This window comes from Strongylocentrotus purpuratus, unplaced genomic scaffold, assembly GCF_000002235.5.
Source record: "Strongylocentrotus purpuratus isolate Spur 01 unplaced genomic scaffold, Spur_5.0 spur5_scaffold_6, whole genome shotgun sequence".
NCBI classification, from domain to species: domain Eukaryota; kingdom Metazoa; phylum Echinodermata; class Echinoidea; order Camarodonta; family Strongylocentrotidae; genus Strongylocentrotus; species Strongylocentrotus purpuratus.
The window spans coordinates 22172953-22233900 of NW_022145612.1; the positions used below are offsets into that span (position 1 = coordinate 22172953).

Below are 60948 nucleotides of genomic sequence, written 5' to 3' on the forward strand. Positions count from 1 at the left end.
CTGGCTTGCAGCTATCTACCAGATCAGCTAACAAGATGGCATCTTTGGATCTGGGGAGTCTTCCAGCTGCAACCTTGCCCGGACTCTCCTGGATGGTGATACGCTGGTAGTTCTGGTATAGGGTCTGTACAGGGATAAGCAACAAGGCAGGATATATGATATTAACCTTAAGATGGTTGATGAGCCATTGACAATTAAAACTGAGCAGAAATTGGAAAACATCAAGATGCTGCTTTTTCACTTTATAAATTTTGCAACTAATTATGAATGATATGAACAAGAATGAGATATATTGAGGCAGAGGATATAGTTGTTAACAGGTAGGGAATATAGAAGGGAATTAGGGGGAGAGACAGAGACAGAGACAGAGAGACTGAAGGACAGATATAGAATGAAAGAAAGAGACAAAAATAGTTGATGGAATACAATGGTATTACCTGTTCCATGTTGATTTCAAAAGGTCCTGTTGACTGACACTCTGGACAAGATCCCTGTCGGACCTCCTGGTTCTGGCTCTGGTAGAAAGGTCCAAGAACAAAACCACATTTGGGACAGTCATATTTGATCATACTGAGCTGGGGCATGATGCCTGTTGAGCTCGTCACAACTCCACTCGTTCGGATCAGTTGGTTCAGATGAAGCTGCCTGCAATATGATTGAAACAAAGATAACACATTTAGCAACATACCAGTAAATATCCATCAAACTCATATCAACGTATAGTAATACACACTGTCATATAGTGCAGAGTGAAGTTATACGAGAGACAGGCCTGAGAAGTAAACTACATTCATATCAATATTCATTACATCACATAACAAGAATAGTTTTAGAAGAAACTGTGGATGAATGTTCCAGATGATAAGGTAGGGAGAACAAATGGAAATTTTCATACACAGGAATATCATTTCAAGAAAATATTCCAGGATGCAAACTAACATTGAAACAAAACAAAAACAACAACTAGACAAGAAGTGAAACAAACCTGAGAGATCTGAGCTCTTCAACCAGTGGAAGCTCTGCAATGCGGACATGGATCTCCTTGGCGATTTGCTCGTACTTGGGGAACATGGCCAGGACGACTTCCTTGGCAGCTTCGTCAAAGATCTTGAGCATTTCAGTCGGTGCCTCGGGCAGAAAGTAGGCCAGGACCTGCTCCTGAGAGGCCAGGATGTTGTAATCAACAACCAGACTCTCTTTGTTGCCTAGACAACGCAAGAACACAATAAGGAATTATTTACTTTATTACTTCGGATTCAATCACATTTCTGCAAACCTCTGCACTACACAAAAAACAAGTGGGGTCATTATTTTCACTTGCATGACATTTGAACCTCAGCAAACTTCAGCAATCATTACAATGTGTTTTCTATGAAATACAGACAGATTGTATTCCTAAAATAAGAATTAAATCCAGTACATGGCATACATTGATCTTAATGAATATCATTTCATTGTCTTTTAATAGATTGTTTTCAAAGCAAATGAGACGGTAAAAATATAATTCCTTACATTTTTACTTCTGAACTTCTTACCTTCACACATCTGTCTGATCTTCTCACGGTAGACGTTATGGCCCTTGTCATCAACGAAGGTACAGAGGAAGTTCTTGAAACGATTGTAGATCTCCAGACGAGGAGCAGCCACGACACCCATTCCCTGACGGAGTGACCCTTCATGTCTTCGAGGTTCTCTATGCTCTCAATCATCTGTTTACAAACATCAATGAAGAGTATGTTTAAGAATATTTTTCAGAAACATTGTTTATCAGATTGTTACATAACTGTACTTCTTTTTAATTCTGACATCTAGAAAGTTCGAGAAAATAGCAATGAAATTGTAATCTTGGGAAAACATTCAGACATGACCCAAGAGACTCATCAGAATACAAATTGAATAGTAATATAGAGAGTACTGGTACATATTTATTAAATCATCTATCATTTCTACTATACTTTGAAATTATTTAGAACAGTAAGACAAAAGGCCTCAATCATGTGTAACTCCCAACTTTTTTGTGTTTTCGTGATCTAGCTTAAAATGCCAATGAATGCTCATTATGATATCCTTTATGCACTATTCTATCTTTAAAGCACCCATAAATGTTTCAATCCATGTTTTCATTAAGCAAATCAATTTCCAGACAATTATGCATTTGATATCATACCTCTTCGTCATCCTCAATTCCTTCTGCTGCCCTCTCTGCCATTCTCCTCCTTCTGGTTGGTCTCTCATCTTCTTCATCACTCTCCTCTGGAGAACACAAGATGGGGGAAATATAATCGTTTGTCATGAAATAATTACATTTTCAAGTTTAAGACATGTCTACACTTCTGTATGGCAGCTGAAAGAGCACATTTTCAACATGGATTAAACAAGTCGACTCCAGAAGGTATCAAACTATTTCGATTTCTTCATAAGGGGCATATTGACAACAAAAAACACCAAAAGCAAAAACATACAAACATACAAACAAACCATGGCAAAATCAAACAAAGAAGTTTTCCGATACAATCTAAACCATGAGAAATTATGCTTGCAGTATTAAACAGGAGTTTTACACATTTGACACGTTTTATTCAATTTATTACTTTCTTTATTTCTGTGCACATAAAAATCCCTAACATTTGGAGTATTTCCATAGGCTCCATATTTACCATAGAGGAGGCCAGGCCTCATACGCCCTTGTGCCAGAGCCTCATCACGATCCCTCTTGCGCATGGCTCTCTCTGCCGCAGCCCTCTCATCTGGCGCCATGTTGTCATAGTCTTCTTCATCATGTTGTCTGGGTCAAAGCGATCCAGTTCTGGGATGACACGATAATCTCTGCAAAGAAATAGTGAAGTGGATTATGACATGAATATTTTATTTTGCAACACTCCAATTCATAACAAATCTAACTTTTACTGTCAATGGGCAAGTCATTTAAGTGACTCACGAAAGTGCCATATAAAAATATTTTAATAATTTTTTTCCTAGGTCTAGCCTATAGCAGAAAAATCTGCAATAGGGTCTATAAATTATATAAAGGTCAAACACTATTTCCTTAAAATTGCTGCTTACTACAAAAATATATTTTCAAATGATACCCGTACATTGGGGACATTGCCCTTTCAACAGAAATATTTCAAAGGGAGTTAGATATCTACCTTTCAAAATTATTTCCAAAAAGTTCTTCTCCATCTTCTTCCTCTTCCACATCTGGCACTCCTCCGGGCTGGAGCTCAGACTCGTCTTCAAATGGAGGCAGGTCGCTTCGACCAGGACTAGACGATAACAGGCCAGAGCGGTCTGCAGCAGCTGGACTAGTGGGATCAGAAAAAGGCTCTGATGTTCGATCCTAGATGTGGACATAAATGGTAAGGAGGAAATTTAATTAGAACAATAGTGACATCACTTGCAACACAATTCAGACAGCAACATTAACTCAGTAACACAGTATCAACACAACAGTCTGAACAAAACTTAATTGTACAGTACGAACTGTTATTGTTAACAACATGTTGTTAGATCTTTAGATTCAGAAGTCAAAAGTATTTATCTGGATCTAGAAACTAGTGTGTTAGTCAGTGTTACTGTTAATTTTGACTGAATTTGAAGTCAAAGTAAGACAAGCAACAAAACAGACTCTCACAGTCACAGTCTCAGTCTCACACTCTCATTTTCTAACATCCGACTAAAGTAAATCAAAGCATTCTGAGCCAGAACATTTGACAGTGACATTTTGTGGGGCTCTCAATAATTTGATTCTGCCAATAATATCAATGGACAATGATGAATGACAGCGCCAGGCTTTTTCATTTCCAACTCCAACTTCCAATAATTTATAATCTCAAATCTAGACTAGAGTCTAGTAGACTCTAGACCGAATTTTCCGTCTCTTTCGTTCGTTAGCCTCTTATTGGGGTAGGGTCGGCTCTCTCTTTAGAGACGGAAACCGTCTAGAGTAAAGGAGCCCGTAATCGGCCAGCTCCCGTTTTCGGCCGATTGGTTGGATGCAAGGTAAAATCACTCTAAAATACATCGCATAATAGCATAACACATATCCCACACATACCATACCATGCCAGTGTCACTGAAACCACATTTGCAATGGAAAATATATCCTAAAATATCACATTTTAGCGATGTAATCGCCGGTCCCGCTACCCAAATCTGAAAATCGAGTATCTTACGCGTGTCTGTAAGAAATATGGGTACCATAAAATGAGCTTTATTTCAAGTATTTTTCAGATTTAGAGCCCGATTTTGTGCTAGTCGCAAGCTCAAAAGTATCTCATCGCATGTATTAAATCAATGCAGCCGCACACCGCGACGCACACACGATATCTCTGTCTAATTCAGATTCCAATATCCGATCACCGCTGTGCCTGTCTTCGGCCAGGCGAGCACCAGGGAGCTCCGGCGTGGGATACCTGCTCCGCCCGCTTGTGCTGTACATCAGCGCGGAAACGCACGGCGCGCGCGAGCGCTTCCTATTGACTTTGTACATGCGGCCGTAAACTGAAACGCTCGGCCGATAACGGGCTCCAAAACAGTGAAAATTGAAATGAATATTGTCATGGCAATTCGTGATTTTTTTCTGGGATTCTTTTTTTGTTTAAATAATAATAATATTTGCTTCATGATTAGAACAAGAAATGATAATAAATAGGAAGTAAAGAGTCCTAAAAATAGGATTTTGTCTTAAGTGGCCGAAAACGGGCTCCTTTACTCTATACACATTCCCTTGATCACGCCACGGCCATTTCAGATCGTAGCGTTTTGCCCCCAAAATCCCCCAAAATGTCATTTTACCTCGTGCATTTTATATTGTAAATTAGGCCTAGGCTATAATAAATCAGTTCCACTTACCAACTTGACTGAAATAATCAGTTTAATAGTCCCTTTTTAGGAATTTATGGGTCAAAATCGAAATCCATTTTGAAAATCTTTTTCAACATGGAGGGCAAAACGGGGGCAAAACGCTACGACCTGAAATGGCCGTGGCGTTATCAAGGAATGTGTATAGACGGTTTCCATCTCTAAAGAGAGAGCCGGCCGACCCTACCCCAATAAGAGGCTAACGAACGAAAGAGACGGAAAATTCGGTCTAGGTCTAAGTAGACTCTAGTCTAGCTCAATCAATTTAATAGACCTAGAATCTAGGCCTAATTAGAAATAGAATGTTACTTTTGAGTTTTTGTGGTGTTTTAACAGTTTCAATGGCTTTCAGATAAACAATTCTTCATTATTGCCCCATTCATGATTTGCATCTAAAACAGTCATGTCAGTGGATGCAGTACTTCTTACGACTAGACTCTAGACAAAGAAATGTCCACCATTTTTAAATGCCCAGACCACAACAACATTGAATTTGAAATGAAGTGACCAACAAACACACATGGCATGCCATCACACTCTCAGACACAAGAATTTGATCACACATTTCCTAGGTATAATACTCACAGCCATTTTTGCAGATATCTAAAGTTTCCTTCCACTTAAAAAACGAAACCTGGAGGTAAAAATCACTGGATTGCAGCACGGAACAGTTGTTGTTTTCGTACCTACTCGGCTCGCACGTTGACTCGAGATACGCGATGGCTCAGCTGTTTCCCGCAATAGCACACCCGTGATCGAAAACCCCGCGAAACTGATCAGAATTAGTCTCGACATACAGGCCCAAGAAATGATATTAGTCTGCATAAACAGACTTTGATTGACAGCCTTGGGCAGCTCTGGTGGACCCATAGACAAATTAAATCAGTGTATTTTGTTCGGGGATATAATTTTGTTGAGACTACATCTGGCGTCACCGAATCAAGAAAAAATATGTTGAAATATCTAGCAGGCAGACACATTTTTCTGCATCACTCTCTGATTTTTCCATTTAAACGTCTTTGGATTTTTCACTACTTAAGCCTAAAATAAAAACTTATTGTAGATCTATTGCCCTTTGCGACCGACCCCAAAATCTGAAAATCTACGGTCGGCATTTTTCAATATAATAATAATAATAATTTTCAATAATTTATTGCATTTTATCCCGGTTCCCAACATAAACAAATCTTCTGTGTGCCCATGCCTTGAGCCATATTAATGAATGGCCGTCCAGAGGATTTTTTTTATGTTGGGGACCGGGGTAAAATGCAATAAGTTATTGAAAATTTATTGCATTGTCTGTATTTTTTTTTATTTATGGAAACTGCCCCCTACCCTAGCCCCCGCTGCGTACAGTCATGGTACAGTGACAAAACAATGGCCTCGTAACTGTGAGGCCCCAGGATCGCCGTGCCTATGTGCTAGTGCCCTTTTGTGGGACATTAATCCTCATTACTGTCATTTATGACTTGAGGGCAGGGGCGTACGCAGGGGGGGGGGGGTTGGGGTTCAAACCCCCCCTTTGGTATTTTTATGTGTGTAAACCCCCTAAAACCCCCCCCCCTTCGGATTTTTTTTTTTTTTTTTTCATTATTATTTAGAAGAAAAAAGAAAAAAATATGCCCACGGCTAACCTAAAACAGGTGACCTTACCCCCCTCCCCCAACGAAGAAAAATGTCAATTTTTTAAATTTCGAGACCAAAAAAAAAAAAAAGTGTCCGCTTACCCCCCCCCCCCCCCCCCCCCCCCCCCCCCCCCCCCCCCCACTGAGCGACTTTTCGGCTGGCTGAGTCGTTGCGATTTTTTTTGGACTCAAAAAAAAAAAAAAGTGTCCGCTTACCCCCCCCCCCCCCCCCCCCCCCCCCCCCCCCAACTGAGCGACTTTTCGGCCGGCGCGATTTTAAATTTTTCGGGAGCAACATATTTTGGGCCCGATTTTAAACCCCCCCCCCCCCCCCCCTTGAAAAGATCCTGCGTACGCCCCTGCTTGAGGGCGTAGGTCCCCTAGTTAATAAGCATAGTTTCAAAATCCTACTCGATCAACACAACATTGCAAACCATGGTTTATTATGAGGTGAAAAAGATATGGATGGAATGATGACGCTAAAACACATTGTATTAAAGCATTAAAAACTGAGAAATATCAGCCGAAAGAGGGCGGGAAAAGGAAAAAGAAAATCAAAAACATTCAACAACAAAAAACTTTTCCGACCCGCGCCGGGCGACCGAGTCGGTCGCCGTGGGTAGGAAAAGTTTTTTGTACCTGAGGGGGGGGGAAGGGGGCAGAGTGCCCCCCCCCCCTGACGAGCTCCAGGGGAAAAAAGGAAAAGGGGGGAAGGGGAAAGGGGAAAAAAAGGGGAAAGAGAAAAAAAGGGGAAAGAAAAGAAAAGAAAGGAAAGGAAAGAAAAAGAAAAAATGAAAAGGGAAGAAGAAGAAGAGAAAAGGAAGAAAGAGAGAAAAGAAAAGGAAAGAAAAAAAAATGGGTAAATTATTTTGAAAAAGACCATGGCCGTACGCACCGGGGTGGGGGGGGGGGGAGGCAGTTGACCCCAGATATTTTGAAAACGTACAATTTTTTTCCTGAAAATGTTTAACAAAGCTCACAAGTAGTGAAGGCCTATACCAAATCCTTCAATTCTACTTTTGAAAATGCAAAAGTACCCTCATGACCAGTTTGGTCGCTCGAACTCATTTCACACCTTTTGTTTTTGAGTTTCTTCAAAAACTTTTCATGCATCTTTCCCCCTCCCCCATCAAAAAAAATATTCAGCATACGGCAAAGAAAAAGAGAAATGAAAATAGGAAAATAATTATAAGTGATAATTATAACAAATTCGACACTCTTCGCTGGCGCGAGCTGCCTGCTAGCCTGTTTTGTATTAATTGCTTTCACTTGCTCGTCCCCCTGAAAAAAGAAAAGGATTACATATTATTGTGTCTGCCCCGACTGGCCCCAACCTGCAGCCATGGCAACCATAACACCCAATTTATGTACTAAAAGAGACTAATTCATTTTTTCTCGCTCGCTACGCTCGCTCGCGAATAAATGAAATGGACATTGCTTTGAAAACAATTGTGCCCACCCTTGACCTGCAACAATATCATTAAAATGGAAGTGTTTTTTCGCCCTCTCGCCAAAAAGGAATTGATATCGTGTTAATCGCGATTGCGCCCGTCCCGACCTGCACCAATAAAAACAAGTTTATGTATTAATTTCTATTAAAAGAGAATTGATTTTTTTTTTGCATCGCTATGCTCGCTCATCAAAATGGAATTGACATTTCTAACAAAATAATTATGTGCGCCCCCTTGCCTGCAACGAAAATCCCAGCAAATAAGTACCGAACGCTATTTTGAGAGATATTGTTTCCTCGCTCGCCAGAATTGATGATTGATTGATTTTAGTGATTGATACATGAGTTTATTTGTTTTTTGTTTTTTTTTCCCCTCTCTTGCTACGCTGTCTTTACAATTAACATGCTCACCCCAACCTGTAACAAATTACCAGTTGATAATTATGTACCACTCACTAGCTATACGCTCCCTCGCCAATATGGAATATAAACATCACCTTAAAGGTATTACAAAGTTTGGGAAATTTTGAAAAATGGGTGGATAGTGATTCTTTACAATTTTAATATATTTGGATGCCCCTGTGGGTGTTTTAAAAACACCATAAATTTTAGCCCCTAAAACACTTCTGCTTTCGAGACAAATTGAATATAAAGATTTACCGGTGCTCCCGGTAAATTTTGATGAATTTCAAATAGCTCCTACGGCCGTTCAATGGTAGCTGCGACCATGAAAATCTCAGAGTATGTAGTTGTGGTATATAATTTCCGAACGAGAATAGCTAATCAGTCAATTTTAGTCCATAAACATTGTTTTATAGCTTAACTTATATATTGACCTTGAGAGGGAGCTATTCAACATAAAGTGTTTATTATTTACAATTTCATAACTTTAGAGTCGATTTCGACCGCGACAACGATCCCTGAATATTGTAGGATCGTATATGCTTCCAATATTTTCATTTGAACCAAATTCATGACCCCATACCAAAACTTTGTATTACCTTTAAACATGATTGTGTAAGCCCCGACCTGCAACAAAAAACCTGAAAATTATGCACCAATCATCATTTATTTTGTTTTGCCTGCCCACCAAATTGGGATTGACATTGGCTTAAACACGATTGTACCCTCCCCCGACCTGCAACAACGAATAAAGTTTATGTACCAATTCATTGAGGACAATTGAACCAAGTTTAATTGGTAATTAGTTTTATTTTTAAAAAAATTAAAAAAACGATTTTTTTTTTTTTTTTTTTTTTTTTTTCTTTTTTTTTTTTCTTGCTCGCTACGCTCGCTCGCCAAAATGAAATTAACATCGCCAACGTGGGGGAAACTGAATTCAGACAATGATTAACAACCGAGAACGGTACAACGAATCGTCTTCTTTCTCTAATAATTTAATGAAATGTAAAAGCTTCCGCGCTTCGCGCGGGAGAGGGGGGGGGGAACTCAATTCAGACAAGGATTAAGAGTCGAGAACGGTACTTTTTCTCTAATGATTTAATGAAACGTCAAAGCTTCCGCGCTTCGCGCGGGAGGGGGTATGGAAACCGAATTCAGACAATGATTAAGAATCGAGAACGGTACAACGAATCGTCTTCTTTCTCTAATAATAATTATTTAATGAAGCGTCAAAGCTTCCGCGCTTCGCGCTGGAGAGGGGAGGGGAACTCAATTCAGACAAGGATTAAGAGTCGAGAACGGTACTCTTTCTCTAATGATTTAATGAAACGTCAAAGCTACCGCGCTTCGCGCGGGAGGGGGGAAATGAATTCGAACAAGGATTAAGAATCGAGAATGGGACAACGAATCATCTTCTTTCTCTAATAATTTAATGAAGCGTCAGAAGCTTACGCGCTACGCGCGGGAGGAGGAAAACTGAATTCAGACAAGGATTTAGAGTCGAGAATGGAACAACGAATCATCTTCTTTCTCTAATAATTTCATTAAACTATGAAAGGTCAATGCTTCGCGCGGGAGGGGGAAAACTGAATTCAGACAAGGAATAAGAGTCGAGAATGGTACAACAAATCGTCTTCTTTCTCTAATATCAATTAACGAAAGGGGGGAGGGGAACAGCGAGCTGCCCGAATATGAATTTGTTATATCTTAACTCGTATATTTTGCTAATAAATAACACTTTCACAAAATACTATTATCCTCAAATTTTTGCTCGCTCGCTTCGCTCACTAGCCGTATTGTGAAACCAGAAAATTACTTTTCGGGCGAAAGGCTTCAGCCCCCCCCCCCCCCCCCGATGAAAATGTCCAAAAAAAATACATATGGTGCTTCTAATATGACATTGTCAGTTTTGGTATGTTGAGTTAAAAAAGGTCTGCGCAGTTTTCAAATTTTCGGCCCCCCCCCCCCTATTGGAAAATCCTGGATCCGCGCCTGTAGGGGGGGGGGGGGTTGCCTGCCCGCCAAAATGGGATTGAAATTGCCTTAAACACGATTGTGCCCGCCCCGAATTGCAACAATGAAACAAGTTTGATATACATGTAGCAATTCATTAAGAGAAAAGTGTATTTTCGCTCGCTAGCTAAAATGGGTATAAAATCACCCTAAACACAATATTGTTCCCGCACCCGGCATGGGACAATAAATTATTGGACCAAGTTTAAGTAGCAATTATTAAAAAAAGAAGGGATTTTTTTTTCTTGCTCGCTACGCTCGCTTGCAAAAAATGAAATTAACGTGGCTAACAAATGATGTGCCCCCCCCCCAGACTTGCAACAATACCGGTTTATATACCAAACGTTACTTAAATATATATTTTTTTCCCCCTCGCTCGCCAGAAGTGAAAATTAGCATCGCCTTTTTTGTTTTGTTTCGATCTCTTGCCCCCCCCCCCCCTCCCCCTGACGGTAGGACCGACCCATGTTTTGGCACGCAAAGGGCAATATAGCAAGTTTTTATTTTAGGCCTTATAAAGCCCGCGGGACTGTTCTTTATATAGCCCGCGAGATGCAGCAGAGCCATCTCGATCCCCGATCCCTGGATGCAGGATTCTCTGAGATCCCCAGGTACCCTGTCAAAATAAATAGATAAATAAGGAAATATATAATTGAATGGGGCTCCGATGCCCCCGATGCCCAAGCTTGCGTGACTTTAACCAATATTGATTCTTCTCGGGAATGATGCAGACCGTGCAGTTAGAATCCGGGGTTAGAATGTCTTCTATTTTCTTTGAATACAGTCGGATGCTTAGTCTAGACTTGAATGTGAAAGACCTTTTGTATTCCTTATACAAGTGAATTATAGGACATTTTTTTAAAACTTTCAAATGACAATTCTTGCTGGCGATGTTACATTTCTATACTTATACGTTTGTTGCTTTTATTGCCGCCCTCCGTAGATTCTGAAATAAAGAAAAGTGCACCTCCGGTAAAAAAAAAAAATGCCCCTTCGTATTGTCAAGTAATCCAGACTCCTACCCGGGGGGGGGGGGGGGGGTAGGCCTATACTCAGATTTGGTTGGGGGATGTGGCAGGTGTGCCGCTCAAGCCTCGAAACAGTCATTTTGGGGATTTCGATCACAGCCCATTTTTCACAAATTTTTCAAATTTTGAAGAAACAGACCCATTTTTAATGATACTTTTGTTAAAAATGGGACCCATGTTTAGGGATTACTGAAAAGTGACCCATTTGGAGTGGACTATTAGGCTATTATTATTATTATTATTATTATTTTATTATTATTAAAGCGGTACAACTCGTGGGTTTTAGGCATTTAATTACGGTCAGATGAGCATGTTTTGATACCTCATTTGTGACATTGGCAGGTCACTTATTTTTTCTCTCTCTCTTTCTTTTTTTTTTTTCTGTAACAAGCTATGAGGGGGGCTCGAGCCAACGTGCAGGCCGTTCTGCAGACCCTGACATAAAGGCTTTTAAATAAGCATATTTTTCGCCCGACTATAAATTTGGGAATTTGTAATTTTCCAACAAACGCATAAAAAAGTATGACTTACAAAAAAATTGAGAAAAAAATACCGGAAAATCGTGTCATTTCAGCAACATTTGTAAATCACTGGTATCGAATAAAAAATAACCCACCCCCCCCATCAGTATGCCAGCGTTCAGAGGCTCTTGAGCTTCTCACCCCTATAACAAAAAAACAAACACGCTTTATTGATAAATAATTTAGGTAGCATGCGCAATGTCCTTTTCTTTAAATGAAATTTTAGACGTCATTTTATTCAGGTTTTTATTATTGTTATGTTCTTTTGGGTTAAAAATACAAACCATTTTTACTCCTTTACTGCTTTTTTTTGTTGTTGGTTGGGGGGGGGGGGCAACTGCCCCCTCCCCCCCCCCCCCGCCCCCACTTCCGGCGCCTATGGTAATACTCATAATTCATAGCACTTGCCTAAAGTTCGAAACAGGAGTCTACATTCACACTGTTGTCTGATACTGAGTTATAATCATCACCATCCACAAATGCAAGGTTGAAAATTCCACTCTATGTTATTACCTTGAATTTTTTTAAATTAAATGCTTATCGCGTTTTCCTTCTTAACGTTCTCTTCTGTTGTGTTCCCAATTTTCTATTATAATTTATCTAGATAATTTTCCAACTAAAACATAGCATGTACATATCTGATTTCCGCGCCAAACAGTGTTCTGAAGAAGTAGATTTGATATGTCATATATGATTACTCTTTCCATAATAATTGCCCTAGATTATATTTGTTCAGAAATTGTTTGGCAAATCGTTACATGAATATCTCATCTAGATGTACTTTCCATGCAAATGTGTATATTTTTGTTGAACGATTTATATATAGGCCTAATTTGAGATATTGTGAACCATTTTTATTTTCATATACAGGGATATAATTATTCCAGTGATAGTGCAGCCAAGAGAGGGCGACATACCAGGTAGGTAAGTCGTTTTATCACCATTTCTTTATTTTGATCAGCCGCAGCAATGGGTGCTCAGGCAAAACTAGGCAACTTGTAAGATCTGATATTTCTTTGTCATTGGTTAGGTAAGTTATATTATATCTTCAAGTCTGTGATTAAACATTTCGTGCGTGTATAGTCTTGGGTAGAAAAATAATACTTTGGGAATGTTTGACGACTAACGAAATCTATCTGCGATGTTGATGGTGTGATGTGACTAGTCTAGTGTCGCATGTATGTAGTGAGAGCTCGAGATCGAGAGAGGCGTCACGTCGAAGCAAGACAACGGGTACCGGTAGGCAGTCATAGTCAGGTGCTGGTGCGGTGCGTGATGACCGAGTCTTGTCCAAAACCCGAGTGATTTGTAGCAGACTCGCTCAGCCCAAACAAAATGTCTGGCACTCAGTTATTTGAAGTAGGCATGAGTCTGTAGACTGTAGTTGACAGAAATAACTGTCTTGTTGAAGCATAGGCTGTGTTCAAACACCATTTTGGGGGCCCAGAATCACAGTTTTGAAGCACATTTATTATAAAAAAACATGGTTGCATTTCTGAAAAGGCACAAGTCGACATCAACATCAACAGTAGGCCTAATCAACAGTACGCTATACCGTTACGGAAGAAAAGGTAGTCCTGTCGGTCTTCCGGTCGCTTCCTTTTTATAGATCTGATTAACAGACGAAAACAACAAGCAAGCAAGGTTCAACGTCCAATGTCAATGAGAAAACTAAAGGGGGTTGTTAAGTTAAGAAAAAGAAGAAGACAGAAGGATAATAACAAAGATTATAGCAGTGGAAATAGAGAAGATGATAGAACCAGAAGGATGAAATTAAAGAGCAACATGAGCAAAGATAGGAAGAAGATGAAAGGAGAGAGTGAAACTAAAAGTAAACAGAAAAAAATAATGAAAGATGGAAGGATTATTAAGAATAAAATAGAGAAAGTTATAGGGTCTAGGATGACAGAACTTCAAAAGCAAAAAAATAAAATAGGGAAGGATAGAAAGAAAAGATAAATAACAAAGTTCAAGATATAAGAGGAATGATAGAAGAAGAGATGTGATGTAAGGAGGAAAATAGAGAAAGGAAAAAAGATGGTAGAACTAGTAGAAGTATAAAGCAAAGGATGAAATAAGGAAAGATAGACAAAAGATGACAAATGGAAGAAAGCAAAGAATAACATTACAACGGATAGAAAGAGAAGATAAAAAATGTTTTAAAAAACATACAAAATTATGAAAGGATAATGCATTACAGTTACAGAACATCAGGAAATATATCAGGATAGATGGTCGAAGGATAAAAACAAAGAATACAGGTAGAATTATGAATGATGTAAAATTGAACGAATAGAAGATGAAAGAAGTAAACAGAACTGCAAACAATTTTTCAATTGGCCGTTTTGAATCAGGAATCCCTTTTTGATTTTAACTATAAAAGTGCAAAATTTAGTCCAATCCCCTGGTCAAATTTCTATGGAGTCTTATGTTTTATGTTTAGATGTTTTTATTTTTTCCAGTTTGTTGTCATTATTATTATTATTGTTGTTTTAATTAGCGGCAGTTGCCCACTGATGGTTGGATGATTTTTCACCAGGCAATATTGCTATGGATAATTAAATGATTCATTTTGTCAGTAAATATTATAGGGGAAGTCCACTTCGATATTAATTTGGTTTTAAAGCGTATCTGCCATAATTTACAGGAGGGATTAGACTGCCCTGCAAGGTCACTGGACAGGTTGTTATCTCATCAACTCAGCTCTCAGTTAACATAATAAAAAGAGGATCATGGGGGACCAATGGTCACCAATTAGGCATGGTTTGTTATATAGAGGGCGCAAGTAGCTACAAGTAGTGCAGTGGGCCTTTAATAAAAGCAGTAAAATGAGAGAATCAGGTCAGTGAAAGTTTGAGCAAATACCGATTAAAAATAAGAAAGTTATGAATTTTTGAAGGTGCAATCAATCAAACACAAAGTGGCAACTCTGTCACGTATCTTGCAAGCTCCCTTCCCTTTTTTCCCTGAACTAAAAACAACAACTTAAGGCCATGTAAAATTGATTTCATGTTGATCGTCCCCGCCCGCTTCCTTTTTGGGGGCCGCCTCCTATTTTTTGTTATTTGTTATTTTTTTTATTTATTTTTTTTATTTTTTATTTTTTATTTTTTTTGTAATTTTTTTTTTTTTGAAAGAAAAAAAAAAGAAAAACACTGCTAAAATGGCTCTAATTCTGATTTAAAAAAAAAAAAATTGTCGGCGGCCATCTTGAAAAAAAAATAGCCTCGACTGTCAGGGAAAATGTACCGAGCGGCCATTTTGAGCAGCCATTTTGAAATATCAAATATCAAATAACATGGTACACCCTCCTCCTCTTTTTCAAAAAATCCGGACGATCAACATGTAATCAATTTTACATGGCCTAATCATACATTCACCCTAAATATGTTTTTATACAACCCTTGTATGAAACAAATCTATTTCATCATCAAAAACTAAGAAAATGAAAGTTTATGAAATTTTCTGTACAGGAGAGGAGCTTGCAAGATACGTCACAGTGTTGCCAATTTGTGTTTCACTGATGACAACTTTAAACATTCATAGCTTTCCTGTTTTTAATCGGATATCGATCAAACTTCCACTAATTTATTTCTCTTATTTTTCCGCTTTTATTAAAACCAACTTAATATTAGGTGGACTTCCCCTTTAAAGTAACTTCCATCCTTGTTATTTCTCAAGTCTTTGAGCATGTCGATTCATGAGGGCAATCTATGGCCACTGAAAAATGATAATGCTGTCATGTTTGCTATTTGACTGTATGGAAAAATATATATGAAGTAGGGCCAAGACAAAAATCTATGCCTATAGTCAAGTCGACGCACCCTTTCAAAGATTCATGAAATATACATGAAGCATCCAAACCTGTTCAATTCATCTTTTGTATTATCTGTCAGGACAGTGGGCCATCTAAACACGAAATACGAGGGTAACTGGGTACCGGTATACTTTGTTAGTCTTGTATGTCATCGATTTTGTATGGGATTGTTCATTAGTCTTGGAAATATCCTTTTTTGTATGAGATTTTTCAGAGTGCCATAAACGATGATTTTTCTTTTTCTTCTTTTCTTTAATTGTTTTTAAATATTGTAATGTCACTGCCTTTTGATTTTTTTTCTTCAGATCAGTTCATTTACTAGACTGTCTAGCCACCCCTCCTTGCAATGTCGGTGCATATACTAGTGCCAGATCCTTCTACTTCACACAACTGGACAGATCTATTGAGTAGCACACCATCAGCCAACGATACAACGCCTGCAGTCAACATGTCATCAACCTCGGCTGTTTCACAGACATTTACGGATATTCCTACTCTGGAACCAAACTCAACAGAACCTCTTCCACCATGCCTGTGGATTCTGTATGCAGAAATAGGCAAATCAAAGTAAGCATTGATTAATCGTGATTTGTTTGGTGTAAATATGTACAGTTAAAAATGTGTGTTTGTTGACCTTGCAGACACGATTGAATAGGTATATATATTGGTTTCACTGGATGAAAGATCCCATTTGAGTGATAGTTTCTTAGTAATATTTTTGTAATAATTATGTTATTCAGGAAATTCTCTTAATTTCATAAACATCTGTAATTGACTTTTTAATTATAGACAAATCATAGAAAAAAGCAAATTGTAATAAGTAATAGTCATGAAAATGTTTGTTATGTGTATAATATATATTATGAATAATGTTTAGAATGATACTTGTTGTGCTGCAGTCCCCCAACTGCCCATCAAATCAAGTGGAATAGCAGTCATTATATCTTATTGAGACAATTCAGAATGTTTTCATGAAGACTAAAATTTGTCAATCCTGCTTGGTGTAGCAGATGTTTGATTCTCTTGCTGAGCGAAGGGGTAGAATGGCGACAAGTCTGAAAATACCTGACAGTGGCAACCATTAACAAAATTCAGAAGTGCTATTGATCTCAAAATATTTTTGTTGAAGTTGAATATTAGTTTTTCATTTCCTAAATAGTAGGAAAAAAATCTTAGACATAGTTTGGGGATGCTTCTCCTCATATTGTTAGCCAATGACATGTAGATGTCATAAACAATTTAATTGCATATGTACTTTCATGACTAAGTGGAAAAATATGTTGCTACCGGTATGTAAATTTTGCCTTTTTTGAGAAGTGATGTAAATACTTCCACATAACCATTTATCAGTGTACATTATCACTACTGTTCATTACACAAGCTGTGTAAATAATGTAAACACATGATTGAATATATGTTGACTATATGGTAATGGACTATAAATGTCCTAATGGTAGTGCAAACAAGTTTTATTTGTCCATCTGTTGTTTCTTGCATAGTCAGCTTGTCATGCCTACACTATGCACTTGCTTTAATACAGGTATGATGTAATTCATGATGTCATGGCTATACAGATATTGATCTTTAATTCTTCTAAGGGATCCTCCCTCTAATAATCAAGCTTCTTTTTGTGTATTATTCATCATTCATACAAGAACCCCTATCAAAATGGTGATCTTGATGAATTTTTTCAATGAATTATTCTATGATAAATGGGTTTTTACTGACAAATGGACTTTGGACCCTACAAGTGTACATGTGCGTCATCAGTGGAAAATTTAACTCTGCAACTGCAAGTGTGTAACTAGCCACTGGAATTAACATAAATTACAATGCAAAGTTCAAAGTTCAGAGTGAATTGACCAACGTGTGTGTACCAGGAAGTATACAGGTCTATCTGTAGCCATGGATGTACAGTAGTTGGGGTATTTCTATTTGTTCAGAACCATGAGTAATGAGCCATACATATGTCAGATTTGAACACAAAACATAGATTAACACCTTTCCTTTTTTCTACTTGCCCAAACAAACACAACAAAAAAAATTATATTGTTCTTTGACAATTCAGGAAGTTGGTACTGTTGGCTTGGATTTCATCAGTTACTGATAAAAAAAAACATTTTTATTTGTTGTGGAACTTGGGTCATGTGTCTATGCTAATCCATGTGCCAAAAGCTATACATTATTTGGTTATTGTAAATGTACATGACTTTGCCAGATCAGAGCATGTAGCATTTGTATGCTTGAGTCCAAATCTGAGTGTGAAAAACAATTATTTGCCTTTTCTAGGAAAAGGGTGGGTTTTTCCATCGACTAATAGTACAGTGTAAGTCTTTAAGCACCAGAATATTGCTTTCATCCCCTCAGTTTTGAATAAGGGCCTGAATTTATAAGTATGACTAAATTGGGGAAATTGATACTTTGCCTCATCACAGACTTGTTGACAACAAGCCAAATTATAGTTAGGTTTACAAGTGTACATATTGTGTGTAATAATCTACTTCCCCATCTTTTGTTTTCTCACATTCGTAATTCAGAAAGGATCTTTTCCAGTGGGTAGTGCACCTTACCTGGATTGAGGATTTCAATTAAAAAAACAAAAATTAAAATTGGCAATCCCAAATTAATTAATTTTTTAATGAAATTCAAAATTAAAACACATATTTTTATTACCCAAATTGATGATAAAACAGACCCACACTTTCTTTGTAAAAACATAATAGAAAGGAAATGTTTTGCCTCTTGCTTTCTTGGTATTGAGATGTACACATAAGTAATGTACAGTATGTCACATGTTACGTTGATACAAGTCAATTTCATATTAAATGCAAAGTGCCAAAGTGGTCACTTATTTACCATTATTATAACATAACCCCTGAATTTTAGTTGGTTCTTGTGTTTTCTTTTCCATTAAATACCAGTATGTTGATGATGTTACATGTGTGTACATGTAACACAATGCCATAAATCTCTCTCTCTCTTTTTCTTGCTGTGTACAAGTGGCTGTACTATTTGGTCCTGTGTTTGTAAATTGATTAGAGAAACACAGATGGTATACCATCTTGTTTCCACACTCACTTAGATTACAGCTCTTAAAGGTACTAACGTGTGTCCCATTTGCAACCAACATCAAATTCTGTAGAACTTTGCAGGAATTATGAATATGTCCTATCTGTGAAATTTAAACGTTAGCAGTGAAAATGAAACTGATTGAATCTCTGCGCAGCACAAAACGTACACTCGTTTGGTACAAGTTCAAAATTAGTATTATCTTTCAAATGCCGTTTGAATTTAACCTTATCATTTTTTTGGCCTTCAAATGGGACATACATGTAGTACCTTTAATGGTACTGCTTCAGGTATCAAGAGCCAACAGGGCAGTGCTTGCAAAAATTAGAGAATCTTTTGAAATTCTATCCCTTTTCAACTATAAAAGTAAGTAAGAAGTGTATTTATATGTAATGTTTACGTAAAACTGCTTAACATCTTGTCTGTATATTTTGTCTTTTCTTTTACAGTATCAGAGTGTGGGATGTGATGCTTCTCGTTCCGAATGCCATCTTCCTACTCTTCCTGCTTCTCAGGTCAAAGGTTGCAGTGGCCAAGTTGCGCCAAACCAATAGACCAATTTTTGTCACATTCTACATTATGGTGAGTTTTTTGTATGGTCTCTCTAAACGGCAAGAATTGAAAATAGTCTGACAAATGTGTTAAAGTTGGCATAGTCTGTGTGGCATGTTAACAAATATATATTTATCATTAAATATAAAAATACATTTTCTTCTTTTCTGTAATGATGCTTTTATTTTTTTTTAACCAGAAATGTGTGATAACTGGTTGACTATATTGTCAAATGGCAATGATTATTTGGAAATGAAGTTGATATTTTAGACCAAGAATGAGTTTTTTATGCCTCCGCCACCGAAGGTGGTGCCGGAGGCATCATGTTTTCGGGTTGTCCGTCCGTACGTCCGTACGTCCGTCCGTACGTCCGTCCGTCCGTCCGTACGTCCGTCCGTCCGTCCCGTTTGACCGTTATCACAATATCTCAAGAACCATTTAAGATTTAAACTTAAGACTCGGGAATAGTATTTATCATCATAGGAAGACGATCTGATTAGATTTTGGAGTACGTAGGTCAAAGGTCACAGGTCACAGAGGTCAACTTATGAAATTCCTTGTATTGAGTTTGTTAGCGCGATATCTCAAGAACCATTTGAGATTTAAACTTAAAACTTAAGGATAGTATGTATCACCATAGGAAGACGATCTGATTAGATTTTGGAGCACGTATGTCAAAGGTCAAGGGTCACAGAGGTCAACTTATGAAATTCCATACATTGAGATTGTTATCATGATATCTCAAGAACCACTGGAGATTTAAACTTCAAACTTAGTGATAGTGTGTATCACTATAGGAAAACAATCTGATTATATTTTGGAGCACGTAGGTCAAAGGTCAAAGGTCACAGGGCTCATTATGTATGCAAAAACAGCTTGTGATCGCGTTATCTGAACAACCGATTGATGGATTCCTGCCAAACTTTGGTCATGTATGTATCTTGCAGAGCTGATGAACTGATAAGATTTTGGGGTCACGAGGTCAAAGGTCAAAGGTCACAGGGCTCATTATGTATGCAAAAACAGCTTGTGATCGCGTTATCTGAAGAACCGATTGATGGATTCCTGCCAAACTTTGGTCATGTATGTATCTTGCAAAGCCAATGAACTGATTAGATTTTGGGGTCACGAGGTCAAAGGTCACAGCGCACATTATGTATGCAAAAACAGCTCGTGATCGCGTTATCTGAACAACCGATTGATGGATTCCTGCCAAACTTTGGTCATGTATGTTACTTGCAGAGCTGATGAACTGATTAGATTTTGGGGTCATGAGGTAAAGGTCAAGGTCATGCGGCTCATTATGTATGCAAAAATAGCTTGTGATCGTATTATCATTAGAACAGATTGATGGATTCCTGCCAAACTTAGATCATTTAGGTATCTTGCAGAGCCAATGAATGGTTCATAAGATCAAAGGTCATGGGCTCATTATGTATGCAAAAATAGCTTGTGGACGCATTCTCATTAGAACTGACAGATGGATTACTATTTAAGTCAGGAAATCTTGCAGAGCCAATGAACTGAGTAGATTTTAGGGTCATGAGGTCGAAGATCAAAGGGTCATATATGTTTATGAGAAATTGCTTGTAATCACGATATTCTGAGAACATGTTAATGGATTACAATTGAACTTGAATTTGAAAAATTTCTTCCGTTTCGGTTTGTAAAATTGCTCTATGACGGAGGCATCATTTTCGACTGCGCGCAGTCGAATTCCATCTAGTTTTTATTTCAAATGTACTCATTGTTGTTATTATTGATTTTGCCTCAAATTTGCACAATCCTTGCGAATGTGTCCAGTTTTGTCAGTCTGTCTGCAGTGTGCATTTCCTTTTCTTATTTCAGGCCTTTGTTGCAACTATTGTAAGTGTCATCCGAGCTGCCGTGTCAATGATTGTAGATGCCACAACAGTGACAGGAGATATAACAGACACAGTGAGTTTGTCAGTTTCATTTTGAGATTTTTTCCAGGATTATGCCAACAAAACAATGCATGGGAGCAGTCAGTGATGAAACTCACTGACTTAAGATAAAATTAGATAAAAAGTAAGCTCCGGAAGAAAAAAAAAAGTTTTTAAGGATTACACCGAGCAGATGCTCCACTCTCAACTATTTCCATTGGGGTCCAAATTATAACTTATTGGGTCTAAAAATTTGAAATGATGGGACCCATGAGTTCCTAAGGCCTGTTGAGCCCTATATTCCAAAAGGCACTCCCATGAAAAAATTGTATTTTACTTCACTGGTGTGGGCTGTACACAAAAAAGAGAGAAGCCTGTATGCTTTGCATATGGCTGTTTCAGATATCTTGATTTTTTTTTTATATAGCAGAAGTTAGATTTTGTTTAAGGAGTTTTATCTACGAACTTGCCTATATCAGGTCAAGCACTTTCAGGAAGTGAAACCAGGAAAATAATTTGTATACTATATTTAATTATTTACTTCCTGTAACAATAAGCGCAAACACTGAAAGTAATATCTGCTTAACTTTATGATTACTTGGTTATTGGAGGAAGAGTGAAACAAGACAGAGATGATGACCTTATTCTGATTGTTCTTTAGGTGCATGCTAGTTAGAACAAGTTTAGCAAACAATGTAGCAAAACCATTTTCTGTATGGTAATATCACATCCAGTGCCATTTGAGTCCCAATACCCTCATCCATCTGTGCTAAAAACAGGTATTATTTATTGTGAGGCACATATGCTACAAACAAATTAAAAAGTTTTGTATGAACTTAACGTTTTATTATTACAAGAGCTTCATTTAATCCTAGTATTATCATTGTAAATCCAGAGTCTACAACCAATTTTAGTTCATATCTACTACCTTTTAACTCTCCCATTACTGCAGTCCTTAAATCACAATAATCTCTGCGCGATGGCTCAGTGGTAGAGCAGTGCTCTCATAACTGGGAGGTCCCGGGTTCAAAACCAATTCAATGCGCTTACGTCCTTTGGTAAAGCATTAATCCTCATTACCAAGTCCCTCAGAGAGGACTTAAACCCATCGGTTCCCTGGTTACTTACTTACAAGCATATACATGTTTGTTTTAGCAGTCAGTTCCAACAAACAAAAAGATCTTGAAATGTAGCTCAAGTGAACTTTGTGTGATCATTTATATTCCAATTATATTTCCTTATTGAGTCCATGTTAACCATCTTATGGCACTAACCATCCATGTTTTATTTCTTTGCTTAGATTCTGTGGTTAGCAGTGAGGTTTGCACTCCTCTCCATTGAGCTGTGTGTGGTCATATTTGGAATAGGTTTCAGTCACCTTGATAGTCGGTCGAGCATCACACGCATTCTCCTCATTACATGTGTTATCTCCTTATGCTATTCGGTGGTTCAGGTAAATTAAACTTAGGAGCATGCTGCTATTGTGATGGCCTGTCTTGTATAATCCAAGAGTGCATCCAATAGTCTAGGATAGGCTTTCCAGACAACCACAATGCATCAAATGTCATTACATAGGAGATATTACCAAATTATTTTCTGTGTAATGGCACTTTTTTCTTCTTCTTCTTTTGTTTTTAAGCACAGCCAAATTACCTAACATCAAATCTATCTTGGTTTTAGACCAACCTTATGAGCAGCTAATACATGCAGGTTTATACCAATCTAATCTTACACTAACAACAACAACAGAAACATTACATCATTAAACTCATATTCATTTCTTGTATGGAGTTAGATAACATTTGATAATTAAACTTTCAACATTATTCACTTCTATAATTGACCTTTTGACCTGTGTTCTTCATTTCTTGACAGGGTTGCTTAGAGGTTAAATATCCAGACCACCATTATAAGGCTCCAAATGAACATGATATATTTACTCATGGGGGTATGATCTTCTGGTGTGTAACCTCATCAATATTTTGCCTGGTAAGTATCTTGCAGTTGATGTTTGTTTTTATGCCTCCGCCACCGAAGGTGGTGCCGGAGGCATCATGTTTTCGGGTTGTCCGTCCGTACGTCCGTCCCGTTTGACCGTTATCACAATATCTCAAGAACCATTTAAGATTTAAACTTAAGACTCGGGAATAGTATTTATCACCATAGGAAGACGATCTGATTAGATTTTGGAGTACGTAGGTCAAAGGTCACAGGTCACAGAGGTCAACTTATGATATTCCTTGTATTGAGTTTGTTAGCGCGATATCTCAAGAACCATTTGAGATTTAAACTTCAAACTTAAGGATAGTATGTATCACCATAGGAAGACGATCTGATTAGATTTTGGAGCACGTATGTCAAAGGTCAAGGGTCACAGAGGTCAACTTATGAAATTCCATACATTGAGATTGTTATCATGATATCTCAAGAACCACTGGAGATTTAAACTTCAAACTTAGTGATAGTGTGTATGACTATAGGAAAACAATCTGAGTACATTTTGGAGCACGTAGGTCAAAGGTCAAGGGTCATAGAGGTCACCTTATGAAATTCCATACATTGAGATTGTTATCATGATATCTCAAGAACCACTGGAGATGTATAAACTTCAAACTTAAGGATAGTATGTATCACCATAGGAAGACGATCTGATTAGATTTTGGAGCACGTAGGTCAAAGGTCAAGGGTCACAGAGGTCAACTTATGAAATTCCATACATTGAGATTGTTATCATAATATCTCAAGAACCACTGGAGATTTAAACTTCAAACTTAATGATAGTGTGTATCACCATAGGAAGACAATCTGATTAGATTTTGGAGCACGTAGGTCAAAGGTCAAGGGTCACAGAGGTCAACTTATGAAATTCCATACATTGAGATCATTATCGCGATATCTCAAGAACCACTGGAGAATTTTCACTTCAAACTTAATGATAGTATGTATCACCATATCATAATATCTCAAGAACCACTGGAGATTTAAACTTCAAACTTAATGATAGTGTGTATCACCATAGGAAGACAATCTGATTAGATTTTGGAGCACGTAGGTCACAGGTCAAATGTCACAGAGGTCAACTTATGAAATTCCATACATTGAGATCGTTATCGCGATATCTCAAGAACCACTGGAGAATTTTCACTTCAAACTTAATGATAGTATGTATCACCATAGGAAGACGATCTGTTTAGATTTTGGAGCACGTAGGTCAAGGGTGACAGAGGTCAACTTGTGAAATTCCATGTCTTCAGCTCGTTATCACGATATCTCAAGAACCATTTGAGATTTTAAACTTCAAACTTAAGGATAGTATATATATCACCATAGGAAAACGATCAGATTAGATTTTGGAGTACATGTATGTCAAAGGTCATAGAGGTCAACTTGAAAAATTCAGACTACATGTATAGGACTTGTCATGATATGTCAAGAACCACTTGAAATATGTTCTGTTACTTAACCCGTACTTAACTGGGCTATTTTGAGCACCTCCCTGACTGGGGGGGGGGGGGGGGGAGGGGCCGATTGCCTCGAAATTTGGCACGCGTCTTGAGAAATTGCGCAAAGGAAGAGACCTCACTATTATTTTGCTGAAAATTGCTTATTTTATCAATTATGCTAATTTATGCAATTGCATAAAGGAAGAGACCTCACTATAATTTTGCTGAAAATTACTTATTTTATCAATTATGCTAATTTATGCAAATCAAATTCATGAATAATGATTTTTATTAACAATTACATAAATAAAGCTTTTACAGAGTTGATTTTGTGGCAAAAAGTTTCTAAAAAGCCTATCGGGCATTATCACATAAAAAAATTGTCCATGTCTATTTCAATTCTTATGTATTTCATTGTTTTATGAACTTCTTTTGTATTCTATTGTTATTAATTCTTAATCTTATGTATTGTATTGTTTTAGGACTTCTGATACTTGAGGTTGTTACGTATCAATATTTTGCTTGAATAAATGATAACTAAACTCTAAAGAGTAAAATTATGCTGATTTATAGACCAAACTAGAAACTTCACTTTGCCATTCATTTTGTACACAAAATGACAAATTTCTCAATTTTCGGCTTGACCTTAGGTCACAAAAGGTCAAGTAACTCTCTAGTTTAAATTGCTCTATGGCGGGGGCATCATTTTCGACTGCGCGCAGTCAAAATTCCATCTAGTTTATTCATTGAATCTTACAGATAACTCACTGATTTACTTCTTTTGTTCTTTAACCCCCCGAAAGAGGTTCATTTTATTGAACTTAAACTTAGGGGTAACAAAGCATATGCAGTTTAATAAGAGATCAATTTTTAAAAAATATATTAAAAGAATATATCGACAATATTGCAAACTCATATATTATTATTTTAAAAAAAAACATAACATAGTGTATGATATTAATAATGATAGTAGAGAAGTGTTGCAAAGAACCATTAACCCTGTGATATTTGCCCAACTAAAAGAAAAACTACCAACATCCCAAGCTCAGACCCCAAACACCATTGAATAGAACTCATAGGTGTTCTTGTTTAATAACTTAGTATAGGTTTGCATATATATGTCCCTTTAATTAAAGATTAACCTTTTGCATATTCTATTGTCCAGTACAGCTTTTATGCAATACTTGCAGATTCATCTCTCAATGATATTTCAATAGTAGTCACACATTTTTTACATGTTTTTATGTCATTCTTACAGGCATATATAATTGTCTTCTTACTGCCTTATACGCCAGTGAAAAATAGAATACAACTACCGGGTGAGTTTACACTCAAGTTGCCTTTGATACCTCCAGTAAAGTCTGTGGAATTACCTTTTCATTATACAACAGCTGAAAGAAGCCAGTGATAAGCAAGATTAGATTTTAGTATATTTGAATTTATTCTCATGGAAACTGTTAAAAAAGTATTCATATACTCTTTTACAAAATCAAGTAGTGTATAAAAACATCCATGTGTGTAAAACCATAGATGTTTTTCCATATCTGGTATTCACAACAACGTTGAGAAAGATCAAAAGTAGAAGCATCAACATGCAAAAGAAGCAAGTGCAGCGCAAAATTTTCTTGATATGTAGCCTGTATAAGAAACTCAGCACATGCTTTTGTGAGAGCCCATGCCTTAGAATGACCCTCGAAGGTATGTTTTTATAGCTATTCACTTTTCCACAGTTCTACTCTGAAATATGTTATAAAATGCATAAACTTAATTCATCAAATTGGCCATATACCAAACTCATTACCAAGTATTCAAGTTTCAATTTGTATAGCTGTGCAGTTGGGAATTTTGGCACTTACCCAATTGCATCTCAAACAAGTTAGAATGTTTTAGATTTTTCTCTCAAAATGCATTTTCATTTCCAGAACCCTTTACTACCTCCAGAATTATCAAATTTCGATTAAGAAGGTCAAATTGATACCATAACTGTGTTTATCCATCTTTTTCGTTACAGCAAAGAGATCTTTTTACTGCTACGTAGCATCATTAACATTACTCAACTTTAGTCAGGCCATAGGAAGTGGTCTTGTTTATGGTGATGTCCAGCCAGCAATATGGTAAGCTTTGACAGTAGTCTTGACGACAACAATATCATTTACATTGTCTGTTGCTTCACTCCATGGTTGTCCCACACTGACCTACTGTATCTCTGTAATCCTGGACCAAAAACTATATCTAACTCGTAACTCTAACCCTAGACCTAACATACAGTCCAATTGCCACCGTAAACTAAACCCCAACCCGATATAAAACTATGATGAAATAAAGTTTAGACCGATTGATGCTGGATCACTGTCAACCTGTGTTTGTGGCCACCTCTTTATAAAGGCCGCCTGTCTATGGTGGTCACCATTCTTGTCATACTCTATGAAGGACTATGTGTTGTCGAACCTTTCTAGAAGTGCCATCTGTCTACAGTGACCACTTTTTCTGTCTCCCTTTGGTGGCTTTAATAGACAGGTTTGACTGTATTTAGGGAGGAAGAGTAATTTGAGATTTATTCATAAATCTTTTATTGCATCCATAACATGATTGCTTGAGTATGCATTTAGTGTAGAAATATTGTTAAAATATATATTTGATGATTAGATTTGATGAATTGTAATTTAGCATTCCACAAGACGGCCAAGAGGGCAAAAATATTGTGCTTAATTTGCTCTTGCCTAATTTTTTTCAAATGTAATGAATTTCAAAATGTATAAAACATTCCTTTTTTCTCTCTTTTGTTTTACAGCCTTGTAGACATCACCTCGTTCCTGTACTTTACCTGTTTTGCACCTTTAATTTACATCACATTCCTTCATAATTTTTTTCAGTAAGTATCATTTTTAGGTGATTGTTATAAACATAGAAACTACCGTATATGAATAGATAAATGTAAAAAGAAGTTTGAAATTTTTCAACTTTATTGATTTTGTTATTGAATAATTATTTGTAACAAAACTGATATGGACAAAGAAAGGTTAAATTCAATGTAGTGTAGTCCTACCATTGATTAAATATATTCTTCCACTTTTTATCATTTGATTTTTTTTTTTAATCCCTTACATAGGTTTGCAATATAATAGCTGAAAAGTTATGAAAGAACTGACAAGCTGACAAATTACAATACAACAATAAATGCATTCGTTCATTATTTTTCAGTTATATCCCTTTGTTTAAAGATTTTTTTATGAGACAATGCTTACATAAATTCCTTCAATTTTTTACTTTCAGTTGATACATATAGTCCATTGTACAGAATTTTAAAAAGAATTGAAATAACTGATAATGATACTCCCCCCCCCCCCTCTCTCTCTCTCTCTCTCCCTCCCTCTCTCTCTCTCTCTCTCTCTTTCTCTCTCTCTCTCTCTCTCTCTCTCTATTTCTCTCCTTCCCCCTCCTTCAGAGCATCTAAGCAACTACTCCTGCTTTCATATGCCTCCCAACCCGACGAGAACGATGACGAAACCCACCACTTGCCCTACTCGGTCAGCAGAGACGACACATTGAGCCAGTCTCTCTATGATAGCACCGAGTTCGGCCAGGGCAGTCTTCCCGCTATCTCCGGTCAACTCGCCTTCAACATCAATGCTCAAATTGAACCTTTACCCCATGATCTCGGCGACACAAAGGGATAGTCATGGTCACAGAGATGTAAAGGAACTAAACTAAATCAACTCCATCACCTTATTTGATCAAATCCAGATGTCATATATATATATATATATATATTATGTGTATACCAAGAACTGTGATGGTATCGTACTCATAGATGTTATATTTTACCATTTTTTCAAATTTTCGTGTATATTGTATTTGTTATTCTTATTATTGGTAAGTGTTGTTGTACTTATTATGTTCTTTGTTGTTATCAACTCTGGGATAGAGTAAATTTTTCATCTTTTGTACTTCATCAAAATTTACATCTTGAAATTTATGTTTAAGTTGTAAGTTGAAAGAGTCTGATGTTATTTTTCATTCATACTTTGTAAAAGGTACAATTGTGTAATATATTTGTCATTCATAAATCCTAAGGATGAATTGTTGTTTTACTCAGCTGGAAAATGTAAAAATGGTGACATGATAACCAAAGACTTGAAAGAAATTGACGAATTCCAATTTTGTTTGTGGAATTTTGTTACACATTATATACGGTACATGAATTTTAATCATGAACAAACGGTGCATTAGGAGAGTTTTTATTCCACACAGTATGGAATGCATCCAAAGGTTTTATATAAGCAGAGTGTGCTTTAGACCGCTAGTGAATTTGCAGTTTCTTTCACATCATTATATTACAGTTTAAGATTTTTTATTTCATTTTTTCTTCTTGTCCAGATAATGACAATCCACAAAAAAAAAATTAGAATTATTACATCATAGGATGGCGATATGAATCCTTATCAAATGAAATGATAATCATGTGTAATGCACTTTTTAAAGCGTCAACCATGCAATATTAAGATGTGAGGATGAAGCAACGTATGTGGACATGCTTGTGTTCCTAGTTTCTCTGCCACTTTACTTGAATTTAGGATTCAAATCTACATTTTGAAAATAGTTCTGTAGCACACTTGATGGTTTTTGATGTCTGGGCATGATGAAGCTGATGTTTATTTACAGTTGTCTACTATTTACAGTTGTTTACTTTTTGCCAAGCAAGCACAGACATTTAAAGAGTACCGATTTATTTCAAATTTGTGAAGTACTGAGTACGGTAATATGATTTTGATTATTATGTGTTATGTAAGTGACAGTAGAAAATATTACTGTACAAAGGACAATTCAGAAGAACAATGGCGAAAAATTCCTCCAATGTTTCAAGTTTCTTTTTATTAAATAAGCTATTACTATTAGTCATCACGACCTTGACTTTTTTTTAATCATTACATGGATTGCTTATTTTCTATTAATGTAAAAAAAAGTTGATGCACAGTTATATCTTGGGTACAAACTTGTGTGATTTTTTATTGAGAAATTATGAATTTCCAAACATGCTTTATCATGTGATCTCTCTAGTGTTGCATATTTATTTCAAGAAAATTATTATATCACAGTTTTAGCCGAGCTTCATAGGCTGTTCAGTCCTTGTGCAAAATATGAAGAGGGTGTTTGGTTACCTGATTTAAGAGTAAAATCAAAATACTACCAAAAACAACTAATCTTTAAGAAACATCTGTAAGTGAATTTATGACAAATCCCTAAAAGTTAGACCTCATATCTGCCGATGAAGATGGCTTAGTGGTAGAGCAGTGGTCTTGTAACCGGGAGGACCCGGGTTTGAAGCCAAGTGGATGCTCATGTGCCCTTTGGTAAGGCATTAATCCCCATTACCAAGTCCCACGGAAAGGTCTTAAAGCCATCGTTCTCCTGGCTGCTTACCTACAAGCATACAAATGCTTTCTTAGCAGTGAGGTAAACTATTAATAGAAATCTTCTTGTAATTGTATAGTTTTGACAATTTAAAAGCTACGATCATATTTATCTGATTAAGAGTTATAAATACTTATCATCTGCTGAGAGTCAGGAGGGCAGGTGCAGGAGGGTGTCCACTTAATGTCAAAATAGAAGTTATCGGTGATGGCATGTGGCTCTTTGCAGACGATATATGTTTCTGACTACTGGTATTGCAGGCAGTATCGATGGTGTGATGTACTGTTTTTAATTATGAGCCAATTTATTTCTTTGAACAGTGTATGACTACTAAAACTAACATACCTAATTTTCATTTACATGTATCATCTTTTTCATAAGAGGCTCAGGTTAAGAAGAATTTAAAAAAATGTAGATTAATTAACTGGACATTTCATCACACAGAAAGAAAGATATAGCATTAAAGCACATGTTCATTCATAGTCTTTATATACTGGATATATGTTTTCCTACCTTATATGACTGGGATATATCTTTACCTTCCTAATGAAAGAATAATATGTGTTTTTAATTTGTATGCGCTGTCATACCTCGCATCTTGAAGGAAGTTATGGTTACCATAGTAGACCAAAGGAAAGACAGTTTCTTATTTTATGTTCACTCGATCTTGCCGAGAAATCACATTGATTTGAAGAACTTGTTATGAATCATTACTTTAAGTAATCTAGGTTATAATATGAAAAATGGATACAAATAAAGAGTCATTCTATTGTAACAATGATGCCAATTGTCTTGTCCTTGTTTTTTTGTGTACGAGAGGAATAAAACTAGGAATACACAAGTTATATGCTTTAGATGAAAATGTCTAAGGCATAATTATTGTTAATCTCATGAGAACTCAATTAAGAAATTTGTTATTACAGATGAGCATATACAATTTTTTTATTTTTTTTTATTTAAAGGTAGGAATATGGAAATCAAATTCATTCCATTTTAACTGCTAAACTTATGAATGAATACCGGTACTATTTTGTGTCAGTTATAACAGTCTGTAGAAATACCTAGTAGACTATTAAACTTGATGGTACTACTGGAAGCAATTAGCAGGCCAATTTAATCTGTGTTTATCATTTGTCTGTGAATGATTAACTACGGTGCGATGTCATTTTATGTCGACGACTTCCATAGCTATATATGTTCAGTACACTGGCATTTTATTGGGGTGCCATAAATACCCCTGGTTATCAGAGAGAATTATGAATATTTGTAAACTTTACAAAAATGGATCATATTTATTGTCAATGGATGTTGTTTGCAGTTCTCCTTGTGTATGCACATCTTGGGCAGGCAGATGGTGAGTTTGGGCCTTTAGTTTATTATTACTTATTCACATGATGACAAATAAATACCACATTTAGAATGTGCCTTTGTGCTATAGTGCTCTATTCTGAGGCACGGAGGAATAATGAGAAGAGTCTATTTTTTATATCCTTTTAGAGTTATACTTGTAGCCTGGGTAAATGCATTTTAAAAATCAAGAACCAATTTGGGATAGATGATTGTGAGTGCATGTGTCTTTTGGTTTTGGGAAACTGGTGGCATTTTACGGCCATTTTCACAATGTTATTTCAAAATTTAGAAAAATTTAATTTTTCATGAATTTTACAAATGGCATTAAAAAGTCATAATTTTTTTTGCAAAATTTTATATCATGGGTTGCAAAATTAGTTTTTTTAATTTTGCTACATGTTTGTGAAAAATGGCTGTAAAAAGCCATCATATAAAACTGATCTTAATTTTGAATGTATGATGATCTAAACATTGTATTCATAAGTATTCATAAGTATAAGTGCAATCGGGTAGGCCTATAGGCCTAATAACAAAATGCTTCATATTGAGATAAAAGTTATAGGGTACATACACTGACACTCTTTCTTCCCCCATTTTGTGAGAGAGAGGGAGAGAGTGAATATAGATAATAATAATAATAGAGAGAGAAAATGGATAGGAAAAGAAAAACATGGGGAGTGAGAAATGAGAGAGAGAGAGATATATAAATAATTCAGGGTAATAATATAATTGGCCTACCGGAACGCTAAATTGAACTCTATACCAACAAATTTCGCTACCGGTACACCGACACATAAGGAATTACAATGACAATAGCTGTCTAGCTGAGTCATAATATTGGAAAAGCCAACACTTCTCGCGTCATTTTGTAGAACGAAAACGTCATACAAAATTTCCTCTGAAGTGAGTTATAAACTGTAGATGATGAGGGGCCTACACTTAGCTTTCGTATTGCTATTCACGATCCTTGTGCTATATTCAAAAGGTAAGTAAAACTTAAATATAATGACACAATTTGGGTTACAAGCGCGGTGTTCTAACAATTCGTTTTCGTTACCAAATTTGAGCCTTAGCCCTGCTTGAGAAGAGGTGAGAGTATAATGACAATGAAGTTACCCCGCTCAACAGGTCTGGAATACGCTCTACCCGGTACCGGCCGTATGGGTGTGCGATAGCCATTGGTGGAGGTATTTTTGCAGGGGTATTTCATAAACTTTCATTTCAGGATTGGTTCAGTTTATGAATGAAGTTGCCCCCCTTTTTCTTCTAGACGCATAGGATTACATGTCAACATTTTAATATGATATATTTATTGTGGAAGTGAACAAGGTCTCAAAGAGCATGAAACCTATAGTCTGAGACTAAAGATGGATTGAACATGTTCATGATTTTGAAAAAATCTTGGAGTTAAATACCTTAATTAAAGTACCTTAAAGTATTATTGCAAAGGTCTAAGCTATCAATGCAAACATTGATTTTCATTTAAGAAATGCACTTCAATGAAATGTCAATAACTCGGGCAATAACTACCAGTGTCATTTAATTTAATTAGTATATTATATTAATGCATAATTAAAAGAGAAATACTTTTTTCTGTACATTGAAGGGGTATATCTTTGAAAGGAAAGTGGAATGTCTGTGGTTTTACAAAATTTAGAATGTTGGACTACCGGTACAAGTAAACCTACCGTGCAGTGATGGGAGAACGGGGTTATGAATTCTGGAGTTTGGGAGAGTGTCCATTTCTTTCCCTTCTCGTCTTTCCTTGTCCATTCCTTTTCCTCTCTTTCAATTTTTCTCCTCACCTTTTTTGCCATTCATTTCACCCCTGCCCCTCGATAGCTGTGCCACTGCTGAGAGTGATCCAGACTCCTTCAGAGACCTCTTTATTTTCCTTTTTATAGGTCATTGAAAATTCCAGTGCTAGATGAAGATGATTTGCATTGATTGAAAAAAGAATTCCTTGGAAAACTTTACCAGGGTGTAATTAAACATTGACTTAATATAATTCTAACTTTTTTTCTTTTTTTTTAGTTTTGACTGAATGAGATTGAATTGTATCTTTATTTCTTTACTAAAATATCATATAGGTATCACATCATATATTACAGTATGCAACACTGTAGGCTGTTGTGGCAGAGCAAAATCTTTCAAAATCTTGTCCGGCATGCAATGTTTTCAAAAATTGTACGACTGATTTCTCTTTAGGAATTTCTAAAGTAGTGCTACTGGTTTCCATGAATTTACGAGGGTATAAAAATCCTTTGATAAATGAACTCATTTCCGACAAGGCGACAACTTTATCCAGACTCATTGACCTGAACAAAGCGAACCAGGAAATTGATTTAGACTCGATGAAATTATGGAATACTCTGCACTTTTTGTTGTAAACAACAGTCAATACAAATATTTGTGTATGTGCACTGGCATGAATCACACCTATAATTACAGAGTCACAGCCCAACGAATCATATTTATAGATTTTATACTGTCATCTTTTATATTTATGTACCAATTAAAAGTCACACAATATGCTATTGTGCTTACTTGTTACTCTGTGCCAGAAAGGCTAGTAAATCATATATATTAGTTAAACTTTTTGATGAAAAATTACTGTGATCTATGAAGTGAAAACAACAATTAGTCTCTGAAGAGTAAAAAATATTCAACTTATATTGTGCATTGGAATTAGTATGTACATGTACATGTAGATTCATTCTGACCAAGTATTAAGAAGGCTGCACTGCTTATGATAATGTCAATTTCTTTAATGATTGAAAGTGAATTATGATGGTGTAGTATGTGGTTGTACAACAAAAATATATAAGGTTTGATTTATGCTGTCTATTTAAGATTAAAATCTTTTTAAAAGTAAAACATATATTGAAATTAAAATATCTGATAAGGATTCAAATGTTTGAGAACCATATTTTTAAACTTCTCACATGTTACAAGTAGGGCCTGCAATGTACAAGTGCATTTCCAGAATCTTGTTGAAAATCAACTGATTATGAGCATTGGGTGGTATTCTCATAAGTTAAGCCGGGACTAAGTCCAGACTAAACAAGAATTTTAGTTCACACTTCTATAGAATGCTAGGTTTCATCTTCCTCCTTCAATATTCATGACAAAGATAATCTACCAAAGACTTTTTGGAAATTCAGTTCATACTCATATTATCTTTTTCTTCCCATTTCATTGCAAAATTAATTTTTTGGAGACTTTTCATTGAAGGATTAAAATAATCTGTACAGGATAAATGAGTTGACAACAGGCACTCCATAAAAGTGTGGACTAACTTAGTACGCACTTTGCTACATGTGTATGGTATAATTAGATACTAGTATTTTCTCGTATTTATATGATATTGGATGGCTTTGAGTGTGATACAGAAATATATTACTTGAGCTATGACAATATTGAACGAGTCGGAGACGACTCCAATATTGTGTCAAAGCGAGAGCAATATATTCTTGTATCACACAAAAACAAAGCCATATAATATTGTTATTATTATTTATACTACGTGGAGGATTGTTGGTCACATGATATTCAATAGATTGATGTTTTATTACACGGGCGTGCATTTTTGGTTATATTCGCAGTGCATTTTTGGTTATATTCGCAGTGTATTTTTGGTTATATGCAGACTGTGTACCTGTCTGCCGTTAATGAATGTTTTTCATTCGTTCAATAGTGCAAATATTTTCATTTGTTGAAAGATTAACGTTAATTGCTGACGCCTCGTTGAATAGAATGTTTATCTTTCAACTCATGAAAATATTCACACCATTGAACTCATAACCATTCATTATTTGTACCAGGCTGACTAGCGAAATAACAACATTTGACTTACCTCAGCAAATATGGCTTTTTTTTGTGTGTGATATTGATATCGATATCAATAGTTCCTGGATAACTGAGCAATACGAAAACAATATTGGTCAGTCATCCGGGTACTGCGCTAATGATATTGAATACATGTACACTGATTTATTGTACCACATGGAAGCCTTATATAGAATATAATACTCAATACCGTAACATAATCCCGTTCTGAGAAATCTGCCTTCAAAGAGAAATGTTTCCTCTCTGTTAGATCCTTAAAATCAGCCCATTCCTGATAAAAGCCAGAAAAGCATTAACTCCATGTAAAATAATAATAAGTTATTAAACACCTTTCTTGCTTTCAGCAGACTGTAGGAGACTTGGAGCATTTAATCATAATAATTTCAATCTCTCTCTACTAACTACATTGTAGCTTAGACGGTACTGCTGAGAGCCTGGAACAATTATCAATTTGCAAAACTGTATTGTTCAGTCAATCAGTCATAAACCACACTTACAGTCAACAACTAAATTATTTTTTTAGTGTGTCTTTGGTAACTCGAGAATAAAAGGTGGACTGGTTTAATAATGGTCTTTGTTGAGTACTTTTCGATGGAAGATTTAATGTGTCACATTCTAAAGTTCAAGCATAATTTAGGACTAATCAATTTTTAACAAACTTGTAAAATGACACAACTTGGTAAGGGTATGATTGATAATTCAGTTGTCAACTGTATATGCTACAGGCCTTGTTTTCTTTTATAGTATCGTACATACTATAGACAGACAGGAAGTGGGCTACTGTAGTGTACCTTATCATTGCTCTGACCTGTACGTGTAGGCTACATGTATTACAAAGTTATGAATCGTGTGACAAGGAAAGGAAGAGTTGAACAAGGATCAGGAAATATTCAAGGCTAATCCTCCATTCAGTTCAGTTCAGTTCAGTTTATGATCCAAATTAGGACCCCGAAAAACCAAGCTTGTGAGTGGGGCCCCTGCGCAGGATGGACCTCTCGATTTAGACTGCAATATCATCAGGAATTAGTTATATTACTAGGTGAAATTCATATACTATTCAAATTGTAACTAATAGTGGCAGTAAATACAGCAAATACTCCTACATATATACACAATGTAGTAAGCAACATCTGTACAAGCTATAAGAAATTAGAATTCTCTCTGAATACATGAAACATTACTTTTCTTTCAGAAGAAAATTATGAACTTTTATGCATGTTTCAGAGTATATACATGTATCTGCACAGTTCAACCAAAGAAGAGAAAGTTAAGAAATGCTGAATCACAATTCATTTTTTTCTTCATTTGTGACTGTTTCACTCCAAAATAGACTGTGAGGCACAATGCGCACCTGAGGACGCCAAAGCTTGGGACCCTGTCAGGAACGAGTCGACGTACGACAGGGATCCGGCAAGCATCAACCAACCAGACGGAAGACCATTGGGTTATCAGTTAGATACCCTTGATTACATTAATGATGCTAATGCAAGATCACCCTGCGTGACAGTCACTGGATGTATCAACTATGTGGACATTATGGTAAGGAGATCCAAGGCTCGTGTGGATTCTGCATTTAAAACAGTCCACTGTGATTTCATGATCTAGGTGGAGCCAGAAGGGTGTTAAAGGTATAGATCAGTTTTCGAAACGCCCCCCTCTCAAAAAATGAAATGGAAGCTCTTGTTACCAATCATGTAAAAGAATATGTTTTGATTAGTACGTGATGATACAAATTTTACCGGGAAACCGCCAACTAATTAATATATTTGGTAAATTCCGGCCTGGACAGATATCGCGTAGTCCCATAAACATCTTTCTGTGAACAGTGCTTGTAACTTTACCAAGACTGGGCCAAATTACTTATCATCTCGATGATTCCAGAACCTCGCAGTATACACACCAATACTTATATGCTAGATGATCAACCTTTTCTGATCGATTCCACAATGTTTCTTTCACAATGCAAGCGCATGACCAGAACTGGTCTATACCTTTAACTCTCTGTAAAATAAAAGAGTTAACACCCTTCTGGCTTTAAACAGATGATATAGAGGTCTTTACATGGTATTTGTATAAACTGTATTTCAAGTGGAATAAACTTCAAGCAAAACCAAACTAAAGTGGGTGTCTTGAGAAAAGAAGGCCCTATATAGTCCAGACCTTTGGACCATCACAAACACAATAAACAAGATTTCTGATTTTCTGGGTATTTGTTTACAGCTACATGTGAATGCATGTACCATGGAAGATATGATTCGTTTTCTATGAAGCAATGACAGTTTTCTGATTCAGATTTTGCTGTTATGTAGGCATAGTTTATTCCTCAGCAATACAACAGGGATACATGAAGTGGGTTAATGAATATTTTTCTGTATAAGTGTAAATTACTCTACCAAGAGTTGAAAGCTGTTCAACCTTCCTAGATGTTTCAGTGCTGCATTACAGACACCCAATTTTTGAAAAGAGCTATTAGTTCTAAATCACAATCAAAAACTCAAATCAGTTCCAACCCTTCAAGGTTCATTCTATTGGATTGCTAATTTGGTATTTGTGTCCATCTTTGTTTCCCCCCACTTTTTTTTTTTTTTTTACATCTACAGGTCGAAACAGATCCATTGGCCAGAATTTGGTAAGTATTCCATCACAGAAAAATCAAGGCAATTATTTATGAATGTGAAGAAAACATAAGGGTCAACATTAATCATGATTTGTGAGGAGATCTAACTGCCATACATATTTTATCACCATCAAAGATTTTTAGTTTACCAGAAAATTGTTTTAGTCCCTGTAGAACATAAGGTAGTTTTAATACTTTTATTTTTCTGGTACGGTATGATTTATATTTAAAAAATAGCTTTCCCAATCCCACCGCTGCCACCATCTTGGGAAAGATTTCTGGCACTCACAATAGTAACCGGGTATATAATTTTTGGATCACCATGTTTATAGTATTAATACAGTCAACAAGGGGGGAGACCACAAAACTGTGTTACATTGATTAAGCCACAAGAAGGCAGGATAGCATATGTCTCATAGAGCCCTTTTAAAGAAGAGTTAGAATCAAACCTTCATTTGAATGTCATTTTTGTTTCTACTATCATTATGCTTTATGTTAATGAAAGTGCAATGGAAACCTGTTTAATCCAAATAGAGAGATTTAGGTATCATTTTGTTTTGATCTTATGAATCTTTCAATGCAGAGTCTCTAATGATACCAAACATTTAATGAGCAATTTTGTAATAAAATAATTTGATCTTTCAGCATTGAAGACATTACCACAGATGCTGCCACCAGAGAACTTATTTGTCAAGAGGTAAGTCTGACCCGTAACACTCTAACAGCCTTGTGAGCATGCAAATTAAAGGAGAACTAACCTCAAAGAATAAATGTAGGTATTCTGACAAACAAGAGAAATTCCTGCCTTTTGATGTACAATAAATCTTACAAATGTATACAAGAGATATAAACAAAGATTTCTTGGCATGATGCAAGGCCTTTTAGCATGACATGGGCGCAGCCATTTTCTTGAAAATCTGATGTACCAGGCAGAGTTGTACATGTATCATGCACCAAGCTTTAATTGGAAAAGACTTTTTGATCTAATAAAAAAAACTTTACTTTTCAATCAGGGAAAATCATAGCCGAGAAGTTAAAAATTACAGTTGGTGAAAAATATATAATTGGGTAACAATAGTTACAAATACTAAAATATAGCAGAATTTCTTATGCAAAACATTCACCCCAGAATAGCACCAACTTATTTATGCAATTTACGTTCTAGCAAGTGGAGTACAAAGGATAATAGCAGGTGAATGAAATGCTTTAACACCACAAACATCTGGGGAGGAAGCATCTATAAATTTGAATACATTTAGTTGATAAACGACTCTGCATAGTTTGTCATGTTCTCAAGAAAATGGCGATGCCCATGTCTTGCTGAGAAACTGTACTTTATTCTTGCTTTATGCCTTTCTCATTCACTTTGGTGGGTAATCTTGTAGATTGACGGGCAAGAATCCAATAAATCCCCGGAACAACTAAAGTTATTCTTTGGGTTAGTTAACTACTAGTGTCATGCACTTGGAAACCATAAGTAAATGCCATTGGCATGGATGTAGATTTAGGGTTTTGGATGAAGTGAAATATATGTCAAGTTAATATAACTTAATTCCTTCTTTTTGGTAACTTCTTGGTTGTAGAGAATCTCCAGCTGTGTTCCCTGTCCTAGTGAAGAGGTGACCTATCAATTCTCGTGCCAGGGGTCAAGCTGTGACCAGAGTGCTGTCAACTTCTGGTTTAGATTCGTCCTCAGTGATCCAGGTGAGACCCTCAGTTTATATTATTCATCAAACTTCATGTCGCAAGTAGAAGTGTCGTAGGCGTGTGGTTTAAGTGCTTGACTTGCAATTCAATGGTCGTGGTTCGATCCCCGACACAGCACTAATGTCCTTTGGCAAGGCATTAATCTTCATTTGCGACTCAATACCCAAGAAAGAAATGTAGGATGATGAAAGCATTTGTGATAGTAATTGCCTATGCCCTCACAGTAACCATATGGTAGGAATACGCTTCAGGGAGTGGAGATGGTGCACATTGTGCGCAAATGAATCTGATGACGGGGGTAATAATATGTCGTAAAGCGCTTAGAGACGATTTATTGTATTAAGAGCTATATAAATCCAAAGTTGTTATTATGGTGTATGAGGTAAGCTGCTCTTTGTGTGTGATTTTTTTTTCTTCAGAAACTGTTGAAGGATTTCAAATTTGATTTTAAAAGTATGAAAATGAGCTGGCAGTGCATGAAAACTAGCATTGTACGTATTCTGGGTTGATTGTCATGAAAACAACAACTCATGGTAATGTTTATGTTTCTGTTTTTTTCATGCTGTTAAGATGAAGTAAAGCTCTGCCAAAGAATAAAAGTAATTCATGACATCTGTATTGTCTAACAGATCAGAAAGATACACAATTATAAAAAATTGTAACATGCACATTATATTAGAATTGTAGAATTTATGGTTTAATGCCTATTCTTTTTTTTTCTTCTTAAATCCATAATTTTATTTGAAATCTTAAAGTGGATATTCTGTTTGCAGACCCCAATGAAAGGGAAGAATTAAACATTGCCTTTAATGTTAGACAGCATGGAACCACTTGAAAACAGAGATTTGAATTTAAAATTAAGGACTTGAAAGACATATGTAACATAATTAGTCTGTAATGGCATCACAATACAATTATTGTATTAGTATCTTGTCAAAAATCTTGAAACATGTTTAATTTCATCAAGTATTCTTTTCAACTTTTCAGCTGTACTAGATCCTGAACTTTGGTGCTTCAATCGCAATACCGACGAATATCCAAGCAGTCTATACAACAATGTACCTGTACCCGTGACTAGAGCTAAAACGATGCCCACTGGGAGGGGCACGTCGCTAGGGGCAACCTTTTCTCTAACTCTTTGTGCCTTTCTAACAGTGATCTTCATTGCCAGGCAATAAGGACATAAGTAGTGTCCAAAGTATGTGACTGTACATGAAGAAATTCTTTTTCCTTCAATTATGTAAAGTACAGTTCAGTATATATTCGTACACATCAGTAGTTTCAAAGTTATTTTATTTTATAAAGCTAATGTAACATTATAGAAATTACTGATTCAAAAGGTCAGTTATTATTTCATGCCGGTCATGCAGAATCTTTTTTATATATTAAAAGAATAATGTTCTTCACTTTAACAATATTGTGTGATATTTTCTACCTATCTTTGTCTGAATAATTTATAAGTCTTTGAATTTCAGTGCCTTTCTTGAAGAAATATAATGCGATTGCTTATCAACCATGAAATGTATCAAGTTACAAGAGTTGTGGAACCGAAAATCGACATTCCATCTTCATTAAGCAAGATTTTTAAAGTTGTGTAATATGCTCTCGGTAGCTTTTGATGTGTGTGATCTCATACCAATGCAGTTGTACATGAATTATTCTCATCATATTGATTACATTTAATTATGGTTCTTCATTTTATACATGATTTATCTTTGATAGAACAAAAAGAAATTAATGTGGATGTGTGTACAATTATTAACTTTTACCACCTCTGTCTTTCTAAAAATCAAACACTGCAATTTCACTGAGGATGCTAACAAAGTTTTGTTTCAATGATTGTGTGTGTACTGTACAGCTAATATGAGTACTTTAAATACTGTTACAAGACTATAAAAGTCAATGTTATATATAAACAGTAGTTGTGTATTAGCATATATAGAAAGTTTTTAATGGTTGGCTTTGTATTGTCATGAAAATTAGTTAACTCTGAATAACCATTGACTTCTTTCATACCTTTCACTTAAATATCTCATAAGTATGATTTTTTTTAAATTTATGTCTTGATAGTATGATACACCAGTAGATACACAATGCAATGTTAATCTTAGAATTATATATTTGTGTAATAATATTTCCTTTATATGATGAAAGCCTTTTAAGTATCATTTTGCTATATAAAGAATATTGATATGTTGTGGATATGGTTGGATATTGTAATTTTTGAGAGATTATAGCAAATCTTGGCATTAACAAGTGTGTAGGTATAGCATGTTATGACAGGCAGAATAATTTTATCTGGTGTTTTTATTTAGCGTAAGAAACTAAATCATATACATGTGTACTTCTAGTTTTATGGTAGAGAACAGTAGAGATCAAAAAGCGTCACTCATTTGTTGACTTGGATGTTTACAGTGGGGGAACTTTTTTTTTCATTGAAATTGTCTTAACATGAAATCAAAATCCCATTGACAGATTGACTTATTTTCAACCATGACAAAAGACATCTCAAATATTCAATATCAAGAACTAGATGCAAATTTAAAGTTGGTATGCAAATAAAACAAAATGTTGAGGAGAAGGGCATTTCCTATAGATTGAGAAAGGCTCTCTGAATGAAAAGGCTACAATGTTATAACAAATGTTTTTGTAGCATCAGCACATTCAGAATTTTGGCCTACCAAGACTTTCAAAATGTGAATTAACAATAGAAAACCTGATAGCAATGACATTTATGTGAAACATTTAAGAATCACTGATTTATTTCTATTGTAAACATTTGGAATGAACTAACGACAGCAGATAATTTTGTTGTTTTCATTGTAGAACTTGTCTTTTTAAAGGTTTGTGTAAAGAGATATATTTTGTATGGAAAAAAATTAAAGAAACATTTATAACATATATATTCCAATATACTTCCATCATTGTCTGCCGTTTGACTAGAGATTTCTTGTTCACGTCAAGGCCAAAGATTGGGGCAGGGAATGTATTGGTTGAGAAAAATAAAATTGGGAAATAAAGAGAAAGTGATAGTTGGGAAGAGTGCGGGGAAAAAAGAGATGAGAAGAAATGAAGAATTTGAGTGTTTAGAAGACGCTGTATGGGAAGGAGCAGAGAAAGATGATGGTAATACATTACAGTGTACAGTGATGTCTTTAAATTAGTTATTTACTTTAACCCCTGGTTCTGAGCCTTTTTATTGAATGATTTGTGTGATAGTGTTGGACAAACCTTGTAACTTTTGAATAGTCACTAAGCATCTGTAAAGCTTCTCTAAAGTGTTGGGAGCCCGAAACATTTGATGGCAGATTTCACTTCAATTATATTATGAAGTGAAAGAGGATGTCATTTAAAACTAAATTCTGCAAGGATTTTCAGAATGATTGTGTTTGAAGACGAATATGGATGAAAAAATACAAAACCCAAGTTTGTATCCTTTCATCAATATTCGTCTTTAAACACATTTTTTTTAAATCCTTGCAGAGTTAAATGACATCCTCTTTCGCATTATTACACAATTCAAGTGAATTTTGGCATCCAATTTTATAAGTGAATTCAGGCGCGTATGCAGGGGGGGGGGTGGTTTTGGGGGTTGAACCCCCCCCCCCCTTTGTGTTTTTTTTTGTTTGAATAAAAAATAAAAAATAAATAAATCCCAATGGCTGACCTAAAAAATATGTCCTCTTACCCCCCCCCCCCCCCCACACCCCCACACCCCCACGCTTACTCAGCGGCTGACTGAGTCGTTGCGATTTTTTTGGGACAAAAAAAAAAGAATTAAAAAAAGTGTCCTTCCTCTTACCCCCCCCCCCCCCCCCCCCCCCTCCGCTTATTCAGCGGCTGGCTGAGTCGTTGCGATTTTTTTTTTAGGACAAAAAAAAAAGTGTCCTTCCTCTTACCCCCCCCCCCCCCTCCAGCTTATTCATTAGCTGGCTGAGTCGTTGCGAAATTTTCGGCCCGATTTAAAAATGTTAACCCCCCCCCCCCCCCTTGAAAAAGTTTTGGCGTACGCTACTGAGTGGGGGGCTTTAAAAGAAGTATGGTGCATATTTGACATCACCAAATTGGTCTGTTTCAGATGGGGTAGAGGGCTAAAGCAAATAAGTATTAACTTCAAAAGACAATACGGAATCAATAACTCTGAATAATTATGAAGGTTCTATTCTTGCAGATTTATTCATGAATATGAACTACTCGTAAGAAAGATTTACAAATAGATGGAATTACTGCTAATATAATATGCATAAATTTGACAGTTTAAAATAGCTCAGAAAATGATATCATTCTCATCCGAATTTCCTTAAGCTGTATGTAAATTTAAAATTGTGCGTTTGCATTTCATAATCAGCTTGAATTGACTTCAAAATAAAGGTACTTTTGTATACATTTCTATATTTAACACATCCAACATGTGTATCTGTATAATAACCTTTGTAGAGGGCCTATTGATGTCAACAACTATATAGCAAAGCAAGTACATTGACCCAAGATCAAATGAATGTAGAATACCAAAATCCAACCAAAATATTGATCTTATATCAAAACAGCTTAATCAATCTTTTGATAATGAAATAAAGTTCTTCACTTTACAGTTTGTTTGGAATCAAATCTAGATTGAGACGACACAGTTCTGGTTTATCTGTAGAAAATCTTCAACAATGATAAATGCATAAAAAGTAATTTTAACTAATGAAATGGTGACACAAAAGTTTAACTCGCGTTGTTTACTTGGACACTCCATTTTTTGTTCATAAAGTGCGATTGAAACAGTATTATAGAGTGCTTGATTTGAAATCCTGAAACAGAAAGCTACTTTAAAAACTGCTTCTCTCATATTATCAAACCTTTATACATATATCTATATATATATATATTCTTTCGTTTGATGACCAAAGTGATAACAATAATCAGAAAGGAAAAAATAGGCAAATTAGTAACCAAAACCCAAAATCATATTGTCATAGGCTTGCTGCTAACCGTCCACTTAAAATTTAAAAAACACAAAAGCTTTATATGAGTAGTAAATGTATTATAGCAGCGTTGATTATTCATGATGTATATAATTTATATTATTTAAATAATGTAAAACTAATTTGCGACTCCAAAACCTGAATAAAATTTGAAAAAAAAGATCAACTTTCATAATTCAATCTCGATCAAGGTATCTTAATACTGTCTAAAAGCTCCCGCCCGTGTCTGACAAATAAATGTCGGGACCATTTGTTATACTGTGAAGGATTTTATCAGGCAACTATATTGCTTGATAATCAGAGTATTAAAAACAGGACATCGAAAAATACATTTCGTTTAAATTTATGAAATAAAATAAGGTTATAGGAACAGAGAAAATGAGGGAAAGAGAAACTGATAACCGCTTCATGTAGACACTTTTAAAACCCAAATTGGATTATTTGATAAATAAAAGAGATCACCCCGGCATCAATGAATGACGAAGAGGAGGCCGAACAGCGAGGCGATGACGACAGTGGTGGTCGAAGCAACGATGCCCATCGCACCTCCAAAGCCAGCATTTGGATCTTGAGGGCTGAGGTCGGTGTCGGGAGGGAGAACGTTGTTGAGACTGGTCGGGTATTCACCAGTATCGCGACCAGCACACCACAGTTCAGGATCGAGGACGGCTGCACCATTAAAAAAAAAAAAAAATAGCCTTACACAGCAGGGGCAGATCCAGTTATCTTTATACAAATGGGGCACAATGGCTAAAAGTTTCTGATAAGCAGCCCAAAAAAAGTATTCAGTTTTCATTTTCATTTTTTAAACTGTCCCATTTAATGTAAACATTAAATATATATATATATATTTTAGTATCTTGGTTTTTTAAATCAATAAAAACTTAATACTTCATGTTGAATTTTGTTTTCTATGTTTTAATTACTCTCAAATCGTCCCTGATTATTAATATTTTTTTTATAATTTTAATTTTCATACTTGGGTCCATTTATTTTTACCTATTATAGGTCAGTTATATGCAAACAGAGCCATGAGGAAGACCATGCAGAGCCCCATTTCACATAACTTGTCATCAGTGACAAATAACAGTTTTTGTTACAAGCTACTGAAATCCTTGCTTCTGATTACTTATCAGCAAACTTGTCACTGATTTTTGTCATTTGTCATTAAAAAAAGGCTTTGTGGAACGGGTCCCAGCTTGTATTTTATTTGATGCATCTTCTCCACTTTATGAAATGTTCATGTTTTCGACTATGTTAATTTGCTTTTTATATTTCATTTGTATATTTGTATGTTTTTAATGTCTTTGATGCTGATCAGGCTACTCTTGTCTAAATATTCGTGAACAAATAAAAATTAAAAAAATAATAATTAAAAAAAACCTTTGAAAGAGGGTTATGAGACCAATTATGAAGGAGGCATATTTTTTGTATCCCATATTTAAATGTGGCATTGCCTTACAGAGTCTATACTTTAATCCGTATACAAACTGTTATTAATTTCTTGATTGTTATTAAAATGAATTCCACTTTCACTTTAATAATTCCCTATTATTCTACGATCAAATTTCTTTTGATAAAACACAATCCTTCTACAAAATGTTACTTCTAAAATATGAACAACTTTATTAAACAATGCTTATTGACCCAATATCGTCCATTGTCGAATAATGTGCTTTCATCATTATTACTGTTGATGACTATATGCAAGCAGTGACTGCGGAACAATTTGTTTAGTGTTTGAGAGGGAACCTTCAAAGGCCAGGTTGAAAAGTCAGCATCCGTCATATAAGGAAAATACATTTACCACTTCCATCCATAATATACTTTCTTTGATGATTCTGGATACCGTCCTTTAACTTTAACCCCATTTTTTGGCACCATCGATGGCTGTAGCATCATTATTCTTATACATTCCTTGCCATTTTATGGACCGACAGCTTAAACATAAGATCATCATGGTTGTTGTTTTATTTCTTATGAAGTCTTATTTACCTGGGTCTTCGCTGATGACGAATCGATACCAGAGAGTGACTGAACTTTCATCACAGCTATCAGCATCGCAGTAAAATTCGAAAGCAACGGTATCGGCGATCGCTTGTCTGCAATCATAGATCAACTGTGAAAGAGGAGGGGAAATATTATTTCCACATAGTTTCATAAGTACAACTAAACAACTTTTGTTTTTAATTAAATGAAAGGTGAACATCCATCCTCTCTTTCTCATTAATATCAAGATATTCGGACATTTTGTTCCACCCTCTCGTCAGTGATCGTATTCTTTTATATTTATTTCGTAGTTCAAACACTGTTAATGTATGAATTTGGGCAGTCAAAGATGTTATTTAACATTTTGCTCACACATATACTGTTTGAAAATCCAATGGCTTCTATTGGTAAATCAATAATGATCAATCAAAATCGATTTTAGCAACTTTCCACCAAAAAAATTTAAGTCTTCAACTCAATTCCAATTTATTAATGTTTCCAACAAAACATTACAAATCAATTAAAAGCATTTCAAACAAAATAATGTAGAAATACGTGTTGGAAACGGAGGGGTCCATTAAAAAGCGATGCTTGTACAATTGTGAACACCTCAAGCAGGCGCGTACGCAGGATTTTTTCAGGGGGGGGGGGTTAACATTTATAAATCGGGCCGAAAATTTCGCAACGACTCAGCCAGCCGCGAAAAATTGACATTTTGCTCCGTTGGGGGGGGGGGGGGGGGGGGGGGGTAAGGTCATCTTTTTGAGGTCAGCCATGGGAATATTTTCCCCAAAAAGGGGGGGTTTTAGGGAAATTTAGGGGGGGGTTTACACACAAAAAATACCAAAGGGGGGGGGGTTAACCCCCAACCCCCCCCCCCCTGTGTACGCGCCTGACCTCAAGTTATACTTAGGAATAATGAGTAATTAAATCAACAAGTCCGTAACTACAAAAGGAACTACAAAATAGGGGGAAGTCGAGTACTCCTGTAAAGCAAGATGTCAAAATTCCAGAACCACATATCATTCCATTAGACCCGGACACGTATCCAAACTTTTCGATTTTTTATATTTAAAAAAAAGATATAATTTGCACTGTCCTCCATTCTCAATCAGTTAATCGTAGAAATAGAAATTGGTTACTTACCGTTGAACAAATTGGGTTTTGGTTTGATTGGTCCTTTACACTGAAAAATAAAGAACGGTATGAATTTAAGTCGTCGTCAGTGTATGGGCCTTTCGCAGCGTTAACTTTGGTAAAAGAAACCGAGTAACAATAATTATTTTCATATATTGATACACCTACTTAGAATAATGTCAGTATGATTAGCGTGTAAGCAAAGACAACAATAATAATGATTATCTCGTTTTTATATAGCGCATTTCAGGACTGCATGCCCTCGATCTCAAAGCGCTTTACAGATTACCCCGGTCATCGGATTCTACAAGATTTAGCGTACACTTGCTCATCTAACCATATTAACTTTTTTTCATTCTACAGGGTACCTATTTAACACCTGGGTGGAGAGTGGCAAAATAATGTAGATCAATGTGTTGCAAAAGAACATAAGTGCCGCGGCGGGACTTGAACCGCGAGCCTTGTGATCCACAGTCCGGTGACATCTACAAGAATATAAGACAATTCCAAGGCAATTTGTGTGTATGCTATTGATATGTTTGGGGGGGTTTGTGTCATGTTTATTGATACATCTCCTAAAAAGCTTAAATGACGTAGAGAAATGAACGGAGAAATTTTAGAAAGTGAATAAGCTTACCACATGACTGAACCGGGAGGGTCTGATTCCGCCTATATAAATGAAGAAAGAACAATTACGAAAATGTTGTTGCGTATATATTGGCATGACATGGTCAATGAAAACTCACACTTTTTGTAAAGATATGACATGTCTGATGGAATTACAATCATGAAGGGTGATGAAATTTCTCTCTTATATAATTATTCATATGTTTTTTTTTTCTCTGTATACTTTTATTCCTTTTCCCCCAATTATTCTTGTTTTGCTTGCCTTTTTATATTTCAATATTAATCTCACTTTGCCTTTATCAATTTTGATGGTCACAGTCGAAAAACCTCTATGCTATATCTTTGGGGACAGTTTTGAAGAAGAAGAAGCAGAAGAAGAAGAAGAAGAAGAACAACAACAACAACAACAACAACAACAAGGAGAACAAGAAGAAGAACAAGAAGAAAAAGAAGAAAAAGAAGAACAAGAAGAAGAACAAGAACAAGAAGAAGAAGAAGAAGAAGAAGAAGAAGGGAAAAGAAAGAAAGGAAGGAAAGAAGGAAGGAAATACGGAAGACAGAAAGAAAGAAATATTGAAAGATAGAGAGACAAAGAAAGAAACCATTATGTACAATTCTATGGTTTGAAATGCTCAATCAATTTGATCTTTCTAAACTCTCACCATAATCTCGATTCGCCTGTCTGTAGCTCCTGTGACGTGAATGCATGGGTCAATCGGGTTTTCATTGTCTGAATATTCAATGACTGCTTGTGCGTATCCGAGCGGCCTTCCAGCGGGGTCGTTTACACTAGACGTGTTACGATCATAGTTCGTCTCGGGTAATACAGGACTCCAGTTGTGAGTTATTGTGCACTGAGCATGACATCCTACAAAAGATCAAAAGAACGGAATGAATTAAATTATTAATTATGCAGATATTACTTATGATTATAGGCTATAACCCCCCCCCCCTTCCACTCACTCCTCCTCTCCGACGGGGGGGGGGGGGGGGGGGGGGGCCTCCTCTGAGTATCTTTTTCTGTGTACATCATTGGACCATCGATATCTACCATGCACGTACACGTGATCAGACCAAAAGACAAATTTACAAGTAATTGCATCCACGACAACTGCACTAAGCAATACCCCCTCCCCTCCATTCCAGCTGTTATATTCAAAAGAAAAGTTTATTTGATTTTAATTGGTTTTAAACATCGCAATGGGAATTCATCGCGGATTTCGTGTTATTGACTCACACTGCACTGGTCCAGTGAGACACACCACACCCTTTACATAATTACAAGGAAACATCCTCAAAAATAGTTGTTGTCATGTATCGGTATCCCGCCACAAAAATTTGGCATGAGGAAAACAAACACAACGGTGCACACTTTGCAAACAAAAATTACTAACGTGACGCAAATACGGTAAACATGGCGCCTGGTACTACCTGCATCGGTCACTTCCTTGTAACTATTATAATGATTACAAGTTAATGTGTCTTTATTAACCCATTTTCATTATTTTATACTAGTTAATGTTTTTTAGTAACGAACTAAGTATAAACGTTCTTTATTAACTTCAATGTGATACTAATTAATGTTTCGTTGGTAAGTAGATAATGATTCTTGATTAACGTCAGTATAATGTTTCTTAAGTAACTTCGTTATGATATACTAATTACAATATTGTTTAGTGCAGTATTTTTCAACCTTGTTTTTAATAGCAATGGCACCCTTTTAAAAAATAAAAAGTTCGCGTCACCCAATCCTAAATTAATTTACGGAAGATTCATTTTGCATCACTCTGACACTTTTCAAGTGTCATGGGCACATTTAGGGGTGACCAAAAGATTATTGACACTTTTAATATTTTTTTTATTGCAGCTTTAGTTTAGAATCAACACACTATACAAGCATCAGGGTAGGGGGAGCATGGTAGAATTAAGGGCGCGGTCACCTCGCTGCCGAATATACATGAATGTCAAGATCATTATGTGAGGGCAACAGTGCAAGAATATGAGGAGATTCGGGCATCTCATTGCCCAGAATTATCCTGTTTCTAAATGTTGCGAGCGAGTGAAGCGAACGAGCACGGTAAAGATGTATTTTCGACATAAAAGATCATACTATATATTCGGGCACCTCGCTGTCAAAACGAAGGCTATTCAGGCACCTCGTTGCTCAGATATGGAGGTATTCAGGCACTTCACTGTCATTAATCATAATGTTTCTAAAGTTTGCGAGCGAGCGAAGCGGGCGAGGAATAAAGTAACATATAGATGTCCTGCGGCACCCTAATTGGTTTGCCGCGACACCATAATATGCCGCGACAACCCGGTTGAAAAACGTTGGTTTAGTGGACTTTTTGGATGATATCAGTGTAATTACACTTTCTCAAATCTAAGTTGAAAACCAGTCCTATACTGAATCTCTCCCCATCTAAATGCGACCAAAACTAGTTATGTTGTTCAAAGTTTCAGATTTTCACAAGTTTAAAGAAAGGACTGAATTTAGACTCTTTAATCATATTGACAGGACAATCATGTACCACTTCCACTTTGGAGGTACATAACTTGTATTTCATACCACTGTCAATAAAGGGGGTCAAGCTCGCTATCCATAAGGACCGCTGCCCATAACGCGTGACTAAAATGAATAGCGGTCTTTTGTAAATAGCGGTCCTTATAAATAGCACTTCGTTCTACAGATATTAAATAGTGAAATATAGAGGTATACAAGGATTAAGAGGAATAAAAGAGAAAGGGAAATGTCACCACGATAACAACAAAGTAATGAAAATGGAAAGGGAATGAGATCGTAACAGGAAACGCAGGATATGACAACAGTTATAATGCCTTTCTACACTAGCAAATAAAATAACAAACCAACATAACTATAGCTAATCGATTTGTTTGTCCCCCCTGAAAAACAAAGTCTGCTTTTATTCTACAAATTAAGATGAGATGGAAGAGGGAAAGGGGGGGGGGGGGGGGGGGAGGTCACCGACGCTCTTATTGTCTCTTCGTTTGCCCTTTGTTTAATCATGCATGCATGGTGTCTTTTCTTCTTAAAATCTCTTGATGAAACGAGTGTAATACTTCTGGAATGCTACAAGGAAGTAACATCGCCTCGAGTTGAATTGAAAAAGACCTTCTTCCGCGAGGCGTATGTGGGGTAGTCTTGTTATCTTTTAACAAAGCCGCTCATGTATGTCGAAGTGGTTGAAAAACGCCGAAAATTAGTGCATTCATTACGATGATGACGACATTCGTACGGATTAGGATTAGCTTAATCTTCACATTGAATTTTTTTCTTCAAAACTCTTGACTGACATCATGTTAGAATTCTGAGTAGTATACCTCTTTTTTGAACGGGCAATGCCTAATGTGAATAAACAAAATGCTCTTTGTAGTTCATTGAGACCAAAATTACCCACCAAAAAATGTTCACGAGTCCTTAATATTTCATTCCAAAGGTGAAACAGATATGAATTTGTATCATTTGAACACATATTCCAACATTGCTATATTTCCACACCATTATTAGTGATATACACAACAGTTTACTTTGTAAGTCCATAATTCCTTTGAATAAATCTATTATTCGAACTCTCTGGTTCATTTAATGGAAAACCGGAAAGAAATAAACTCACTCATTATGTCAAAAATCTTCAATCCCGTTAAAGATTAGTTTATAAGGAAAGCGAATATCCGCGTTCGTTATAACTGTATACCTTGAAAATGATATATGCATTATAAACTCTTTTTCAAATGTTTATTCGGTCAGACATTTTAATGCCATTTAAACATTAAACGGATCAAACGGATCCAAGTGCATCTACTTTCTTTCAGAAGATAGTATTGTCAAAGCGACTATTTTATGCCCAATTTCTCCCCTTCTTAAAATATATACACATATAGATATCATTCAATATCAAACACCAATTTCAAGCGATGATAATTATGATACTTACATATCAAACAATTATCTTGTAATTGGTTTACATCTCTTTAAATTAAGTTTCGAAAGTCGATCAACTAAATTTCTCAATATATATATATCACATATTAATTTAAGTGTACAATTTGAATTCGGTGACAAAAACAATACATGAATTTGTATAATTTGAGAGGCCGGAGTAAGCAAATAAATGATTTGTGGCAAATAGGGTAAAAGTAATTAAAAAAAGTTAGAAAATAAATTTGAATAGCAAATACTAAACAAAATAAAACCACACCTTATAAGACAAACTACGGTAAACAAAAACTAAACATTCATTTCTAAGTTTTTTAATTAACAATTTAGTTTGTAAGGTCTTAATTAAGTGGATGTTATGCAGAAAAGAGACGGATAATCTACTCACCAATTGCACAAAATAGTATAAGTGAAACAGTCACTGCAAGATGTAGGCAGGATAACGCTGTGATATGCATTTTGACGGCTTTCTTTAACGCTATTTAGCTCCACTAAAAAAATCAACTTCACTCCTCAAATCTCGTTGATAAGTCTGATGCGCCTGCTTCTTCCTCTCGATTTTTAAAGAATCTGTGCTCACCCTTTTTCCTTCTGATTCAGTTAAAAGTTCTTCCCAGTGCACCTGATGACGTTAGAGGTCAAACAGCACCTTCGTATGGGTCAGTATTGTGTTGAACCTTTCAAAGGTGACATATTACGTAACCATACTCTTGTGTCGCCATCAGATTTAAGGATAACGTCATTTATTTCCGTGTTCTCCCCCAAATTACTGGTAGAGGGATGTTGGGAAGGGCGTTAAATTTACCTTAAAAGGTCATATGATGTGTGTGAAATGTGTCAACGTAATTTGGTTTGTCCAAAAGGTTAATGGAAATTACACGATCTTGCTATATCAAGATGCAGTATTTTAGATGTATTCAAAATGTGTGTATAATTATCTCGTTTATTCAAGATGTATTTAAAATGTGTGTATACCTCGTTTTAACCGATCGTAATTTATATATACATGTACAAAACGGTTAAACGAATATGACGCAACTTCTTTCTTCCGAAATTCAAGTTCTAAATCTAGCAATCTAGCAATCTAGTTAAGAAAAAAAATACCAATGAATTGAATTCGAATGGTGTATAATTTTGTTTGCAGTATGATTCATTCACTCTCTACTTACAACTGTCTCCCCCTTATCTCTCTCGTTCTTAAAGAAAATTCATTGCAAAATTTAAGAACCTTTGATCTTCACTTATACCACCTCCTCCGTATATACCGTTGATGTAAAACACGGGTAGTAAAGCTTCTTAAGTTTAAATTTTTATCATGACCCTATTCCAATTTTCTATTTAAAGGTATAATTATGTCCCATATGCAGCCGACATCAAATTATGTAGAGCTTTGCATTTGTCTACGTCAATAACCTATTTCTTGTAATTGCCAAAATTAAACTGATTGAATCATTGCGCAGCACAAACGTATACCATTCGGTACAAGGGTCTGAAAATCAGACTATTCACTAAAAGGATTGCAAACTAAAGTCGATTCGACAACTAACGGTCGTTATCTTCCAACTTTTTTTTTTCAAGCCCTTTCGTTTTGAGGAAAGTTCTAAAGTAGTATTATCTTTCAAATTCACTTTTTGGCCTGCAAATGGGATATAGTACCTTTAAAGAAAGGGGAAGAGGACCTGCAACAAACTCGTCATACATTTCGCAAATGCCGCCTCACATTTTTTTTGGTCGATTAGTGCCTTCGCTCCAAATCTGTCCCTTTCACCTTTTTTCACCCCCTTCTTTCTATTAGCCCCCTTCTCCGTTCTTTTCTTCCTCTCTTTCACCATTCATTTCCCTTTTTTTTTTATTCCCTTCGTTCGCTCTTTCCCCTTCCACCGCATTCTCTCTCTCTCTCTCTCTCTCTCTCTCTCTCTCTTTCTCTCTCTCAATAACAAACATCTTGTGAAACGAGTACGACGTTTGTGCTTGATTGAAATAAATCAGGTTGCATTTTGAGCCAAATTATAATTAATTGTTATATCTTTAAAAACATTACCAAAGCGTTTGTGGTTTTGCATGAGGATCTCGAGTTGAATGCAGCTACTTCATGAAAGATCTATACTGATCTCTATTTTTGTTCAAGCAGATAACTCATAAAAAAAATGTCTATAATAAGAATAATACAGTAAAACTATTTTTTAAAGGAGAGATAGAGAGAGAATCAAAGTCGGATTAATGTAACATTTTAATCTCTTATTATTTTCCAGTTGACAGTTCTGTTCTTTTACTTACATAACATAAATACAAAATTTAATCATGCATATGAATTATGATTCATAATGATGTCCTAAGGGTTAACAATGTTATAAGACGTTCTACGTACTGGCAAAGGTACGATCGATATTCGTGAGCAATATCTTCTTTTGCATTTGCACAAAGTATACAGCGATTTAACTTTACAAGAATTGCTCTTGAAATGCTCCCTTGTTAAAAAATAAACGAGAAACAGTTTAAAACTTGGACCAGATAACCTTCGGCAGACCAATAAATGAAAAACGAATCGTCTATAGAGGCCAAGTTAAAAAGAGAGATCGAGTGCTTATAAAAAAGAGCCGGACAAGCCAGTATCCCGCGAACTACAACTTCCCGTACAGCTATCTCTGGACAACAGTACTTTCCCCAGACGACTTCCCTTGGAACAACTGATCCCCAACTCCTAGGACATTTTATTCCCAGACAACTACCCCTAAATGATAACCTGCTTGTCAAATAATAACATACTGGGGAATAATCCAGGGTTTATTGCCCTATGGCGGGGAGTTTTCCTCTGTGGTAATTTACCTCATGGGTAACTGTCTGGGGTAATTGTCCGGGGTTAGCTGTCCGGGGGTAGTTGTCTGGGGTTAGTTGTCTGGGGTGGCAATCCAGAAGGTGGTTGTTCAAGAATTTAAAAAAAATTAAAAAGAGCAAAGCCTCGACTCTCGAGGCATTTTGAAATGTTTGGTTCTACCTAATCATGGTTCTACCTATACGGATTCCATTTGTTGGAAATCATGATTATATACTGGAATGAAACTATATTATTTTGTCAGCATTAGGGTTACATGCGGCGAACATAAAAATGTATTTTAAAATTTCTTCTAAAATGTCACAAAACAGCTGAACTCAAATCTTTATCAGCCCATTTGTACTAATGATTTAAGGAACACAATCAAGGCTATTAACGAAAATAATAATATTAAGGAACGCCTCTTCCCGAAACTGCCTCTTGCTGAACTGTTGCAGTCATCCGTTTTTGTTTCAGAAGTAAAAAAAAAAAAAAGCAGGATGCAGACAATGATTCTGACAAACTTCTGACATTTTTTGAAGTTGTCGTGGGCATCTTTGTTTGGAAAGCACGTGATTTAAATACATAACATAAACAGCATACTCTGTTTGCATATCATAATTTCAAGTACTTCATTTGGATCCTAAATTGCACATCACATGACATCATCAAGCTATATGAGCCCAATTTTTCTTCTGGTTGTCCTCTTGGCATTTGGTTTTAGGATCACGGAACGTCTTCCATGTTCCTATGAAAATTGTAGGCCGTTTGAACCCGTGCATGTTGAAAGCTTTCCGCAGCCGACAAGCATCACGCTTACTCCCTCCAACGATAAACCCACCAGCGTGCATCAGAGAGACACCCGAGCGGTAGGCCAGTATTCCCGCGTAGGCATCGTCTATAGGGATCAACTTTGTGGTCTCTGCCATGCGGGACATCTTCTGCACCGTGGAACCAGACATGATGTAGCCACCTCCTGAGAAGTACGGCAGGAAATACTTGAATGGATAGACTTCCCTGTGGACTTGGTACTTGGAGGGCATTCTAAGGGCGGGGCTCATTGTCATGAGGTTCCCCATGAAAAGATTCTGCGTTTGGAATACCGGAAGCTGGTCCAGATACCCGGTCATATGCTCAAAGTTGACCAACATGTCGTCGTCTCCTTTGTAGATGAACTTGGCAGATGAACATTCAGTGGACACCCAGCGCAGTCCAAGGATGACCTTCAACGTTAGATTATGGAAGGATTCTACAAAATTTGCCTGGATGATATCCCCAAATTTGTCCGATTCCTTCTGAATGAGGTCGATGGTTTCTGGTGTCTCGACTGCTGCTCTACCGAGAACAAATAGAACTTTTACTTTCATTGCAGCAGTATACTCTGGATGACCCCAGGTAACTCGTATGGCATTCCTAAGGTTTGCATTATGAGGGTGGGTGCTCACTAACGCCAGCAATGTAATATTTTTAATTTCGCAAAACAATTTTGGTTTATGAATGAACTGGAATATGTTGTTAAAATATTGGTGATAATCAACATCTTTAGTCCACCAGGTGATTTCGGTGGCATTTGGTACTGGACTAGGACAGTAGTCCATCTTGTCTGTGTGGTTCCTCCAAGCGCCTCGCATCAGTTTTGGTGTGTTAAAGTCACCAAGCGTAAGGGTATCTTGAAGGTCACAGTAGTTCGCTTCTCCACCAGACTTGTGGAACTCTTCGTGGTACCGCGGCTCTGCCTTGAGTTGACTTGTTATGATCCCTAACATAACATCACTAGCCGGGAACACGTTTACCTCTCTGTTGAATTGCACAGCTCTAGGATGTACCTGTCGAATAAAAGGTATGGACATCACAAAGCCCGCTCCTCCTACACAATAGTGTGGGTATGTTTCTTTAGGGTACACGGACTCTGATACATAATCCCACTTAACGGCATCTCGCTCCACTTTGGCGAGTTTCTTGACCCTACCAATGGAGAACGATCTGAATGGTTTAGGAGTTACAAGCTTGAGACGTGATACCACATGATGAAAGTTAACAAACAGCTCTTCATGGGCAAATAGCACAAATTTAGCATTGATGCAGTAGTTGAGTGTCCACCCCATCATTGAGAGAAGGACTTTGGATGATGGTCGAAACGTACTCAAAGAATCTCCGGCAACACTATGGATGACGTCATCATACCTGGCTGCTTCTTTCTGTAAACCAGTCATTACATCTGGCCTAGGACTGATGCCAGGTGCAATGAACAGGACAGCCACGCGCGCACCAGCGCCGTTTGATGCATTCCTCGCCCACGTCTCCCGTATCGCCTGCCTCTGCTCAAAGTGTGGCGGTAACGAGTGGACAAGGGTTAGAAGGAAGATTCCTCTGCCGTTGTCTGGACATCCTCCCGCCGGCATCAGATCAAAGTTCTGCGATACTTCGGCCACCGGTACCCCCTCGACGTCAACTACCAACCCATCGTCGTAATCAGCCCGTCTTTGGCGTGCAATTTCTTGTCCTTCCTCCACCATCTTCCGGCGCGCATCATCACTGTCGTCATGGAAACCTTCAAAACTGACATTTCCCGTGTCAACACGCGCAGGAGCTACTGAGTACTCCTTCCTGATGATGGTATAACCCAGTGGGTGGTGATCCGGTGGGTTGCTGTCAGGGGCTAAGTACACCAGGACGAGGAGGATTCGGAAACAAGAGACAAGGCAACATGCCGCCAGTATGTTTCTGATGAGTCCATCCCCCATTGTGTCTTGGTCACCTCCTGTTTATCATCAGCTGCGTGGCATAAAAAGTTGGCATCGTGAGGAAATCGTTGCCCCTTTTATACAATCCTGATAGGAAGAAGAAAAAAAGCAGCATTTAAAAGGTGAATCTCGTAAAAAAATAAAGAATACGAAAAATGTCCATTGATTTAGAATACCAGTTCTAAAAGTAATTTATGAATATCAACAAATTACGCTTTATCTTTATAGTCTATATTTAATGCACATACTTTCTTACATAATGCAAGATAACTGAATTTTAAGTGTTTTCTTTTGAGGTCCACTAAATAAATTTGATCAGACAGAACTTTGAACAAAATCTGAACTAGAGTACTGCTATAACTATGAAATAAACAATACATGTATAACATTGTATACTCAATAATGGATGTTTATAAACTAAGTATATTCCGAATAAAATAAATTAGCACAACCCAAAATTCAATACTTATAGCACACCCAAAATTCAATTAAAATCGGATCTTAAATGAACAGAATGCTTACCTTCGATATTGTCTTGAAATGGATGCATGTGAGATCTACTCTGCCTGCATGCTACATCAGTAAGAAATCTTTCCAATGAAGAAGCTCCTCATATTCAGTCGTATAAATCCAGTCTTGGTATAACAAGTGTCATACTGGTCTGTAGACGAACAAGAGGTAACAATAACAACACTATTACTAAACATCTGTACTTCAAACACCAAAACGATAATCGCAAAATTAATTTCCTTAGTCGAATCCACCACCAAAATAGATGGTATTGTATTGTTACACGAGATACATGTACTATAATGCAACACCAGGACACGTTAACAGATCATTGTCAGACTTGCAGTATACTCATAACCATTATTAGTGGAAGGCATACATTATCATTCTTTCTATAGTTACGTACCATGCGTTCATCACTGCGGCTTCTTAGGTTATCGTTGTTTGCCAAAATGGTAATTTATTCACAGATTGTCTTTGTTTCTTGTACAGAACCTTGATTTTTCTTGAGCTGTTGCTCTGCGTCTTGCTCTGCGTCTTGCTTTGCGTCACGCAAACAAAATCGCAATCGTTTTGACTGCATGGGCACTCTAAAACTGCTTAGATAGCTGCTATCGCTTGAAAAGCAAACTCTTCAATTGTATTTCTAAACCTGTGTCACGGGTCAAGTGGAACTTCCAAATTCCAAATTCAACTTTTAAGCATTTTAATTAAAAACTAAAAGAGGTGCATTGTCATTATCTCTACGCAGTCGTGTTTATTCAGCATTGTTATCGCCCTACTTGTCTCGTACAGATAATGAATTGCACATTAATTGGTGGTATACTGATTTAAAACAGGAGTTTTATAAGAAAATTAATTGTAGGCCTATCTGTGAGGTATACTAATTACGGTCAGATGAGCAACTGTTGGTAGTGCGGGGGTAGTAGATGTTCTCTTTCTCTTTTTTTTTTCTTTTATCATATATCTTCTTCTTTCTTTTATCATAACCCTTTCTTCTCTCTGAAGGAAATTTGGAAAATTATTGTGGAAAAGAAAATAAATAATTGGGAATTTACATGGACTGCTGGTTTGAGGAAGTTGTAAAAACTTTATTTTTGATTTGTTTAAAATGTGAAACTATAATTTTGTTTATGTGAATATATTTCTTCTGTAAATGTGTTTCTTCATTTGCAATTATATTCTATATAAAAATTTGTTTGTAACCTTGTATGGAAATGTTAAAGTTCACTTGCAAATTTATTTAGGCCTATGTGAAGATGATTTGTAACCTTGTACGGAATGTTAAAGTTCGCTTGCAAATTTATTTAAGCCTAGGGCCTAAGTGAAGATTATTTGTAATTTTTATAGAATGTTATAAATTATGTACAATTTTCTTTATGAGAGAAGAGAATAAAAACCTATGTAAAAAAAAAACATGGTTAAACTCAAATGAGGTCGTTCTCAATTTTCTCTCCTTTTTGCTCATGACTTTACTGAACCTATATATCGACCTATTCCATGGCGTACATTTTTGCCACATCACCTATATTCTACGTGTATATAACCCCGGGTATATATCTCGAGTATACAAGTACACTGTAATAGTAGAAGTAAAACTTGTCACCTTAAATACAAATAATAATCAAATTACAATAATCAGGATAATTACGATCTCAAAAGTGTACTTACGTGATGTTGATTGAGTATGATTAGGCCCAGAAACGGCCTGTTAGTTGCTGTCCAACATGTAGCGTACCGGTATAGAGAAATTCTTCTAGATGTACACAAGATTCTAAGATGAATGCTTTTACCGGGGCTTTTACGTACACAATAAGCACTCCTGTCATCAATAAACAGTATTTGGTAGAATCAATCTGAATAACAAAGGGACAGGACTAGGGCGTCTTCACACAACCCGATCTGTACAAAGAGTTACTTTCACCGGCATGAATTATGGTAATACCACGTTTTTGACTATCTGCGCTCTGCGTGTAAAGATTCATGACGCGATAAGAAGCTAAAAATAAAAGAGTAAAAAATAAAAATCTGAGATTCCAGTGGTCCATTTCTGAAAAAAAGTGAAAATATGATCGGTGAGAAATTCTTCCTTGGCCCTTCCTCACATTGATTAAACACTTTATTTTTTATAGCGTATAGCCGTATCGTCATCGAGGAAAAGAGAGAGAGGGAGAGAGAGAGAGAGAGAGAGAGAGAGAGAGAGAGAGAGAGAGAGAACACACTATTGGTAGGGACACTTTCTTTTACTTTGCCACCAAAAATGGAAATAATGTGCATTTCTTTAAAGGTCGTGTATCCCTTTTGCAGCTAACAATGACATCAAATTCTGTAGAACTTTGCAGGAATTACGAATAATTATGTCACGTATGTCCTATCTGTGAAATTTAAACAATTCAAATTTTGCAAGGAAACCCGTTTTACTTTCTAGACTTAACTGTCAGACATTATTGAGTGACTGACTGACTTTGTTTTCCTTTGGTAATTAAAATACATAAAATGAGCTTTAAAGGGTACATGAGCATATTTTGTCTACATCCAGTGGCGTAATGAGCAAAAACTTTTGGGGTCAGAACAAAATC

At 36.3% G+C, this 60948-nt stretch overlaps 5 protein-coding genes across 7 annotated transcripts in view; 2 read left to right on the top strand and 3 right to left on the bottom strand.

Moving 5' to 3' along the window:
• The window catches only part of LOC579797 (DNA replication licensing factor mcm2), a 14752-nt gene extending 9163 nt beyond the window's left edge, over positions 1-5589 (bottom strand). The window contains 10 exon segments of the mRNA XM_030972109.1: positions 1-124; positions 438-645; positions 986-1205; positions 1536-1646; positions 1649-1709; positions 2168-2253; positions 2658-2780; positions 2783-2826; positions 3150-3340; positions 5449-5589. The exon segment at positions 1-124 is cut by the window's left edge and continues 11 nt beyond it. Of these exon segments, the coding sequence (XP_030827969.1) occupies positions 1-124; positions 438-645; positions 986-1205; positions 1536-1646; positions 1649-1709; positions 2168-2253; positions 2658-2780; positions 2783-2826; positions 3150-3340; positions 5449-5454 (1174 nt within the window). The 5' untranslated portion in view covers positions 5455-5589.
• Positions 5590-12870: 7281 nt separating this feature from the next.
• Positions 12871-30880, top strand: LOC578364 (transmembrane protein adipocyte-associated 1 homolog). Of its 2 annotated transcripts, XM_030972937.1 has the most exons (10): positions 12872-12932; positions 16025-16286; positions 19238-19370; positions 21189-21278; positions 22545-22697; positions 23120-23233; positions 25946-26006; positions 26699-26801; positions 27479-27559; positions 28133-30880. In XM_030972937.1, the coding sequence occupies exons 2-10, from the start codon at positions 16066-16068 to the stop codon at positions 28362-28364; spliced, it is 1188 nt and encodes a 395-aa protein (XP_030828797.1). In that variant the 5' UTR covers positions 12872-12932; positions 16025-16065; the 3' UTR covers positions 28365-30880. The 2 variants fall into 2 exon arrangements, with proteins under 2 accessions (XP_030828798.1, XP_030828797.1); XM_030972938.1 differs by lacking the exon at positions 22545-22697 and having other exon boundaries at positions 12871-12932.
• Positions 30881-31316: 436 nt separating this feature from the next.
• LOC578301 lies at positions 31317-42525 on the top strand. 2 transcript variants are annotated; one of them, XM_003727232.3, is made up of 6 exons: positions 31317-31453; positions 36629-36837; positions 37899-37927; positions 38561-38612; positions 39499-39619; positions 40610-42525. In XM_003727232.3, exons 1-6 carry the CDS (start codon positions 31381-31383, stop codon positions 40798-40800), a joined length of 675 nt encoding a protein of 224 aa, XP_003727280.1. In that variant the 5' UTR covers positions 31317-31380; the 3' UTR covers positions 40801-42525. The 2 variants fall into 2 exon arrangements, with proteins under 2 accessions (XP_003727280.1, XP_799992.2); XM_794899.5 differs by lacking the exon at positions 31317-31453 and adding an exon at positions 32256-32434.
• Positions 42526-43773: 1248 nt separating this feature from the next.
• On the bottom strand, positions 43774-52943 carry LOC578221. Its single transcript, XM_794895.5, has 6 exons — positions 52692-52943; positions 49008-49213; positions 48356-48387; positions 47728-47767; positions 46588-46711; positions 43774-45261 (listed from the first exon to the last, which is right to left on the bottom strand). The coding sequence occupies exons 1-6, from the start codon at positions 52759-52761 to the stop codon at positions 45062-45064; spliced, it is 672 nt and encodes a 223-aa protein (XP_799988.1). The 5' UTR covers positions 52762-52943; the 3' UTR covers positions 43774-45061.
• Positions 52944-54310: 1367 nt separating this feature from the next.
• Positions 54311-60165, bottom strand: LOC100888524. Its single transcript, XM_003727231.3, has 3 exons — positions 60041-60165; positions 58382-58520; positions 54311-57946 (listed from the first exon to the last, which is right to left on the bottom strand). The coding sequence occupies exon 3, from the start codon at positions 57857-57859 to the stop codon at positions 55784-55786; it is 2076 nt and encodes a 691-aa protein (XP_003727279.2). The 5' UTR covers positions 57860-57946; positions 58382-58520; positions 60041-60165; the 3' UTR covers positions 54311-55783.
• Positions 60166-60948: the final 783 nt, after the last annotated feature.

Excerpts from the sequence above, each read along its gene's own strand:
- LOC578364 (XM_030972937.1), top strand. The coding sequence starts at position 16,066 with ATGTCGGTGCATATACTAGTGCCAGATCCTTCTACTTCACACAACTGG. Across the intron at positions 22,698-23,119 it reads TATGCTATTCGGTGGTTCAG|GGTTGCTTAGAGGTTAAATA; the intron begins GTAAATTAAACT and ends ATTTCTTGACAG. Across the intron at positions 23,234-25,945 it reads CCTCATCAATATTTTGCCTG|GCATATATAATTGTCTTCTT; the intron begins GTAAGTATCTTG and ends TCATTCTTACAG.
- LOC578301 (XM_003727232.3), top strand. The coding sequence starts at position 31,381 with ATGGATCATATTTATTGTCAATGGATGTTGTTTGCAGTTCTCCTTGTG. Across the intron at positions 31,454-36,628 it reads ACATCTTGGGCAGGCAGATG|ACTGTGAGGCACAATGCGCA; the intron begins GTGAGTTTGGGC and ends ACTCCAAAATAG. Across the intron at positions 36,838-37,898 it reads TCAACTATGTGGACATTATG|GTCGAAACAGATCCATTGGC; the intron begins GTAAGGAGATCC and ends TTACATCTACAG.
- LOC578221 (XM_794895.5), bottom strand. The coding sequence starts at position 52,761 with ATGCATATCACAGCGTTATCCTGCCTACATCTTGCAGTGACTGTTTCA. Across the intron at positions 47,768-48,355 it reads CCTCCCGGTTCAGTCATGTG|TGTAAAGGACCAATCAAACC; the intron begins GTAAGCTTATTC and ends TTTATTTTTCAG. Across the intron at positions 45,262-46,587 it reads CGTCATCAGCGAAGACCCAG|CCGTCCTCGATCCTGAACTG; the intron begins GTAAATAAGACT and ends TTAATGGTGCAG.
- LOC100888524 (XM_003727231.3), bottom strand. The coding sequence starts at position 57,859 with ATGGGGGATGGACTCATCAGAAACATACTGGCGGCATGTTGCCTTGTC.